Source organism: Salvelinus namaycush, chromosome 39 (assembly GCF_016432855.1).
Source record: "Salvelinus namaycush isolate Seneca chromosome 39, SaNama_1.0, whole genome shotgun sequence".
Taxonomy (NCBI): Eukaryota; Metazoa; Chordata; class Actinopteri; order Salmoniformes; family Salmonidae; genus Salvelinus; species Salvelinus namaycush.
Genome location: NC_052345.1, coordinates 7,276,722 through 7,348,810, shown reverse-complemented (window position 1 = coordinate 7,348,810; position 72,089 = coordinate 7,276,722). Strand labels below are relative to the sequence as shown.

Sequence of the window (72,089 nt, the reverse complement as noted above, 5' to 3'; positions counted from 1 at the left end):
TGGAGGAATACCCTGGTTGAGTTCAGTTGAGCCACTGCTTGTGAAAGGTTCAAACTCACCACCTGCAAACTCTTTCTGGTGATTTTCACTTTGAACAATGTGTCATACCAAACGACCACTGCGCGCATGAAGCCAAATTTGTTCATCTTGGCGGCAATGCTGTTTGCCTCCAACCTTGTTTTAGCACAGGGCATCATAATTCTCCCCGAGTTGGTATTGCACAGGTTTCACAGCCTCCACCCGGCTCTCCCATCTCATGGTGCTGAGGGGAGTCCATCTTTCACATGCTCTTTCAGCACGTCACAGCTGTGTGTAGCTCCAGATAAAAATGTCTAAATCTCTTGGATGGTGTTAAAAAACTCAGCTGCCTACAAGCAACACGATAATGCATCAGAGAGAACCAGATTCAGTGAGTGCGTGCTCCATGGCACGAAAAAATGCCCTTGTATTGATATTATGCACTCTCTTTTGAACTCCGCTGTGCCTCCCCCGCATATTTGCCCCGTTGTCATACCCCTGCCCTCTAATGTTCATGATGGCGATGCCATGTTTCTGTAGTTTGGAGATGAGCAACTCTGTCATGCCCACCCCGTTGCGTCAAGTAGTTCACTAAACTCCAGGAAGTGCTCTCTCGTGCGCACTGACCCATCATCCTCGGTTGAAACAAAATGCACCACTGTAGTCATCTGATCTGTTTTGCTCTTGTCTGGTGTGCAGACCAAAATTATAGAAACATATCTGGCTGCTTTTAGCTCACTGCACACTGTCTGCTGGAACTCTTCTGCCAGCATGTCAATGATTTCATTCTGGATTCTTTTACCAAGGTAGTTCACACGTGTGTCTTTGGGCTGTACTCTCCTTACATGCTTCTTCATGATTCCATCAAAGATACCCAGCATTTCCACAAACTTCAGAATGTTCCCATTATTTGGCTTGTTCAGCCAGTCGGTGGTCCCACGTAGCGCAATATTCTGGGTGGCCATTAATCGTATCAGGTGTATGAGCCTCTGTAGCAGCTGCTGCCAGTTGGTAGTCTCTCCGTCAATAGTCCGTTGGGCTTGGGCATCGATAGTTTGCTTGTACAGTACAGCAGCCTGATCTCCAGCTCCTTCCACCTCTGGAAACTATCTAGGTGGTCATGCGACTTCTCATGCGAGCTGAGGCGGTGGCACAGAATTTTCCAGTCCTTGGTTCCATCCCTGACCAGCGCAGATTTGCACTAGTGTGAAAGTAGTTTGCAGCAAAAACAGAAGGCTGCATCGTTTTGCTTGGAATAGACAGGCCATGGTCTCTCCACTCGCTCCCCGTTCACCATCCTCCTATTGTAGTGGGCCCCCGAACATTTTCGTTGTTCTCATCTCTTGGGAAATTCCCCTCCTTATCCTGATGTGGCCCAGCCTGCACTAACATATCCCGTAAAGATCCATTCATATATTTTGTTTTTTGTCTGGGAGTCAGATTTAGCAGCAGCACGACTGTCATCGGGGATGGGGTGCGACGAATCTGAGTCAGGGTCCAAGATAGTAGGGTCTCCGCCAGCATTGTTTGGAGGTGTGGCCACCCGTTCTTGTTCACCCAGTGAGCTCTCATCATTGGTGGAAGTGGATGGCTCCTCCGGTTCGCCCTCTTCACTGCTAGAACCAGCGAAAGGGGGCTCGTCCCTCTTGGCGAATGAACGCCTGTCCCCGGAGGCTTGTCGTTCTCTATACCGGCTGATGGACATAGCTGCACACTGATCAATTTCAGCAGCGAATTGCTTTGGTTTAGAGATTTTGCCTCTTTTCTCATAATTTTTTTTTTATCCGCTTCATTCATTTTTGTCTCTTAGACATGGTAGCACATTTGTTTCAAATCTCTGTACCTTACTTTTAGCTGATGATATCTACTAGTATGAGCTAGCTAACGTTAACAGGATAGGTTAGGCTACTGCTTTAATCACCAACCGTCTTCGTCTCACAAACAAAAAGACAATACAATAATTGAATTGGCAAATTCCAATTTATTAATGTTTCACAGTTGGATAATCCCATATAAATCACCATAGCTACCAAAGATAGTAAGAGTGAACTTCGGGAGAGGAGGAAAAAGGGTGGGGGCGGGAACTGCAGCAATGGCTATGAGCTGATGGCTGGGGTGCGGGCGGTTTAGAAGCGGATCAGGGGCACCGGAGGGTGGCAGCCAATTGCCAAAAAGACGGCCGCATAATCTTGCCTAATGGGAGGGCCAGCCCTGTTTGCATCATGCAGAGCTATGCAACGGTAAGCCTAATTAAACATTAACTCACATCTGTCATCACTATTATGTTGATTCATTCCAGTTACTCATTTTGGATTGAAAACGTATAGGCAGCCGGGCCAGCCCCAGTTTGAATGTAAACCAAATTTAATCACATTTTCTCCTGACACACAAATGGACTATAAATACATAACGTTACCAATTTGTTTACCCTAACCAGATGGACATGGCGCATAGACTGTACACAGCTGCTATTATTAGCCTACATGATCAGACTGAAAAATCATCTCGTTGTCATCCCATACAGCATGTCAGATCTCTGTTTAGGAGTAGCCTAGGCTGCTGCAACATTTATATGAGTTTTTAATTGTCTGTCCGGAGTGATTATGTGTTATCATCTTTACTAAATAAATAAGGAAAGTGGAAAGCCCACTTGAGCTGGCATAAAAAAAAAATGTGCTGGGTCACTCTTTAATTGAAATGCATTCCAAGTGACTACCTCATGAAGCTGGTTGAGAGAATGCCAAGAGTGTGCAAAGCTGTCAAGGCAAAGGGTGGCTACTTTGAAGAAAGCCAAACATATTGATTTGTTTAACACTTGTTTTGGTTACTACTTAATTCCATATATTACTCACCATCTGGATTCCGACAAAGTATGTGGCAAAATGTGATACATAAAGGGTTAAATGTGCCACCACCTAGATATTGGAGAGACTACAAAACTTTGCCATTTATAAAAAGGCATTATTCAAGGTGTTTCTGTGGGCTATAGTAGCAAAGATAAAAATTCTATATTTTAGCAAAACATTGTGATAAAATGTTGATACCTGAAGTGTCCCAAAAATTCATACATCTAATTGATCATGGTATGAACGTTTAAAACAATTCCATATCTTAGCTTAGTACTCTCCCTAAGGCTCAGATTGATGTTGAAGAATAAGTCTGGATTTTCAACACCGTGTACAATGCATGCCTACATATCTACATCTAAAGTGGACTACATGACCAAAGTTATGGACATCAGCTTGTTGAACATCTCATTTCAAAATCATGGGCATTAATATGGAGTATGCTCCCCCAATTGCAGCTATAAAAGCCTTCACTCTTCTGGGAAGGCGTTCCACTAGATGTTTGAACATCTGTGGGGACTTGCTTTCATTCAGCCACAACAGTATGAGGTCAGAAACTGATGTTGGTTGATTAGGCCTGGCTCGCAGTCGGCATTCCAATTCATGCCAAAGGTGTTCGATAGGGATGAGTTCAAGGCTCTTTCCAGGCCTGTCAAATTCTTCCACACATCGCAAACCGTTTCTGCATGGACCTTGCACTGTCACAGAAACAGGAAAGGTCCTTCCCCCAACTGTTGTCACAAAGTTGGAAGCACAGCATTGTCTACAATGTTATTGTATGCTGTAGCGTTAAGACTTCCCTTCACTGGAACTAAGGGGCCAGCCCAAACCATCATAAACAGCCCCAGACCATTATTCCACCAACAAACTTAAGTTGGCACAATGCAGTCGGGCAGGTAGCGTTCTCCTGGCATTAGTGAAACCCAGATTTGTCCTGCCAGATGGAGTGATTAGTCTCTTGTGTGCAGCTGCTCATCGAAACACGCTTCATGAAGCACCGGAATAGTTCTGGTGCTAACAATGTATCCAGAGGCAGTTTGGAACGCTAAGTGTTGCAACCGAGGACAGATGACTACACGCTACAGCACTGTTGTGTGATTGTGTGGCCTGTCACATTAAGACTTACTTGACCGGGGATGCTTTAGCAGGGTGGAAATTTGACAAACTGACTTGGAAAAGTGTCATCCTATGACTAACACGTTGAAAGTGAGAGCTCATCAAGGCCCTTCTAATGCCAATGTTTGAATATGGAGATTGCATGACTGTGTGCTCGATTTTATACGCGTCAGCAACGGGTGGCCGAAAAGCCAAATCCAGTCATTTGAAGGGGTGTCAACATACAAAAGTATGAACATGAGGAAGGTCTGACATTTCACCACTTGACAACACTAATGTAGAGCCAAACTTGGAATTTGAACAACCAGTAGCAAAGGTAAAAACTAGCTATTTGAAGAATGAACCAAATTCTCTTTTACTGCCAACTGTACTGGTAACCCACACCATCTGTTTGAAATCAGCAAGCACAAGAGTACCCTCAGTACTGCAAAGACACTAGATATTGGAAAGTAAAATTGTTTATTGATTCAATCATGCAAGAGTAGCAAGAACAAGAACTTCCTGGTCAGAACAAAAGCATGACTGAAACCTGAAAGAAATTAGAACAGTGTCAGCAACAGAATCTTATGTCATCAATTTGACTATAAATAAAGTCTCACCATCAGCTTCTGAAGGATGAATCCACCATTAGATTTTCCTGTTGGCAGATACATGGTTAGTACAAAGGATTTCAAATTCAGAGAACAAAGTTAAAACCAAATTAAAGTTGTATGTTACCTTGTAGGATCCTTTACTAGTGGTGGGTATGTGCTTGGTTCAAATATGCCAACATCACTGTCATTGGGAGCATTTCCACTGTCAACAGGCATAGCTTCCCTATGAGTGTAGGGGGTTTGGGAGAAGACAGTTCTGCCATTCTCGTAGTGTGATTTGGAACTGATTTGGAACTGAGAATTACTAGAGGCGCCATCTTCAGTGCTTTCGTAGTGCTTCTGCTGAGACATCGGGACCAGTTGCTGCTGGGGCATTTGGGCTACATGCCATAATTGCTCAGGGATGTGGTTCGGTTGCTGCTGGAGCATTTGAGCTGGATACCTCACTTGCTGGGGTTCGATGGCCAGGCCCTTCTGCTGCTGGGGTTCGACGGCCAGTTCCTTCTGCTGCTGGGGAAATTGAGCTGGATGCCACACGAGCGGAGGCTGCTGGGGAATGGAGGCCTGTTGCTTCTGTGGCATGGCAGCCAGATGATTTTGCTGCTGGAGCATTTTAGCTCGATACCACACTTGCTGGGGCATGGCGGTCGGTTCCTTCTGCTGAGGTTCAGTGGCATTTGAGCTACATGCCATTCTTGCTGAGGAATGTGGTTCGGTTGCTGCTGGGGCATTTGAGCTGGATACCTAACTTGCTGGGATTCGACGGCCAGCTCCTGCTGCTGGGGTTCGACGGCCAGCTCCTGCTGCTGGGGTTCGACGGCCAGCTCCTGCTGCTGGGGTTCGACGGCCAGCTCCTGCTGCTGGGGTTCGACGGCCAGCTCCTGCTGGGGAAATTGAGCTGGATGCCACATGAGAAGAGGCATCTGTGGCATGGCAGCCAGATGATTTTGCTGCTGGAGCATTTTAGCTCGATACCACACTTGCTGGGAAATAGACGTCAGTTCCTTCTGAGGTTCAGTGGGGGGTTGCTTCAGCTGCAGGGGCATTTGAGCTGGATACCTCACTTGCTGGGGTTCGACCGCCAGCTCCTGCTGGGGTTCGACGGACAGCTCCTGCTGCTGATGGGGTTCGATGGCCAGCTCCTGCTGGGGAAATTGAGCTGGATGCCACATGAGAAGAGGCATCTGTGGCATGGCAGCCAGATGATTTTGCTGCTGGAGCATTTTAGCTCGATACCACACTTGCTGGGGCATAGACGTCAGTTCCTTCTGAGGTTCAGTGGGGGGTTGCTTCAGCTGCAGGGGCATTTGAGCTGGATGCCACACTTGCTGGGGCACGGCGGTCGGTTGCTTCTGCTGCAGGGGCATTTGAGCTGGATGCCACTTCCTCAGAGGTAGGGAGGCGAGCAGGCCAGAGGTGGATGAACGCAGTGCCCTTGTTTGGGTGTAGGGCCTGATCAGAGCCTGAAGGTACGGAGGTGCCGTTCCCCTCACAGCTCCGTAGGCAAGCACCGTGGTCTTGTAGCGGATGCGAGCTTCAACTGGAAGCCAGTGGAGAGAGCGGAGGAGCGGGGTGACGTGAGAGAACTTGGGAAGGTTGAACACCAGACGGGCTGCGGCGTTCTGGATGAGTTGTAGGGGTTTAATGGCACAGGCAGGGAGCCCAGCCAACAGCGAGTTGCAGTAATCCAGACGGGAGATGACAAGTGCCTGGATTAGGACCTGCGCCGCTTCCTGTGTGAGGCAGGGTCGTACTCTGCGAATGTTGTAGAGCATGAACCTACAGGAACGGGCCACTGCCTTGATGTTAGTTGAGAACGACAGGGTGTTGTCCAGGATCACGCCAAGGTTCTTAGCGCTCTGGGAGGCGAGATCAACCGTGATGGCGAGATCATGGAACGGGCAGTCCTTCCCCGGGAGGAAGAGCAGCTCCGTCTGCCGAGGTTCAGCTTGAGGTGGTGATCCGTCATCCACACTGATATGTCTGCCAGACATGCAGAGATGCGATTCGCCACCTGGTTATCAGAAGGGGGAAAGGAGAAGATTAATTGTGTGTCGTCTGCATAGCAATGATAGGAGAGACCATGTGAGGATATGACAGAGCCAAGTGACTTGGTGTATAGCGAGAATAGGAGAGGGCCTAGAACAGAGCCCTGGGGGACACCAGTGGTGAGAGCACGTGGTGCGGAGACAGATTCTCGCCACGCCACCTGGTAGGAGCGACCTGTCAGGTAGGCCGCAATCCAAGCGTGGGCTGCGCCGGAGATGCCCAACTCGGAGAGGGTGGAGAGGAGGATCTGATGGTTCACAGTATCAAAGGCAGCCGATAGGTCTAGAAGGATGAGAGCAGAGGAGAGAGAGTTAGCTTTAGCAGTGCGGAGCGCCTCCGTGACACAGAGAAGAGCAGTCTCAGTTGAATGACTAGTCTTGAAACCTGACTGATTTGGATCAAGAAGGCCATTCTGAGAGAGATAGCACGAGAGCTGGCCAAGGACGGCACGTTCAAGAGTTTTGGAGAGAAAAGAAAGAAGGGATACTGGTCTGTAGTTGTTGACATCGGAGGGATCGAGTGTAGGTTTTTTCAGAAGGGGTGCAACTCTCGCTCTCTTGAAGACGGAAGGGACGTAGCCAGCGGTCAAGGATGAGTTGATGAGCGAGGTGAGGTAAGGGAGAAGGTCTCCGGAAATGGTCTGGAGAAGAGAGGAGGGGATAGGGTCAAGCGGGCAGGTTGTTGGGCGGCCGGCCGTCACAAGACGCGAGATTTCATCTGGAGAGAGAGGGGAGAAAGAGGTCAAAGCACAGGGTAGGGCAGTGTGAGCAGAACCAGTGGTGTCGTTTGACTTAGCAAACGAGGATCGGATGTCGTCGACCTTCTTTTCAAAATGGTTGACGAAGTCATCCGCAGAGAGGGAGGAGGGGGGGGAGGGGGAGGAGGATTCAGGAGGGAGGAGAAGGTGGCAAAGAGCTTCCTAGGGTTAGAGGCAGATGCTTGGAATTTAGAGTGGTAGAAAGTGGCTTTAGCAGCAGAGACAGAAGAGGAAAATGTAGAGAGGAGGGAGTTGATGATCTGAGTCTTTAATTTTTCAGAGGCAAAATTATAGTAGGGCTGGTTTGAGTGGTAAGGCTAAAGCAACTGACTGTAGACCAAAGTCAAGAAGTAAAGTCAGGAGAGGTGCATCTGCGACAACCGAAAGTCGGATACTAATGTCGTTTTCCAACAGCAAGGCTCAGATCACCATGGCAGTGTTGCCATTGTTTATAAAAGGTTTCCTTTATAATGTCAAAAAAACACGTCTCCAACACCCACTCACAAACTGAAATAATTAGTGTGTACATTATACAATCAATAAATGAGAGAGAGCCTCAATCACATCATTAATTTATGCACTGTAGGCTACATATGAATTTTAGCAAGTAGGTTCCTGTTTCAGTCATGTTTTTGGTCACATTTGCATGGGTCGAACAAAAACACTAATGATTGGTTGACAATAGAGCCGCCCACATGACAGGTGGTGGATGCAGGAGGAGGTTGGTGAAGAGCAACTACAGAAACTTGGAGTCAAATCTTCATGACCTTTGATCACATGATTTTTGTCAAGTTCATGCAGTCGACATATAGACCCACGTCAGAAATGTTTTAGCCCCAGAATGCAACACACTTTCAAAAGAGGTGACCAACAATTGTCACCGACTTGACAACAGTGATCCCCTAGACCACAGGTGTCAAACTCATTCCACGGGGGGCAGAGTGTCTGCGGGTTTTCGCTCCTCCCTTGTACTTGATTGATGAATTAACATCACTAATTAGTTAGGAACTCCCCACACCTGGTTGTCTAGGGCTTTATTGAAAGGAAAAACCAAAAACCTGCAGACACTAGGCCCTCCGTGGAATGAGTTTGACACCCCTGCCCTAGACGGTGCCCACTATCTCCATAAAATGTCTCCCTCATGTGGATGAAATAAAACACAAGACAACAACCCATCACATCATCCTCTGACCGTCTACCCTCTTTTGTGGATGCATTTTTTCCAATGTTGTCTCAACTTTGATTGCAGTACACATCCACAAACACAGACACTTGGCACTCCATCCCTACTAATTATACTTAATTCCAAGTCTTTGCCTTGAAAATTCCCATCCACTTTTTAAGGAATTTATTTGGATCAACTTTTTTTTCTCTTTGGTGTGTTGTTTTCTTCTCCTGTTTCTTTCAGCACAGCAGTCAGATAATCTGGTCTTTTTTCTGGTCTTTTATATTCACCCCAAGTGCTCCAATCCTTCTTTACTTTAATGTACGGCCCTTAATGTCTAGAAATCTGCACTCACTCCCCTCTTCCACTGCTGTAGGCTGGCCAACAGTGACTGGATCTTTCATGTACAGTTGAAGTCGGAAGTTTACATACACTTAGGTTGGAGTCATTAAAACTTGTTTTTCAACTATTACACACATTTCTTGTTAACCCACTATAGTTTTGGCAAGCCGGTTAGGATATCTACTTTGTGCATGACACAAGTCATTTTTCCAACAATTGTTTACAGACAGATTATTTCACTTATAATTCACTGTATCACAATTGCAGTGGGTCAGAAGTTTACATACACTAAGTTGACTGTGCCTTTAAACAGCTTGGAAAATTCCAGAAAATGATGTCATGGCATTAGAAGCTTCTGATGGGCTAATTGACATAATTTGATTCATTTGGAGGTGTACCTGTGGATGTATTTCAAGGCCTACCTTCAAACTCAGTGCCTCTTTGCTTGACATTATGGGAAAATCAAATGAAATCAGCCAAGACCTCAGAAAAAAAATGGTAGACCTCCACAAGTCTAGTTCATCCTTGGGAGCAATTTCCAAAGACCTGAAGGTACCGCGTTCATCTGTACAAACAATAGTATGCAAGTATAAACACCATGGGACCACACAGCTATCATACCGCTCAGGAAGGAGACGCGTTCTGTCTCCTAGAGTTGAACGTACTTTGATGCGAAAAGTGCAACTCAATCCCAGAACAACAGCAAAGGACCTTGTGAAGATAGTGGAGGAAACAGGTACAAAAGTATCTATGTCCACAGTAAAACGAGTCCTATATCAACATAACCTGAAAGGCTGCTCAGCAAGGAGGAAGCCACTGCTCCAAAACCACCATAAAAAAGCCAGACTACGGTTTGCAACTGCACATGGGGACAAAGATCGTACTTTTTGGAGAAATGTCCTCTGGTCTGATGAAACAAAAATAGAACTGTTTGGCCATAATGACCATCGTCATGTTTAGAGGAAAAATAGGGAGGCTTGCAAGCCGAAGAATACCATCCCAACCATGAAGCACGGGGGTGGCAGCATCATGTTGTGGGGGTGCTTTGCTGCAGGAGGGACTGCTGCACTTCACAAAATAGATGGCATCATGAGGTATGAAAATGATGTGGATATATTGAAGCACCATCTCAAGACATCAGTCAGGAAGTTAAAGCTTGGTCGCATATGTGTCTTCCAAATGGACAATGACCCCAAGCATACTTCCAAATTCTGGCAAAATGGCTTAAGGACAACAAAGTCAAGGTATTGGAGTGGCCATCACAAAGCCCTGACATCAATCCTATAGAAAATGTGTGGGCAGAACTGAAAAAGCACATGCGAGCAAGGAGGCCTACAAACCTGACCCAGTTACACCAGCTCTGTCAGGAGGAATGGGCCAAAATTCACCCAACTTATTATGGGAAGCTTGTGGAAGGCTACCCGAAACGTTTGACCCAAGTTAAACAATTTAAAGGCAATGCTACCAAATACTAATTGAGTGTATGTAAACTTCTGACTCACTGGGAATGTGATGAAAGAACTAAAAGCTGAAACAAATCATTTTCTCTACTATTATTCTGACATTTCACATTCTTAAAAAAAAGTGGTGATCCTAACTGACCTAAAACAGGGATTTTTTACTAGGATTAAATGTCAGGAATTGTGGAAAAATAGTTTAAATGTATTTGGCTAAGGTGTATGTAAACTTCCGACTTCAACTGTACGTAACTTAATCAGATCTGGGTTCAAATACTACAGTGGCAGGAAAAAGTATGTGAACCCTTTGGAATTACCTGGATGTCTGCATAAATTAGTCATAAAATGTTATCTGATCTTCATCTTAGTCACAACAATAGACAAACACAGTGTGCTTAAACTAATAACACACAAATTATTGTATTTTTCTTGTCTATATTAAATACATAATTTAAACATTCACAGTGTAGGTTGGAAAAAGTATGGGAACCCCTTGGCTATTGACTTTTCCAAAAGCTATTTGGAGTCAGGAGTCAAACTAAAGTTGATTTGTTTGGAAGGAACACATAACACTATGTGTGGAGAAAAAAAGGCACAGCACACCAACATCTAAACCTCATCCCAACTGTAAAGTATGGTGGAGGGAGCATCATGGTTTGGGGCTGCTTTGCTGCCTTAGGGCCTGGACAACTTGCTATCATTGACAGAAAAATGAATTCCCAAGTTTATCAAGACATTTTGCAGGAGAATTTAAGGCTATCTGTCCGCCAGTTGAAGCTCAACAGAAGTTGGGCGACGCAACAGGACAATGACCCAAAACACAAGTAAATCAACAACAGAATGGCTTCAACAGAAGAAAATACGCCTTCTGGAGTGGCCCAGTCAGAGTCCTGACCTCAACCCGATTGAGACGCTGTGGCATGACCTCGAGAGCGGTTCACACCAGACATCCTAAGAATATTGCTGAACTGAAACAGTTTTGTAAAGATGAATGGTCCAGAAATTCCTCCTGACCGCTGTGCAGGTCTGATCCGCAACTACAGAAAACATTTGGTTGAGTTTATTGCTGCCAAAGGAGGGTCAACCAGTTATTAAATCCAACATTTCACATACTTTTCCCACCCTATACTGTGAATGTTTACACGGTGAGTTCAATAAAGACATGACAACATATAATTGTTTGTGTTATTAGTTTAAACAGACTGTGTTTGTCTGTTGTTGTGACTTAGATGAAGATCAGATCAAATTTTATGACCAATTTATGCAGAAATCCAGGTAATTCCAAACGCCTCACATACTTTTTCTTGCCACTGTATTTCAAATATTTCAATTAATTGCTCACACATTCGAAGTAAGTATTCTGATCTTTTATTTCAAAAGATAAGTAGTTGAATTTTTTTATATATTTGGAAATACACTTAAAGCATTTGAAAAACTCAAATTTTACATAAGAATTTGAAAATACTGTCAAATAATACAATTTGGCAGACTATTTGGTTTTTACAAATAACCATTCAAATACAAAAATAAAAGTTCTTGTTTTGGGCTGTGTATTTGAAAAAGTGTTTTATATACCAGACACTCAAATATCCTGTACATGTATTTGAACACAGGTCTGCACTTAAATGTAGCATTTGCATGTAAATACACAAATATGTATTGTATTGTAGTATACTGCATCATATTCTATTGTATTTGTTGTTTCTTTGTGATTGCATTTGAAATCCTCAACTGTTATTTTTTCTGAAGACAGATTCCAATTCTTCTTTCTCTGTTAGACCCTCCAGGCCCTATTAGTCTACTGAGGTCAGTCAGTTGCGATTGTAACCATCACATCCAAAATCTCAGTGGTGAGTAGCCACTGAGCTGTTGTCAACTCGCAGATGGCAGACTTGCCCTCACATAAACACACACCATGCCCACCAGAGCACACACATAGCCTACATAAGATACAGGCAGAAATCAATACTGACTCCAAAAAAGACACAATTATTGTCACAAAGCTAATTATTTACATTCATTTATTTGTTTATTTTACAACTCAGTTTTAGGATCAGGTTCTCCTGCCTGCTTCACCTCCTAAAAAGATGAAAAAGTTTTTGAGAAGCAATATAGATACATTAAATGGAGGCCACACAGTATAATTTATTGCCTCTTTCTACATATTATCAAAGCCACTGAAACGTATACTGCGCCATAGATATGGGTTCAAATAGTATTTGTTTTCTTTCAAATACGTATTTACCTGCTCTTAATTGAGCTTGCCTGTCACAATGGAACCAATAGAATAGTCCAAAAAGTGCACTCCAGGCAGGCTGAATCAACCCTCAAAGGCATTTGAAAGAGAACCAATACTATTTGAACTCAGGTTTGTTTTGACCTCTGACCTTGAGATTGCCTAGTATGAGTGACTGGCAGAATTCCCGCACACGCTCGGTGGAGATCTCTCCCTCGGGCATGAGCCACTTCATATCTGAGTTGCGGTCGTAAATGCCCACGCGGGGAAGGTCACGTGACGTCAGGCCGAAGTAGCCCAGAGATTTCTCATTGGACTTCACCCCGTGTACCAGCACAAACAGGAACTGTGACAAAGAAATCATGGTAATATTCAGTAGAGCACACTGTAGCAAATACGTTTGACAACAGAAACTAAAACTAAAATCTGTGATTTTATTGACGAGTAGTTCAATATATATATGAATTTTGTTGATGGACAGTTCCTTATCTCCCGCATTTGGTAAGGGTTTTCACAGAGCAGTTCAAAACATCTGACTCCATTGATCCAATTTACATATTAAATTCAAGATTCAATTAAATAGTTGATTCAAAAGAACCGATTCCAAATAGGGGATTAGGGACATTATCTCAAGATTTGAATCAAATGGCCGATATAACAGAGGTTTTGTTCAGTCACTCTTTTCAGGTCCAGTTGCTGCTTGCCTGCTCTCACCTCGCCAACAAATTCTGGGGCCAGAGCTCCTAGTCGGTCCTTGAGCTCTTTATAGTCACCACTCCCCCTGTTGATGAAGAGCAGGAGGTGTGCCTTCACCTCAGACTGGAACAGACCCACTGCTGTCTGAGAGGAGAGAGAGAGAGCTATAGGAAATAGATATCAACAGAGGCATGTGACAGTACATTAACTGTCTGTAGGTATAGTCTGGTTATATGACTGAACATGAAAGGCTAATAATACAAAGATGTGATGGCAAGGTGTAATCATGACAAGGCTGGTATAACTGTTAATAGGTGCTGTTGTATAGAGTAGTGTGTAAGGTGTAGATGAACAGTGCTGTGGTCAGTGACTACCACTTGGTTGTACTCGGTGATGTAGCGAAGCTCGTTCATGGTGATAAAGCGAGCAAGACCGTCCGCCTCCACTTTCTTGGTCTCAGAGAGCTGAAGGTTGTCTTGGTGGTTATCTGCCTGAACACACACACATAGATCACATTTTTCAGTTGATATTTTCTCATACATTTGTTATCAAAGTTGTTGTAACGGGAGCCAAGCAGGTGATTTCTGATGGACAAAGTGAAAGGTGTGGTGTAGTAGTTTACCTTTCTGAAGATGGCGATAGTGTCAGACACGATGCTGAGTTTGGCCCATGACTCCTTATCGCTGCACAGAGCCACAGGGATATGCTTCACAGTCTTAGCTGCCTCCACAAGCTCCTTGTAGCCAAAAGTCTCCTCTGAGGGAGTCTGAGAGAGAGAGGGAAAGAGATGGCGAGAGAGAGGGGGCAGACAGAGAGGGAGAGAGAATGTCCGAGTCTAATAACACTCACTACAGTGATATACTATTGAAGTCTGTTTCTGAGATTCAAATTGGCACTTAGCCCAAGTGAATTTCAGTGAATAATATTTTGGTCCCTTGTATTTGTCATACAATCATCCTCAAAGAATGTCTTGAAATAATATTTTGGTCCCCAGCAGGTACACGGCAGTCCACCATATTCTCTCTCTCTCTCTCTCTCTCTCTCTCTCTCTCTCTCTCTCTCTCTCTCTCTCTCTCTCTCTCTCTCTCTCTCTCTCTCTCTCTCTCTCTCTCTCTCTCTCTCTCTCTCTCTCTCTCTCTCTCTCTCTCTCTCTCCTCCACTCCCTCTCTCTCCTCCACTCCCTCTCTCTCCTCCACTCCCGCTCTCTCCTATATTCTCTCTCTCTCTCCTCCACTCCTTCTCTCCACCCTTCACCCACACTCTGTTTACACTTGTTTAGAGCGACCTCCTCTGTGCCAATTCCTCAGATGCGTCCTCATTTCCTTGTCCAGCGGCCCATCGTCCCCCGCACACTGAGTTTGGCCAAATGGCTCGGGCCACCGCTTGGCACTCTGGGACGGCCGCCTACTATCCCCAAGGCAACGCCAGCTAGTCACTTCCTGTGCCACGTGTGTGGCCACAGGAAATAGTTTCTCGCCAAACCTGACAGCAGCTGGGACTGTAGCTACGAACACACAACAGTGCACAGGAAGGAATGCATGTTTTTTTTTTGTTCTCGTCTCAAATCTGAGTTATGGTTCAATTTGCCCTCGGTTATATCTGGCTGGCCGCGTCCGGCCGCACGTTAGTGGTGTAGCGTCTAGCCAACGATGCTAAAAATCTGCTGTGGTTTTGTACCACCGTGATGTGTCAACCTTACTCAGGCCTACAGTAAGTAGGTTACTGTACACGTTACATTTCCCTCCCTCCCCTCCCATCCTGCCCTTCCCACGCTTGTTTCCTGTCTGACCTCAAAGAACCCGATGACGACCACCTCAGAGGCTTCGATGAAGGCCTCGGCTGCAGTGACATCACTCAGGGTTGGGAGGGCGCTGTCTGTAGGGAGAGAGAGAGGTGGGGGGGGGGGGGGGGGTTGATGCAATTAGATGGATGAAATTAGTTGAACAAGCCCTAACCCAACTACCTACACTAGTTCCATCTCTTTAGAAACACGGAGAGGAAAAATGCATCAATCTGTAGAACGGCTCTCAGAAAGCCAGTCATAGGCTCAATCCCAATGTCAATTTCAGCATACCATTTAGAATGAAGCAATGTACTGGGCATGTATTCTAAGGGGTATACTAGTGTGCATATTGTAACATGGAGGTCAAAAAGATAGAAGAGAATATCACACCATTCAGGAAGGACTTTAAAGAAAACAGGATATAAAGACTAAAAGAAAGATGTCTAGGAAATCTAACAACATGTACATGACCAAAGACAAAGAGATTCTTACCTTTAGCTATGACTGAGGCGGCCAGGAGGGAGAGAAACAGAGAGAGCAGCGGTATCATAACTGTATCAGCAGGCTGTAGACAAAGAAGAGCCTCAGAGAAGTTTGTCCGTTTTTGATTCTATGCCGGACGGTTGAGTTTTAGGTTGGAGTCTGTGTCCGTCTGTCCATGTGTGTGTCGTGTCCCTCCTTCCGTCCCTCTGTACCTCAGGGTCTGCCACATGGCCGTTTCCTCGTGCTGCTGATTGGTGCCTGTATGAGAACCTGACAGGTGTTATTGATAGGTTAAGATCAGTGAGTGTTAGACTACGTGTCACCGTGTCAGTTCATGAGTGTGGCTGGGTGGGTGGGCGTGCATACACACGTGTTTGACTAAGAATGTACCTCCTAACCTGAGGATACACATGCAAAATGTTGGTTTTTTACTTCAGAATCTCAATATGAAAAAATCCCAAGCAGTCAAATCTGTCACATATTTTCAGCCTATACAGACACCTCACTCAACAAGGATGTATATCTCTAGTATAATCCAGATTGTACGGTACATAAATATCTGTAGTATCTAAATGGTCTAGTCAATTTGAAGTGAGCATATATTTTCTTTATCCCTTTTTCCCTACTCATTCTGTAATGTCCTGCTGTTCACCTAAAAGAAAGCATTATTTTTCTGACAGAGCAATGCCACTTTATAGGAATTTGATTTGTATGCATATGTGCATGCCGTTCAAACAATGCAGGATTGGATGTGGCCCTCCCTCCTGTGGTGACTTGGCCACACTGCACTCTGAATCAGCAGGGTGTGTGTACCTACCGGTGGCACTGGTCTGGCCATATTGGTGGCACGTAACAGGCAGCTGTTTGGTCTGACTGACCCTAGAGAAGTAGCCAACCAGCTATTTTAGTATCCAACGGACACGCAATAAACCGATCCTTTATGCAACATGTTTATCAGAGACATCTTTGGAAGACGTATTAATGAAGCAGGAGAAGTATTTTAGATTGTTGAATATGTAGTGTCATTTATTTATTTAAAATAAAGTTTCAATTAAAAGCAACTTGAGGATTCCAAGAGGAAATGTGTGCTGAAAATTAGAGTATTTGTTTAAGGTGTATAGGTTTTCTATATTATAGAGTCTGAGTACGCAAACTACCCAAAGTACAGTACACTATGTGCCATTTAAAAATGAACCAACAAGCGGCTTAAAGGAATACTCCATTCAAAAAGGATCTTTTGGTATTTTTTACATTAGTCCACTGTTGAACTAACTTGCAAAACATATCCTCATGATGATGTGGGAAGTTACAATTATCTTTTTGAAAGTCCTATGTCTTGAAAACTTGATCACTGACATTCAAAGCCTTTTGGGACTAATGAAAGAAATACCAACATTTCATTTTTGAGGAAATTATTCCATTAAAATGAAAGCAGTTCCCACGTTTGAAAAGATTGCCCTCTAATACCAGAGTCATTTGTGTCACAGTCCTGCTAGATGTTTCATAAACAGCTTGTAACCAGCTTAAGACTTGTCATAGTGAGGGCAACTTGCCAGGTGTGGACTGTCCTCAATCTTAAGGGAATCCTCCTTGGTTAGTGCAACCCAGGATCCCTGGGACATCACTACCCTAAACCCTAACCTTAACCCTTACCGTAACCTTCCTTAACCATTTTTTATGTCAACTTCAGTGGGGTAGGGATATACCGAAGATCCCACATAGCAAGGACCAATCCTCCTTAGTGATGAGTTGTGGGACATCCCTATCAGCAATAACCTAAGTGACCATGTAGAGTTCTCACAACTAGATATGAAGAAAAATAATTACCATATTTTTACTTGTTTATAATATTGTAAAACAATTGAATTGAATGGGAGTTCATTTCATATTATCCACGACTGTAGATTGTGTCGCTTGCCACATTCCAAGTGCTTCATGTCCCTCTTACATACTGTAACTTCCTGTATCTACACTACAGTATAGGAAACATGTAGGTATAACCTGCTGGTTGTGCAATACCTTGCAATGTCAACTGAATGATGAAGGTTGATGATGTCAAGTATCGTGAAATGTGTCAATGTTGGCTTAGCTTTCTTTGACGATGTGAACTTGTGAATTTATAGCAAAAGATCCCTCAACATGCTCTAGTTACATCTCATATCGGGTCTCAAGCAGGCCCTTTTTTGTTTCATCCTCTCCAATCAATATAGGAGAAAGTTACATACACATAACCCATGTTTCTGAACAAGTGCTTAATATCAGATAATAAGTAACCTGATGAATAAGGGTTGAAACGTCGCCATTAAAAACCTCATGAGAGCAAAGCAGTGTTCTAAGTCTCCGTTTACCTTTTGTCTCTTTCTAACCACCTCAATGTCTGCAATGTCTGCATGGGGCTCCCGAGTGGCGCAGCGGTCTAAGGCACTGCATCTCAGTGCTAGAGGCATCACTACAGACCCTGGTTCGATTCCAGGCTGTATCACAACCGGCTGTGATTGGGAGTCCCATAGGGCGGCGTACAATTGGCCCACAGTCGTCCGGGTTAGGGTTTGGCCGGGGTAGGCCGTCATTGTAAATAAGAATTTCTTCTTAACTGACTTGCCTAGTTAAATAAAGGTTCAATTTAAAAAATCATGAAATATATTGAGACAAATTCCTTTTGGGAAACCGGAACCTGGTCAGTCCCTAGATAGGAGACCAGATGGCGATGGAAGTGGTGTTGGAGGGCCAGTAGGGGACCTATTCCCTCTGGTCTTAGGAGATTCCAATGCCCCAGGGCTGTGAAGGGGACATTGTCCTGAGTAGGGTGCCGTCTGTCGGATGGGACATTAAATGGGTGTCCGGACTGTCTGTTGTCATTAAAAATACCATGGCACTTATCGTAAGAGTAGGGGTGTTAACCCTGGTGCGGTACCCTGGCCAAATTCCCAACCTGGCACCTTTCAATCATGACCACCTAATCATCTCCCTGATTCCCAATTGGCATATATCACTCCTCATCTCTCCACCATGATAGGTGATGTGTGTTGAGCGTTCTGGTACAAAATAGTTGCCGTACATCACCCAAGTGGTGGAAGAGGTGAGTTTTCCCCCTTGCTATGTATAGCGCTTTGAGCAGTGAGCACCTACGGTAGGTGGATCAAAGGTGCTATATAAACGCAATCAATCATTATTATTATTATTATTAGAAGTTACAATGAGTATACAATACAACAACAACAAAAATTCCATGGATCTTATCCATTGATGATGTAAATTCCTTCATGATGAAGGTTAATTTTACACTCAGTAACTTGTATAAATAGCTTTTTAAACTCAATTTACTGTCATTACTGCGGTTCCCTGGCGTTGTCTCTGAAGTCATCACAGTTTGTTTGAGGTAAAAGCTGATCTGTAGATTACAAAGCCTCACCGTCTTCTGAGTTATTAACAGGCGAAGACAAATTTACGTCCCAAATGCTTTCCCTATTCCCTACATAGTGCAGTACTTTTGATCAGACCACCGGGTTCTATTCAAAAGGAAGGCACTACGTAGGGAATAGGGTGCCATTTGTGACTCAAGCAGAGCCTACCAGAAGAAAGACAAGGGAAAGGGGGATATCAAATGGAGGCAGCCAATCCTTGGCTCAGGATTACGAAGGAGGGAGGAGCAGGGAATAAAGCCACGTTAGGGCAAGAGTTAAATCTGTCTAAATGTTCTCCCTAAACAGAAGTTATATAACGTTTAACCCACTAGTGCTGGAGGGCGTCTGTACTGAACACCATTGGTGTTGGCAGACTCACTCCACGCCCATGTGGTACAGATGTTTACCTTGACAGAGTTTACCTTGTATCTTTATTGACCTTTTATTTCAGTATTTGCACTGTCTCTATGCACACTCTCAGGACCCAAAACACTCGCACTCACTGTCACTCCAACACACACACAAACGCTCTCTCCATCATTTGCTCACTCACACATAATATGCACATACATTTATGCTGACTCTACACACTAGCCGCACCCACTCACATACAAGCTGCTGCTACTCTGTTAAACTCATATCCTGTTGCCTAGTCACCTTACCCCTATACATATCTACCTCCATCACTCCAGTATCCCTGCATATGTAAATATGGTATTGGAATTGAGTTCTAAATATTTGCTGTACATACAGTACCAGTTAACTTTGGACACACCTACTCATTCCAGGGTTTTTCTTTATTTGTACTATTTTCTACATTGTAGAATAATAGTGAAGACATCAAAACTATGAAATAGCACATATGGAATCATGTAGTAACCAAACAAGTGTTATGTATATTTTATATTTGAGTTTCTTCAAAGTAGCCACCCTTTGCCTTGATGACAGCTTTGCACACTCTTGGCATTCTCTCAACTAGCTTCATGAGGTAGTCACCTGGAATACATTCAATTAACAGGTGCTCCTTGTTAAAAGATCATATGTGGAATTTATTTCCTTCTTAATGCGTTTGAGCCAATCAGTTGTGTTGTGATAAGGTAGGGGTGGTATACAGAAGATAGCCCTATTTGGTAAAAGACCAAGTCCATATTATGAACAGCTCAAATAAGCGAAGGGAAAGACAGTCCATCATTACTTTAAGACATGAAGGTCAGTCAATCCGGGAACATTTCAAGAACTGAAAGTTTCTTCAAGCGCAGTCGCAAAAACCATCAAGCGCTATGATGAAACTGGCTCTCATGAGGACCGCCACAGGAAAGGAAGACCCAGAGTTACCTCTGCTGCAGAGAATAAGTTCATTAGAGTTCCCAGCCTCAAATTGCAGCCCAAATAAATGCTTCACAGAGTTCAAGTAACAGACACATCTCAATATCAATTGTTCAGAGGAGACTGTGTGAATCAGGCCTTCATGGTCGAATTGCTGCAAAGAAACCACTACTAAAGGACATCAATAAGAAGAGACTTGCTTGGGCCAAGAAACACGAGCAATGGACATTAGACCGGTGGAAATCTGTCCTTTGGTCTGATGAGTCCAAATTTGCAATTTTTGGTTCCAACCTCTGCGTCTTTGTGAGACACAGTGTAGGTGAACGGATGATTTCCGCATGTGTGGTTCCCACCGTGAAGCATGGAGGAGGAGGTGTGATGGTGTGGGCGTGCTTCGCTGGTGACACTGTGACTTATTTAGAATTCAAGGCACACTTAACCAGCATGGCTACCACTACATTCTGTAGCGATATGCCATCCCATCTGGTTTGGGCTTAGTGGAACTACCATTTGTTTTTCAACAGGACAATGGCCCAACACACCTCCAGGCAGTGTAAGGGCTATTTGACCAAGAAGGAGAGTGATGGAGTGCTTACTTAGTGTTTTTCGTATTTCTTTATTACTATTATTTTTTTGTAATACATTGTTATTGATTATTGCATTGTTGGGCTTTGAGTTTGCAAGAAAGACATTTCAATGTACTTGTAACAATGTAACATTAAAACTTGAAGTTGTAAAGTCTGCTTCCATCTCACACCCTTAAACACATAGATCCCCTGAACACAGCTCACTCTCCAGATCCCAATCATCTGAATTCTGATCACCTGTTCACACACCTGTATGTCATTATCACACACTATTTAGTTCAGTTCTTTGCACCCCGTCACTGTGAGGTATTGTTTGTTTTGTGACACGTCTTTTGGAGCGCTGTTTCCTGTGATTTCCTCCTCCAGTGTATGATCGTTTTTGCCTGCCTTGAAAACGACACCTTTTGCCTATTCCCTGCCTGATTCCTGTTATCTACCTATTGCCTGATCTCCCGGACTACGTTACTAGCCTTTTCCCTGTCTGTACTGTTGCCCTTTTGGACCCCCTGTGCCCCTGGACCCAGTTACCTGCCTCCTCCTGTGGTCCTTTGCAATAAACACCTGCTGCGCCCTGTGCTTGAAACCAGCTCTCTGTCTCCCCTCATGTTCATTACAGATGTAGGACCTTAATTTGAGCCAGTTTGCTACAACAGGAAAACAATCCTGCAGCAACAGGAAATGTGAATTATGTGGATTATAATTTATGGACATTTTTGTATGGGTTGATGGAATTTTCAAAAGGGAAAATCAAAGTCTGAAATGTCAAAGTGGATTTTTTTGTATTTCTTCCCTACATTGCAGGAAAGTTCGAATTAAGATCCTTCATCTGTAAAACTAGTCCCAAGAACCAGGGAGTCATTGATTTCCACAACAAAGGCGCCAGTCTATATGGAGATTGTGCAGACAATATTATGTAAGACATTTGAAGACACCCTTCAATGAATAAATTACATTGAGTTGCTATTGGCAGGTTGCTGAGAATGTATCTGTTTTGTTATATTGCATCACAACAACGACGGCAAGAACAAGTAAAGACCATAAACAAACTGACCCAACACAAAGTTGGTTGTCTAACACATATACAGTGCATTCGGAAAGTATTCAGACCCCTTGACTTTTTCCATATTTTGTTACATTACAGCCTTATTCCAAAAAAAATCATCAATCTACACACTATACCCCATAATAACAAACAAAAACAGGTTTTTAGACATTTTTGCTAATTTATATGTATATTGTTTACTGAAATATCACATTTCATAAGTATTCAGACCCTTTACTCAGGACTTTGTTGAAGCACCTTCAGCAGAAATTACAGCCTCAAGTCTTCTTGGGTATGATGCTACAAGCTTGGCACACCTGTAAGCTCTGTCAGGTTGGATGGGGAGTGTCGCTGCACAGCTATTTTCAGGTCTCTCCAGAGATGTTCCATCGGGTTCAAGTACGGGCTCTGGCTGGGCCGCTCAAAGACATTCGTAGACTTGTCCTGAAGCCACTCCTGCATTGTCTTGGCTGTGTTTTTAGGGTCGTTGTCCTGTTGGAAGGTGAACCTTCGCCCCAGTCGGAGGTCCGGAGCGCTCTGGATCAGGTTTTCATCAAGGATCTCTCTGTACTTTGCTCCATTCATCTTCCCTTGATCCTGACTAGTCTCCCAGTCCCTGCTGCTGACAAACATCCCCACAGCATGATGCTTCCACCACCATGCTTCACGGTAGGGATGGTGCCAGCTTTCCTCCAGACGTGATGCTTGGCATTCAGGCCAAAGGGTTCAATCTTGGTTTCATCAGACCAGAGAGTCTTGTTTCTCATGGCCTGAGAGTCCTTTAGGGGCCTTTTGGTAAAATCCAAGTGGACTGTCATGTGCATTTTACTGAGGAGTGGCTTCCATCTGGCCACTACCATAAAGGCCTGATTGGTGGAGTGCTGCAGAGATTGTTGTCCTTCTGGAAGGTTCTTCCATCTCCACAGAGAAACTCTGGAGCTTTGTCAGAGTGACCATCGGGTTCTTGGTCACCTCCCTGACCAAGGCCCTTCTCCCCCGATTTCTCAGTTTGGCCTGGCGGCCAGCGCTAGAAAGAGTCTTGGTGGTTCCAAACTTCTTCCATTTAAGAATGATGGAAGCCACTTTGTTCTTGGGGACCTTCAATGAGGCAGACATTTTTTGGTACCCTTCCCCAGATCAATCCTGCCTCGGAGCTCAACAGATAATTCCTTTGACCTAATGGGCATGGCTTGGTTTTTGATCTGACATGCATGTCAACTGTGGGACCTTATATAGACAGGTGTGTGCCTTTCCAAATCATGTCCAATCAATTGAATTTATCACAGGTGGACTCCAATCAAGTTGTATAAACATCTCAAGGATGATCAATGGAAACAGGATGCACCTGAGCTCAATTTCGAGTCTCATAGCAAAGGGTCTGAATACTTATGTAAATAAGGTCAAACCTGTTTTCGTCATTATGGGGTACTGTGTGTAGATTGATGAGGAAAAATTATAATTTAATCAATTTTAGAATAAGACTGTAATGTAACAAAATGTGGAAAAAGTGAAGGGGTCTGAATACTTTCTGAATGCATTGTATTAAGAGAGAGAATTCAATAAATAACATTGGATGATTTCTTTGTTTAACCTCAGAAGACACCCTCTGAAACCATTAGTTCAGCTGAAGATAGTGGGAACATTGAACAAAAACCTCTGAATTTCAACTTAGGTTTCCCATGAAAAATGATTTGAATTTGAAAATGAATCACCAAAAAGCGGAGAGTTGTATAAGCTTTATGAAATGTCACACACAAACATTCTCCTCCCAGTCCTCGTCTAGGACTACGTTTGTCTTTTGCTAATGGAGGACATTATGGGGAGGGGCTCAGCATAAGTGGAATAGTTCTCTAATCGTTCCTAATGGGTTCTTAGAAGTTTATTACAAGCATGGCAGAAGTAGAATGTCACTCCTCAACTCCATCCAAAACACATAATACAACAAGGACTATGTTCACTGGACAGCTGGGTTAGGTTCAATTCATGGGTCAATTCATAGTAAAGCTCACGCAAACACCTTAGTATGATTTGCCCATCATTTTAAATATTTAGACCCAGATTTCCTTAGTGTTTGAACCAGTTTTTTCAAACGGGGAATTCAACATTGAGGAATAAACAAAAAGGTCAAATTAAGTTGGAATAAATTATGAAACACGAATGGCTCTATTCAATCCGTATCATGGAAGTTCAGCATTACAGCGTGAATGAAATTAGCGGAGACTGCGTTCACAGTAAAAGCTGCATATGTCAGCTCAATCGGAAATGACTTATACATTTCTATCACACAATCTGTAACACTTCAGTGAGACAGATTGAATAGAGCCCAAATGTAAATCCTACATAAAATTTGTTTTAGCTTCGTTTTTTGTTGCAAACACTTAGTTAAACTGGGCCTTAATAAGACTACAAAAGCTCTTCTCTTAGTATCTCTGCAGTTAACACAATTAGCCCTTGCAACAACTACAGACCACTGATACACTACCCTCTCACCCCTACTGAAACAGTCCCTCTCTCCCTATAAATACCAACCTAAAGATTACTTTACATCAGGGTTACCAATGTGTGTTTATTCATTCAATTATACAACAGCCTACACATGCCAAGACATTATACACTGCTGTACATACTCATAGTGGCCGGTGCCATGTGTAAGCCTATTACAGGGCCTTAACTCTGCAGGCACGTAGATATATATAGATAGTGGATATATATATACACTGCATCCAAAAGGACACCCTTTTCATTACCCATAGGGATCTGGTCAAAAGTAGTGCACTATGTAGGGAATAGGGTGCCATTGGGCCCTGTTCTAACGTAGTGTACTATGTAGGGAATAGGATGCCATTTGGGAGTCGCAGTATGCTCTGGATGTTATGTCAGGTCAGCTAGCAGCATGGGACGGGCTGGTGGCCAGTAAACACCCAGTAGGATACACAGTAGACACGGTCATGCATTGGCCACTGGGTTTACCTCCAGTTTACCTGCAGAGATTAACTCTGACCTCTGGGACAGAGTGCGCGAGCGACAGAGCAAAGATCAGAGGGGATTAGGTCAGAGGTGTATAAAAGGGGAGGACAGTCGGAGAGGAGGAAGAGAGATACAGCAGGATCTCAGTAGGATCAACCCCAGAGAACTGTTCACTACAGACTGCAAAGACAGGTAGGATGAAACTGCAGCGTCCTGCTACGCTTAGCTCTGAGCATTAGTTACCTTTATTGCATGCCCTGTAAGGGTCATTTGGCGTCAATGCCTTAGACAATTGCAGAAAACATTTTAGTGTAGAGAATTCGCTGGAAATATTGTACTGTTTCCATGGAGTTGTCTTGTTGAGATTGTGCTCCATTGCTGATGGTCATTGACTGGGTAGCGTTCAATGCACTTGCTTTAGTGCTGGCTCTGGAGAAGTACCTTTGTAGACTTCACAGGAGGTTGGTGTCACCTTAATTGGGGAGGACGGGCTCATAGTTGGAACGGAATAAATGGAATATCAAACTCCTCAAACACATGGTTCTCATGTGTTTGATACCATTCCCGTTACTCCATTCCAGCCATTATTATGAGCCGTCCTCCCCTCAGCATCCTCCTGTGGTAGACTTGTGTGCTGTAGACATGAGACAGCTCACACAACTGACTCTTGTGGATGAGAACAGAGCAGGATAACAGACAATGGACTTTTTGAGTGGTTGTAGTCTAATAGAGGCTGGAGCTTTTCATTCAACACACTGATAGACAGGGAATTGAATTGTACTGGAGGACACTAGGAGGAGACCAGTAGACCAATAGGCAATACCAGGACACTAGGAGGAGACCAGTGGACCTATAGGCAATACCAGGACACTAGGAGGAGACCAGCAGACCAATAGACAATACCAGAACACTAGGAGGTCAGCAGACAAATAGGCAATACCAGGACACTAGGAGGAGACCAGCAGACCAATAGGCAATACCAGGACACTAGGAGGTCAGCAGCCAAATAGGCAATACCAGGACACTAGGAGGTCAGCAGACAAATAGGCAATACCAGGACACTAGGAGGTCAGCAGACCAATAGGCAATACCAGGACACTAGGAGGTCAGCAGACAAATAGGCAATACCAGGACACTAGGAGGCCAGCAGACAAATAGGCACCCTGTGGACACTATATAATGAACACATGCAGATCAGTAGAGCAGCTGTGGAATGTGATGTAGGAGAGATGTTGATTGGCTGTTGACACCAGAATGTCATTCACCTGTACAGGATGCATGTCTAGAGTGGTGGAATAAAACGTGTTTGGGTGCAGAGTATTGCTTGCATGGACAATGAACTCTCAAAAGCATCTGTGTGCAATGTATTCTACGGTAGAAATATAGATTATATAGAGTGCAGTTGAAATGGAAGACTGGGGTAGGCTACTACTGGTTTCGAAGGTCTAGAAGAACCTTCTAGTTACACAATGTTCTGGTTGAAGTGACCTCAGCTGAACTACAGATTGTAACGCTAACAAGTAGCTTTGGTACTATTTTGGCCTTGGTTAGTACAGTATGGGTTGGTGCCAAATCTAATCTGGTATGATTGGATCAACATAGAACGCTCAGGTGTATTTTAGAGGGATTATCACTCTTGGGGTGCAACGGGATAGAGAGAGGGAGGGGGTGGTAATAACTAGGTATTAGGGAAAGGGGTTTGGATTAAGACAGATTGAGGATAAAACCGATGGAGTTAAAGAAACCGATAATCTACCCCTGACTGATATCTTGATGGGATTCACTACTGTTATTCAGTTACGTATTTCCCAGCTACCTTATTGACCCTCTTTCCTCTCTCTCGCTCTCGGTAACCAACAGAAATGGCAGACGTTGCAACTGCCGCTGAAAAGAAGGCCCCCCCTAAATTCAAGCAGAGGACTACCCGTACCTTCAAGAGCAAGGCCCCCAAGCCTGGCCAGAAGGGGTGAGTTGGAAACTCCCTTAGAACACACAAATATAACTACTACAACAACAATGAAAACTAATTGCGCATAGGCCTACTAACATAACAAGCGTCCATCCTTACATATCAAATGCAACTCCTTTTATACCGTACCAACACACACTTCAATACATCTTTCTCTCTAACTCAACTTCACATTACCACCACAACCCTCGTGTCTGCTGTGTCTCTATCCCTTTAGCTCATGGAACTTCTCCCTCTCTCCTCTCCCACCAGATTCGGTGACGACATCCCCGGCATGGAGGGTCTCGGCACAGACATCACAGTGATCTGCCCATGGGAAGCATTCGGTGACATGGAACTCAGTGACCTGGCAAAATATGGAATTGTTTAGATGCTCTGCCCCTCCTTCCCTTCCCTCGACCACCCCCTCCACTTCTCTTTCCTTCACTCCCCCTCTCCTCCTCCTTTCTGGACCCTGAGGTCAGGGATTCCAGTACTCTGAACTGATTCTTGTTTTGTTATGCCATCTTGTACAAGGCGCTTCCACTTCGACATCAGCTCGTTGTTTCAGAGCCGGGCGTAATCGGGTGCACCACCGACCCTGAGAGAATTGGTGAAGTCACACAAACACACAGTGATACTTGGGAAATATGCACACACCAGCTTTAAACTGAAGACACATATGACCGAACCTCCTGCTGCCACTGTCCTCCTGTAGAAATCTCACGTAAACGACCAGCTAAACAATGTCCTAACAACTGAAGTCAAATGGCACTCAAGTTATATGAATAAGACATGTAATGTATAATAGTGATGTGCATTCGCTTTTTTGCGGTCTGGTAGGTAAATAAATGGTCATGTCAGTGATGCTTACTTCGACACTAGTACAGTTTCACTGGTGCATTTCCTGAGAAAGAAGCTGGACTAAATTTACAATGTTATTAACTTGGGTTTGATTAACCGTCATTTATATCTCAACCATAGTTGGTCTCCTCCCGCCTCCCTTTTTTCTCAACCTGCCCCCGCTCTCCTTGAAAGCACTTTTTATATACAGAAATATATTTTTATGTACAAAATAAAATCAATCCACTTTTGTTTTTACAGTGAATGTCAAATGTCTGTGTAATTTGACTGTTCATTTGAGAGCTGATCATTCTTGCAATGTGTCAATCACATATGAACCCTCTTGAATTATATGAAGAATAACCAATTGAGAAACAGCTACTTCTCCTGGTAGTTTGGCAATACTTCATCAGAAGCAATCAATTAAAATGTACATTTCTTATCTTGGATCCTCAATAACACAAAATACAACTGCCAGCGACTCAAACACACATTATTAAAACACAGGACAACATAAGAAATTGCTCAGTCCCCTCCTGTACTCCCTGTTCACTCATGACTGCATGGCCAGGCACGACTCCAACATCATCATTAAGTTAGCCGATGACACAACAGTGGTAGGCCTGATCACCGACAACGATGAGACAGCCTATAGGGAGGTCAGAGACCTGGCTGTGTGGTGCCAGGATAACAACCTCTCCCTCAACGTGATCAAGACAAAGGAGATGATTGTGGACTACAGGAAAAGGAGGACCAGCATTCCCCTATTCTCATCGACGGGGCTGTAGTGGAACAGGTTGAGATCTTCAAGTTCCTTGGTGTCCACATCACCAACAAACTATCATGGTCTAAACACACTAAGACAGTTGTGAAGAGGGCATGACAAAACCTACTCCCCCTCAAAAGACTGAAAAGATTTGGCATGGGTCCTCAGATCCTCAAAAGGTTCTACAGCTGCAACATCGACAGAATCCTGACTGGTTGCATCACTGCCTGGTACGGCAACTGCTCGGCCTCTGACCGTAAGGCACTACAGAGGGTAGTGCGTACGGCCCAGTACATCACCTGAGGTCTTGCGGTCTTGGCGGTCTTGGATCGCCATCCAAGACCTCTATACCAGGCGGTGTCAGAGGAATGCCCTAGAAATTGTTAGACTCCAGCCACCCCAGTCATAGACTGTTCTCTCTGCTAACGCACAGCAAGCGGTACCGGAGCGCCAAGTCTAGGTCCAAAAGGCTCCTTAAGAGCTTCTACCTCCAAGCCATAAGACTCCTGAACAGCTAATCAAATGGCTACCCAGACTAGTTGCATTCCCCCCCTCTTTTACACTGCTGCTACTCTGTTTATTATCTATGCATTGTCACTTTAACTCTACCTACATGTATATATTACCTCAATGAACTGGTACCCCCGCACATTGACTCGGTACCCCTACCCCCTGTATATAGCCTGTTATTTTACTGCTACTCTTTAATCATGTGTTACTTCTATTTTTTACTTAACACTTATTATACTTAAAACTGCATTGTTGGTTAAGGGCTTGTAAGTAAGCATTTCACTGTACCTACACCTGTTGTATTCAGCGCATGTGACATAACATTTCATTTGAAACTGGACACCAAAATAACAACATGAAAGTCACAAACCACAACAAAAGATTTTATATAAAAGATTTTATATGGACATTCACTAACAAAATAGCATAATGGCAGCCAAGGGATAAACATGACAGAGGGGAAGAGATTCATAAAAGGACAGTCACTTCCATTTGAAACCTATAGTGATTAAGAAGAACCACCTCACTGTATAATATAATACAAGGAGCCAAAAAAAATGACAAGGAATGAGCCTACTCCATGGCTCTGTTCCAATATCCACACAAATATACTACTTAGTATGAAGCACTGTATCAAGGTATGAATTCAAAGTAATATGCTGGTATGGAAATTAGAACGTTGCCATTGTGTTCTTGCCTCGTTGTGGCGGCCATTTTTTTTTGCCCATCACTGGGCCTGAGTCTTTGACAAACAGCACTGTGCTCTTCTTTGCTACACTAGCACCCTAAGCATAAAAAGGGCTAGCTGCCTAGCATTCTCAATTGGGTTTAGTGGTAAAAGATGACTACTGCAACCGAATGCTGTTGGAGTCTGATCGCAAAAGACAGAAAAATCATGCAAAACATTTAGGTCAGGGGTCTCAAACTCTACTTCCTGGAGAACGACATCATGCTAGTTGCCCATGTTGATTGGTTCAATAGGTTGTCAATCATTTATCCACTTTGCTCTGCGTTTCTCAATTTGGTAACAAAAGAAATAGGGCATAAATAACTATCTTTGGCTGTATCTTTTCAGTTATTCATATTTCAGTCCACTTTTGCAATACATGATAATAAAGTCAAATGACCAGAGAAGAAGAGTTTGACCCCTGTTGATGTCTTAGATTAAGTTCACACTGAGAAGAGTGGTACACAGCCAGAAAACCGAAGATAAAATGAAAAATAGAGCAAACATTTCAAAATAAACAATGACTGCAGCATTTTGAAATATTGTTTCATAGTAATTAGTTCATGCCCCACATAACATTTTCTTTGTAAAACTGCTTTGAAACATTTACCATTGTACCAACCAAACAATAACACTTACAACCTATTGTATACTTGGATCATTCAAAACGGCATGCCCTTTAACCTAGACAGCAGGCGAGCGTGACACTCTTCACATCCGTTTTAAACCTCAACCGACTCATTTCAGCACTGAAATGTTAGGAGTCTTTGTCTACGACAGAGCGACTAGGTTACTTCACCAGGTCAGAAGAAGTGCTTGTCAGGCCACTATTCATTCCAACGTATTCTTGTCTACTGTAAACTTTGGACTTGGAATAAATTGTGAGGCCCGAACATTTCAGCCTTTCCCTATTTTTTTGGGGGGAAAAATACTCAATCCAATGCTTGCCAACCCCCATCACCCTATTTCAGTCTGGACCAAAAAGTCCCGTTTCTTCCATTGAGAAAATTAGTTTGGTAGTTTAGTTTTACATGCTTTCCCGTTTTGTTCGCTCCGTAGATATAGAACACTAGATAGGCTGATGTCATAGTGGCATACCTCTATGGTTCCCTCCCTCTTTGAAACTACCAAAGAGTCCATTCTCCTCTGCCCAAGAAAACAACACAGGAGGGGAAAAGTATATCACATTTCAACTAATCTTGATGGAGGAAATGAAAATGTCACCTTACTTTAGGAGGAACAACAACATTTACCAATAGAAAAAATATAACAAGAGCTAATGCAACAAATAAAAAGACAGCACTTATAATAATAACCACCATAAGGATAATATATTTATCATACACATGACTAAAAGTGTGCTTTTTCTACAAATCTTTGGAGCAAAAAAAGAGGCAAAAACAACCACATTTGGAAATAGAGTATAAGGATATAGAAATATGCACAATAGTATGGTATTTTGCATTAAATATTTTTCATATTGATGGTGTCCCTCTTTCAACGCCTGTTGACAGAATCTCACTATCTATTACCAACGTAGCTATTCTCAGGAAGACTGTACTTGATGTTTACCTGCTCTTCTAAAAGACAGAACAAGTTAGGGAAATCAATCATATAGCCAAATAATACATCTCTATCATAACTTCTCAAAGAAATATAACTGAATAAGTTTATTCTAGGACACTAGGTTCTGGTTGTTTCAATGATATCAGTGATATATGTCTCAGCCTAACATTCACAATGCAATAAAAAGCTATCCGGTACCTCTATAGTAGTGATGAAATATTATATAGTTCTGAGTGATTTGTGTATAGCGTGAAGTATTGTGAGAATATGATGTTGTGCACTGGAAGTTTAGTTTGGTATAATAGTGTGTTATGTAGAGGGGACGTGTAGTGTTGCCCACTGTAGTGAATGGCTTACAGATATTATCTACACTGTAGTCCTAGCCCCTAGACCTCGTTTCTAGGGAAGTGGAAAATGTGTGTAGAGGTGTGCTCAGAGAACCACTGAAACTAACAATAATAACGTAATAAAGACAACGCTATAAATCAGCAATAATAATAATAATAATTTGGTAACTTTTTTTCTCTCTCTAACTAATTTATTTGCATAATTGTAACAATTAATTTTAAAGGTTCGCCATTTTCACGGACTAAGAAAACTTTGAGGTAAGGAACAGCTATGATAATCCTTTTACTGCTCAGTTTGAAGTGAGTAATTTCTAATAGTGTTAAAAAAACATCAGTCCATCCCTCTCTCTCTCTCTGCAATGATGATGTCATGTCCTCTCTCATACTCCTTCACCCCACAAGAGGAAACACGGAGTCACCTCCTCCATTTTGTTTGCAAATTGTCTTTCTGTTCCAAAATGCTTTTGGTACTCGGTTGCTGTGGTTTTTCGCTCATTCAGGCTCCACAGACATGCAGACACTGGCGGTCACAGTTCTGTCTTCCATAACTAGGCTCCACCTCCATTCTTGATGTATGAATTGTGTATAGTACATGCCACATTACACCTTGGCTGTTATACGTGTGGTAGGGGGTTTGTCTCAGTGTTCAGTTAACGGTCCGGACACCAGTTACATGATAGGCTCTGGAGGTACACTAGCTGGGGGCGAGCATTCTGTGTCTTGTGCTGCTGAGAGTGTCGAGAGGGAGAAACAGGGGGACTATAATACAGCCGTGCAATGGAAACAAGCGGCCATTTGGTTCAAATACAAGTTTTTTTTCTATTTTATTTTCTTTGTCAAGGCTTTCTACCAGTCTTTAAAACGGCATTCCTATTTTTGTTTGAAGCGAAAAAGAGTGGACAGCAGGAGATTTTGAAATATAAATGTTTCCATGGTAGGCTACAAACTTGCGTCAAAGTGTTGCAATCTCCATCCTGGACAGCAGAGGGAGCTCTTTTATAGATTGTTCAAACAGGATGAGAGAGCTCCTGGGAAATGTGGTTATCTTTAGTAGGGGGCAAATCTACTGTAGCCTCCCCTGTACAGCGTGGCCTGGTAGAGAGAGGAGAGGAGGTAAGATGGCAGTTAGTGGGTTAGTGAATGGCTAGATCTTTACCATAGAAGTAGAATTACTAGAATGGACAATCTAATTCTATAATATTTTCTTTGTTGTGGATAGTAATGTAAATAGACAAGCGTTCTTACCATAGCTCCTACACCGTAGGCTGCAGCTGTGGCAGGGTTTAGTGCAGCGTGGTAAGGGTCTGTCGTGTACACCCGTCCGTAGCTGGAGACCAGAGATTAGTACATTACAAACCCACAGCTGTGCAACCAAACATGTCCCAGAATAGAAAGTGAAGTAGGCCCACTACTTTTAATTTGAATATGTTAATATATGTTACCTATATATAGTCATAGTACAGTGTGCTACTGCTTTATTTTGTGTAATATATTGTGTCTATCACCCACCCATCACTGTAGGCAGCTGCTGCGGCAGCCGCTGCTCCTGCAGGACTGGCTACTGCAGTTGGCTGAGCATAGCGATACGCAGCATAGCCACCCTAAAGAAGGAAGGGACAGACAGACAGAGAGAACACAGTTGTTAGTCGATTTTTATCAACTCCCTCACACAATACCCCAGGAATGAATGAGAGTGAAGCTATGTTACTTTATAACAGCAGAAAAAGGAGAGAGACTAACACAAGCAGCAATAAACAGGTCATCTGGTGCAACATGGCATTCAGAGAATGTAGCAGAGGCCTTTCCCCGTGTTGGTCTCCCTCCATGACCAACAAAAAACACTAGGGCCTCGGTTTGTGGCAGTGATATAGGCCCTGCATCAAGTGTGCTGCAGCTTTTCTTCATTCAATTCATCTGATAATTGATGTTTTGTTGGAGATGGAGGGAGAGACAAAGACGGGAGAAAGTGTGCATAACCTCAGGTGTGAAATCTCCTCCTTCCCATCAAAAACACACCGTTAAAGAAAGGGGGGGATGAATTAACAGGTGATCAGGATCATTATTCCTTTAATGTGGAAAAACGGATGACGAACACACAGGAGACGGCCAGCCAATCCAATTAAGGGGGAGGACACACACACACGCATGGTCACAACCAATCGCTGACGCCGGACAGCATGCACCCCAAACTCAAAACAGAGGAGGCCGTCTCCTTGGCAACACACCACTGCATTCTAACCTACAGATCAGTACAGGACCAAGTCCCAGTATTCAGTAACACACACATCTGCTGGGGTGGGGTTAGGGAGGGGATAGGAAGAGGAGGATACAGAGAGAGGAGAAGAGAGGAGGAGAATGGGGAAGAGGAGGGGAAAGGGGTATAAGTGTGTCTGCATGCCAACATTGATTCAGTTAGCATGCCACAGGTGGAACAGATATAGGAAGATACCAGGAAGGGGTCAGAATTACTCATTAAGATGAATATCCATGTCCCTGAGAGTCTATGGACCTGTGTTGATCCTCTGTAAGCGGCCTTTAAGCTACTCAGCCTCAACTTTCAGAAACCATGTCAGCCATTACTGGCAAAGTGTACCTCTCATTTTGGCTATACTTCATATCTAAGGGTGGCCGTTATAAAGACTACATAAGAATCGTGGCAAAATCCTATATTGTTTTTATCTGTGTATATGATTTATTGTACCATTTTTTTTTTTACTGAGCAAAACTTTTAAAATGTCCATCGTGTTATGTCTAATTCCTTTAGAAGGTAATATTGTTATTCGTGCTCTAACGATTCCCGTTCTCCCCCGTTCTGCAACTCCACCCATGTCAGAATCCAGTGAGTTAGTAATAGAAACAGAAATAAAAGAGGCATTTCAATCTGGGATGGTCAATAAAACACCAGTAGCAGCGGTAGCAGTCAGTCAGTCAGTGGAACGCATAGTAATAGGATGGATGCACACTAGCTGATCACACAGTGACGTGATGATGGGACCCTACCTGGGGCAATCTGCCACTAATGTCCTGAAACACTATTCTACAGAGAGAACAGAGAACAGCTATGGTCAACCTGGTACCACACACACACACACACACACAATCACACTCCACACGCAGGCAAACGATGCAATAGAGCAGTCTATTCATGAATGTATAGAACTATGAGGGCTTGTAGTATAGATCCTGGAAGATTGGACGTTGCACATGGCATGCACCGCTTCATATTGCAATATGATTAATCAAGAACAAAATGTGTGCAGTGTGTGTAACAGCTATTATTGATCTGTCTAATTAAAATAATTGAATGAATAAAACGATTTTTTTTTAAAGTGTGTTAAATTGTAAAGTTTACTACATCACCCACATATACACAGCTCTGTGGATTTGGTCCATGCACACACACACGCTCACACACACACTCTGACGGAGGGAGGGGGAAGGAGAGAATGAGAGAGAAAGAGCAGAGGAGAGAGGTATACTTACATAGAGGTCTGCTGCGCCGTAAAACCCTTCCTGATACATCACACTGAGAGAGAGGAGGAGGAGAGGAGAGACAAGACAAGACAAAGAGAGATGGATAGAAGAGAAGTGGTGGATGGTGATTGAGGAGTGGAAGGAAATACAAGTTGTGAGGAGGAGCAGAAAAAAGGAGAGAGAAAAGGGGTGGGTGATTAATATACACACACGTGCAACATGCAAGATAAAATACCACTTCTCTTGTTTGGCCAAACGTAGACACTGTGCAGTAAGTAGACCGCAATATTATCTCATGTTCATACAAAGAAATGGTATTTCAGTACAGCACCAAACTAACGCAATTAATTCAAGTGTATTTGTTATATCACACCATGCAGTAAAAGTGTGTGTTTTATTGAGTAACACCTACCCTGGGTATGTAGGTATAGCTTGCTGGGGTAGGGCTGCCCTGACAGCACTGTAGACTGGCCGGCCACGACCCCGGAGGTGGGCACCCCTAAAGGTCGCTGCCGCTGTGGCAGCCTGTGCAGCCGCCGCAGGGTACGGGAAACCAGGGACTGAGAGAGACAGGCCAGAGAAATCAGAGAGAGGCAAAAAAGAACAAGGAGTTAGTCTACACAAAATAACAAACAGTCTACAGAAGATAACAAACAGTCTACAGAAAAGAACAGTCTACAGAAGATAACAAACAGTCTACAGAAGATAACAGTCTACAGAAAAGAACAAACAGTCTACAGAAAATAACAAACAGTCTACAGAAAAGAACAGTCTAAAGAAAATAACAGTCTACAGAAAAGAGAAACAGTCTACAGAAAATAACAAACAGTCTACAGAAAAGAACAAACAGTCTACAGAAAAGAACAAACAGTATACAGAAAAGAACAAACAGTCTACAGAAAATAGAAACAGTCTACAGAAAATAACAGTCTACAGAAAAGAGAAACAGTCTACAGAAAATAACAAACAGTCTACAGAAAAGAACAAACAGTCTACAGAAAATAACAGTCTACAGAAAAGGGAAACTGGATCTCCATCATAATCAAAATAGCCTTTGTGGGGTGAAGTGTCCTAATATAAAGGAATACATATGGGCTAAAGCTAGTCATATCAACATCTCAGCAATCTCCTATACTGATGAAATGAGGACTTAGCTAACAATGTTAGCATCTCACCTATACTGATGAAATGAGGACTTACAGTGCCTACGGGAGGTATTCTGACCCCTTGACTTTTTCCACATGTTGTTACGTTACAGCCTTATTCTAAAATTGATTAAATAGTTTTTTCCCCCCCTCATCAATCTACACACAATACCCAATAATGGCAAAGCAAAAACAGGTTTATTTGCTGAAATATGACGTTTACATAAGTATTCAGACCATTTACTCAGTACTTTGCTGAAGCACCTTTAGCAGTGATTACAGCCACGAGTCTTCTTGGGTATGACGCTACAAGCTTGGCACACCTGTATTTGGGGAGTGTCTCCCATTCTTCTCTGCAGACCCTCTCCAGCTCTGTCAGGTTGGATGGGGAGCGTTTTTCAGGTCTCTCCAGAGATGTTCGATCGGGCCCAAGTCCGGGCTCTGGCTGGACCACTCAAGGACATTCAGAGACTTGTCCCAAAGCCAATCCTGCGTTGTCTTGGCTGTGTGCTTAGGATCGTTGTCCTGTTGGAAGGTGAACCTTCGCCCCAGTCGGTGGTCCTGAGCACTCTGGAGCAAGTTTTCATCAAGGATCTCTCTGTACTTTGCTCCGTTCATCTTTCCCTCGATCCTGACTAGTCTGCCAGTCCCTGCCGCTGAAAAACATCCCCACAGCATGATGCTGCCACCACCATGCTTCACCGTACGGATGGTGCCAGGTTTTCTCCAGACGTGATGTTTGGCATTCAGGCAAAATAGTTCAATATTGGTTTCATCAGACCAGAGAATTTTGTTTCTCAGGGTCCGAGAGTCTTTAGGTGCCATAACAGCCCAAGCGGGCTGTCATGTGCCTTCTACTGAAGAGTGGCTTCCATCTGGCCACTCTATCATAAAGGCCTGATTGGTGGAGTGCTGCAGAGATGGTTGTCCTTCTGGAAGGTTCTCCCATCTCCACAGAGGAACTCTGGAGCTATGTCAGAGTGACAATCGGGTTCTTGGTCACCTCCCTGAACAAGGCCCTTCTCCCCTGATTTCTCAGATTGGCCGGGCGGCCAGCTCTAGAAAGAACTTTGGTGGTTCAAACGTCTTCCGGTTAAGAATGATGGAGGACACTGTTCTTGGGGACATTCATTGCTGCAGACATTTTTTCGTACCCTTCCCCAGATCTGTGCCTCGACACAATTCTGTCTCGGAGCTCAACGGACAATTGCGTCGACATCGTGGTTTGTTTTTTTCTCTGACATGCACTGTCAACTGTGGGACCTTATAAAGACAGGTGTGTGCCTTTCCAAATCATGTCCAATTAATTGAAATTGACCACAGGTGGACTCCAATCAAGTTGTAGAAACATCTAAGATGATCAATGGAAACAGGATGCACCGCAGCTCAATTCTGAGTCTCATAGCAAAGGGTCTGAATACTTATGTAAATAAGGTATTTCAATATTGTTTTTTGTAATACATTTGCAGAAATTTCTAACAACCTGCTTTTCCTTTTATGGGGTATTGTGATGTTATTATGGGGTACTGTGATGTTATTATGGGGTACTGTGATGTTATTATGGGGTACTGTGATGTTATTATGGGGTACTGTGATGTTATTATGGGGTACTGTGATGTTATTATGGGGTATTGTGATGTTATTATGGGGTATTGTGATGTTATTATGGGGTATTGTGATGTTATTATGGGGTATTGTGCGTAGATTGCTGGATTATTTTTTTAAATCAAATTTAGAATAAGGCTACAACATAACAAAATGTGGAAAAAGTCAAGGTCTGAATACTTCCCTTAGACACTGTAAGCTAACAATGTTAGCATCTCACCTATACTGATGAAATGAAGACTTAAGCTAACAATGTTAGCATCTCATAGCATCAGCTGTGTTGATGAAATTAGTCTAACAATGTTAGCATCTCACCTGTATAGAGCTCTGGACTGTACATGGCTCCAACCATTGGACTCAACTTCCACCCGGCTGTAGGGGAGTTGGCATTTAGTAGCCCTAATGTAAATTTGAGGAAAAAGAGGATAAGAAATATGAGTAACACTCAACATCTCTATCTCAACAAGTTAAACATACTATGCAATTACACTGATCACATGCAACTACACAGGAACTACATTGCTACTATCGTATTGGTCATATTCAGTAGTTATAACCAGCAATATTATCTTTACCATAAGGTAGAGCGGCGAGCCCCTCTCCTCCATTAGAATATGGGGTGACCATTTTCTTATTGGTCATCACCCTGGCTGTGGCGTTGTTGACCTGGGTGTCAGAGAGAAGTCAGAGGTCAAGACAACACGACGAGGGGTCACACCGGACCTGAGGGACAAACACACGCCTGCTCCATGCACAAACAACATAGGCTCCTCCTGTATACCCAAACCCATAGAAATAGAATGAATAGAACAGGCTTGGAACCTCTAACCCTGAAAACTCACTGTTAAACTCAAGGGCACACTCACAATATCTGCCTAGTACTGTGATGTAATAATTTACATGATAATGTAGACTGTTCATTCAAATAATGCTAACTGATGTTGTGATGTGGCTCATGCAATGGAATGTACTGTATTTTTTGTAATGTCAGTTTAAAAAAAAAATCACAGCACAGATTGATGGGTACACTTCCTGCTTTTACTTACTGCTTTGGTCTTATGGGTACACACGCAATGGCCGACAGCCCACCCATTATACCATCACTGACTTGAATGGGGACACCCGTTCTATTCATTCTATTTCTATGTCCAAACCACACAGTACAGGCACCAACATAACCTTCAGTACTACCGGAACAAATAGGCCCTAGATATTTGAAATATGAGTGCGTCAATACACTTAGAACTGGCTATGACTTTACTAACTCAGATTATTAATACATATGTAACTAACGCAAATAAATTGAGATTAGTAAAAAAAACGATGTTTGTACTTGTCAACATTTATCTGCTACTGTGAGTCGTATGAATTGAAAAAGTGACAGTAGTGTCTACGCTTGGATAAGAGGTTCATTTTTCTGATGTAAAGTGATGGTAATTGATTGATACATGCGTTCTTTTGAAGGATAAAAAAACTAGGAATTTGTGAGTGTTCACAATAATTTAACCATTGACACACACACACAGACAGACAGAACAAAAATAAAAAACATTTCAGATTAAGGCATTCAAAAGAAATCCAAGACCATTCCAGGCATTGCTACCTTTAAAAAGAGGGAAAAGAGAGGGTGAAGTAAGCTTCTGTTGAACACGATGCAAAACGTTTCATCACTTGAACAGGTCATTCACAGATTACACGCAGCCAGTCAATCAAGAGCGCATCACATGACCAGAAGGTGAGCCAAACCAGCCAATCAGCAAGCATCAGATGCAGTATATATAGACCAATCAAAACATTCTGGCAGCCCTCCCAATCAAGTCACACACATCATACAGAGAGAGGGGGAGAAGAGAGAGCGGGATGCAGGAAGAATAGCCAGTCCACATTAAAATACATGGGAACACATAAATGATGGGAGGTAAAGAGAGAGTGAGAGAGAAAGAAATGCAAAAATAGTTTTTCTCATGAACAAAAAAACAAATACCAGGATGCGGAACAAACGAATCAAAACAAAGAAGAAATGTCTAACCGTTTGCCTACATATAAGATCCAATACATGAGCTGGAATAGAGAGAGGGATGAGACAGAGGCAGAGGACAGAATACAGAGATAGAGGATGGGGGGATGCAAATGTCATTCCTCAAAAACCAAATCAAACCATGACCGTGAAACACTGTCAGGCATTGCAATTCAGTGTCGCACTACAAAATCACTAGAAGCAGACACCAATATAACACACCATCCAAAACCAAACCATTGCTCAACATTTTTAAAAAGAAACTCCTCATGAACAAAATAAAAGTCTGGGCACACAATCCAATTAAATACAATCCTATTGAGAGTCAGATGTGATACTGATGATGGTTTCAAGGTGATCTTCTCTCTAGCGGTGGTCTCCATAGGTAACTAGTTTGAAGTATTTTATGTACTCTATATCAGTTGCATATCCTTAGATTGTACAAAGTGTCATTTTACCTTCGTTTTAATGTGAGGAATAGACTACTCTGCCCTTCGACATCGACAACTACAGCCAGCGCACAAAACCTACTGTCTAGTTACCAAGACTGCCTTCTACAACAACGCATTCATGCATTATCATGCCAATCCACTACTAATGTACCAAACAAAATGCTATTGAATTAAAGCAATCTACCGTTTGGTATTCACTAAAGAAAAGGTAGCTAATACATAACATAGAGATGACAGTGGCACTATATGATACAGACGACAAGAGATAGTCAACCATGCAGGAAGTAAATAGCTCTAGAATTAATGTTTGAATGCAGTTAGAGTGGTGAATGGAATTAATGCATAAAGTGGTAGTCAGTTGCGCTTGCAGATGCGTTTTATATCAGGTTATCTTAATGTTACAGAAAGAGTCTGGAAGGCCATGCGGTCAAATGCCATTGGTTTCTAATCAGCATTGTATTCGCCAGCTCCACAATCAATCACAGGATTAGCCAATCAGATCCTTTCGATCAAACCCTGCCGGGTCAAGGACGCTTTCATTGTATTTTTTTGTGTGTAGGGTGCACTTTATCTTTATTTGACGGATGGGGGTGGGGGGGTCATTCAAAAATGATGCCATGTGTACACAACTTACCATTGCTGGGGAAACGGTGTGAGGGCACGAGAGCGGTTACCGTGGAGACTGACAACAACAACACAGAAATCATCAGGGGGAAATAGAGAAAATATAATAAGAAATTAACCAAAACAAAAACAACCAATGAGGTGATGAAAAGCAACCACCCCCACTCTGAGGTACACAGAGGAAGTGATGTCATGAAGTGATGTCACAGGTGATTGGTCACCTTTTGACATAAAGCTGACCTCTATTGATGTAACTACTACAAATACCCAATACAAATGAGCAGATACAGCCATACACATGTGGGAGACAGAGAGGGACAGTTGAGGGATCAATCTAGAAGCCTGTGGGTCATGGCGAAGTCACTGCCCAGCTTTCACTGATATTCTAACAACTTTTCAACACATAACCGGTGTTGGGGGTAACGCCTTACAAAGTAACGTGCTACAGTAATAATAATACTTTTTGTGGTAACGAGTAATATATCGGAGTTACTGTTCAAATTGGAGTAATAATATTACAGTTATTTTTTGTTATCATTCCCTTCCTATTACATTTATTGATCCAAATAAATGTGTGAGATTATTATTCTCTCTGTTGGCGCAATATATATACTATTTTTTTTTTTTTTTATCCTCTCACCAAGTTCCTGTTTACGAATGCACACACTACTACTAACTGCTTAAGTGAGGGCGATGGAAAACTGGCAGACGAGTCTAAAACACTTACTTTCCCAGTGTGGAAGTACTCCCATTACTTTAATTTGGTAGGACAAGATGACAAGAATAACACGGTAAAATGTCATCTCTGCCCAGGTGAGAAATACCTGACACTGCTGCTGAAGATGACTGTGGGCCTACCTCATCCAAACAACCAAGGTTTAATTCCAATGGTTCAGGAGGACAGGCTGTAACCCAGGGAGAGCTGAACCAGCTCGTAGCTGGGTATGTAGTAGGGGAAATGCCACCCTTATCCACAGTAGATATTGTGTCTGTCATTATTAGGCTAATTGTGTTGGTGTATAGGCCTGCGTAGGGTAACGTTGACATTGTTTACATTGAGTGAGGAAGCGCAACGTTTTGGGGTGTAACACAAAGGTAATAAAGAGTAATGTAACTAATTACTTTTCCCAGGGAGTAATACGTAAAGTAATTCATTAATGTTGAAAGAAGTAATAGATATAACTTTTTTGTTGTTGTAAAAAAAAAAAACACTGCACATAACAATACTCTATTGCAGTACACTTAAAAAGGAGAATGGACAGATGGAGACAGGTATATCGACTAGGCTTGGGCAGTATACCATTTATACCGTATACTAGGGTATTTGGAAAAAGCCACAGGATGGTTTTTTCCAATAAATTTGAATATTTGTAGTAACTTTTTAAGTTAATACCTGCAGTCAACTTGTGCAATACGTTCGGCGATAAAGCAGATTGCGTTCTTCATTTCACAGGTCACATTATTTTACGTTCTGAACTTTACCGCAGTTCCCCAGAACAGTTGAGCCAGTCAAGTGTTTGTTTGTAAATGGCAGAGGTGTGGACTTAAGTCACAAATATGATGACTTGCAACTCGACTTTGACTTCAACACCAATGACTCGTGACTTGACCTGGACCATATGACTCGACCTGACTTGATACTCTCCCCAAGCCCAAATATTAAAAATGATGCTATTAAAAAAAAGTGTGCAGCGCATCAACTCTTCATTTAACGGATTACAGTTTGAATCGGAGAGCAGTCAGCTTTGTGCCAGCTGAGAAAAATTTGTGCGTGGCAGTGCAGAGGAATGTCGCCGGGTGAATTCAGATGGAGCCCTTGGAAAGATGATACCCAAAATTATTATTTTCGGATATAAAGACGACGCTGTATCAACAAAAAACGGATTGCAACTTGCAAAACATGCGGGAAGAAAATTACAGACGGAGGCGCAACAATTTGTTCGACATTTGAAGCTGCACAAAGAACGGTAAGTCGTGGCTAATATAGCCGACAGCTATATATTTTATTACTTTACTAGTGTATCATGTAGGCTAACGTAACATTAAATCAATGAGCCTCCACACAGTCAGTCAGTGCGGGAACGTGATCATTGCACCCAAGATTGAGCTACAACTGGCTAGGCAGTTGGTAGCCTAAATCGTGCCTGATGTTCCTAAAACAAGGTTGGGCAATTGTGGTTGGGCAATTGTGTACAAGCCTACATCGCCCGACAGCGATCCTCAATACTCGATCACTATTGGGGGGGGGGGGCTACCCATGTATTTCCATGGAAATATAACATTTATTTGGAAAGTAATAAATATAGTTATTTTTTAAAAGCATTCATGATTTGCGTAAATGTAATATACTAACTATTACTCGTTAAAAATATGAAATGGTATTACATTTGGTGAAGAGTACATTATAACTAGTTTACGACTCGAAACTCTAAGTTAAAGACTTGAGACTTGACTTGATACTTGACAGTCTTGACTTGAGACTTGACTCGGACTTGCCTGTCATGACTTGGGACTTGAGTGCTAAGACTTGAGACTTACTTGTGACTTGTAAGACAATGACTTGGTCCCACCTCTGGTAAACGGCACAACGGGAGACAGCGGGAGCTAGTGAGACCATAGCGTTGTATATCTATCGGCCAGTCACTGTTGTGCGCCGCACGAGGTGATGAAGTTACTCATACAATTCACTACGAAATGTTTGCCATCAGATATCTTAGAACGGCTTTCTGCCGTGTGTGAGAAGTCAAAGAGTTAGTTATCTGTACAGCTGGCATTATTTCCCTGTGCTTCCAACTAGCAGGTGGTTTCCTCCTCCGTTCTTCTCACCTCTGCTGGATGTACACATGCTGGATCTTCTTTCAGAAAAGCATGCGTCACAACTTTGTTCGTTTGCACAATGTCTCTCGTTCACCTTCGCTTGTACAAGTCCACACGCAACGAAAATGACATTCGGTAGCTACGAGCTATGACTGTGTAACTTTATGACCTGGATTTGCCGCTCTTTGCAATTAGTTTGTTGTTAGCATTCTAGTAGTAGACGCCCAATGGGCTTTTTTTTTTCTTTTTTTTGTGCCCCTTGTGTGCTATGCCGGTAATACCGTAAATCCTGGGATGGCAGGTAGAACGGTATGAAAATCTGGATACCGCCCAAGCCTAATATGGACAGCTGTGGAGGGTCACAAACAAACACAGGTTGATATAAGGGGAGAGAGACAAACAAGGATAGACAGACCGACCGGCATGAAGATAGAGAAAGAGTGGAGGAAGAGATGGAGCAGAACAGAAAAGGGGGGAAAGGAGAGGAAGACAGCCGTATCATCGTCACTCTTCACTCTCTCCATCTCTCTCTCTCCCCCTGTATTTCTCTTTCTCACCCACACGTTTAGGCCCACATTCACACAACAGCGGAGTGCATAACAGTTGAAAGCATGCAGAAGAGCTCAAAATAAAGCATGGATCTAAAACCAAGAGCCAAAGCGATGGCAGAGCATGAGGTGTTTTCCTTCCAAGATCTTCCAAGTCATGCTGACAAAGAAAAACAGAGGCATCGCAGCGAAACTCATTCCCATTACACCAGGTATTACTCTTGGAAAAGGGGGATGCAAGTGAGGGTATGAGGTGTGGGTTGCCTTTATTTAATGAGTGATATATAGACCCCAAAAATCACCATAAGCAGCAGATCAAACACTTCACCACCACACTCCCTCAGGGCAGTCTCATACCAATACCTGCCAACACCTAATGCATGCAGCAATGTCAACATACAGCAACGTAATCACACTACTTCAATACTGTGCACTGACTCACAATCAAGCACACAGGTATCTGAATGTAGGGGTAAGAAAAGGCGGCAATCTTTTATGACATCACATCACCTGACCGGTCTTCTGAAACACGATCGGTAGCCCATGCAAGAGAATCTCTCACAAACACAAGCAAGCATGGTTGTTTGTCAGAAGAAGAAAATAAGGAAGAGAGGAGAGGGAGAACGTCCCCTCTAAAATAGTAAACACCAATAAAGCCCGGATTCTGATCGTGGTAGTGATGGTGATGATGGATATAAAGAAGGGGTGCAGCAGAGAAAACAAGATCCGCCCTCTCGCATGCTGTGTCATAAGCAGCGTCCAGAGGCACAGTGTGTAAAGGTTTCATGTGAAAACACTGTTCCCAGACCATTTTGTTGCCACACCACCCAGCATGCTTTGCAATCCAGGCAGACCCATAAAGCTGAAGCTGAAAACGTGCAAATGGACAGCGCACGAAACAGGACGTGATGTAAAACCAAGACATCGTGCGCATCAATCTTTCTGTGAGGCACCACCGCACCATGCTGGAAGGGGGTTATAACACTAAACACAAACAGACTCCCCGAAACCATTTCAGACAGTTCAACTGGAGATGGAAAAGCATACTAAGCCAACCGCACCTCATTTCACTGCTGAACATGGGACAAAGACGAAAAACAAAATGGCCACCGTTCTTGGAGGGTAAATTACCTCAACCTTGCGTCCTTCCACCAGAGTTCCGTGGAGAGCGGCTCTGGCCTTCTCAGCGTCCACGCTCGTCTCAAACGTCACAAAGCCAAAACCCTAGAGGGAATGGGGTTTAGGATGGAAAGAGAAGGGGATGGAGAGAAAATGAGAGGGTTGGAATATAAGGGAAGGATAAGGGAGATGAAGAAATATGCGTAAGCTATGTCCATTCTGTGCAGAGTATTATGTAACTTAAAATGAACAGGTTTGGTATTTTGATGTGTACATGTCATACCTTCGATCCTCTCTCGTTGAATATGATCTCTACGTCGAGGATCTTTCCAAATTGCTGAAGAAAAAGGGGGGGGACAACATCAATAAGCATGGCACTGCAAACTACTGCATTGAAAATGAAATACAAAAATTGAACACAAGGCGTCAGTATTGTACCGGACATATAAACTAGCAGAAATCATGCTGTTCTTTTTAATGATCAGTTCTATTCCTCTTAGTGCCTCTCTTAATTCTCTGCTCATTTCCCTGCTCCATGTTAAGGAAGTTTTACTAAAACACTAATTTAAAAAGTCCTAAAATGGATGTAGCAATCACAGATTGCTCCTTTAATCACTAACTAGAATGTCAGGGTTGTGGATGGGGAAAAGGACAATGTTCCTGGTCTCGTACCCCAAACATCTGCCGGAGGTCAGGGTCTCTGAAGCGGAAGGGAATGTTGGAGACGTGGAGGCGTTTGGGGGTCCCCTTCTCTGAGTCGTCCCCTACGGACCCCCCGCCACCACCTCCTCCTGTAACCACCAACTGGGTATCAATCTGTGACGACACATCTGACTGTTGTGAGAAAGAAAGAGTGAGAGAGGCAGAGAGACACACAGAGAGAGAGAGAGAGAGAGAGAGAGAGAGAAAGTAGGGATTTAATAGACACTTACTCCATCATTCACAGCGTGAAACAAACTCACTTGTAAAGTTTGTGCAAATAAAAAAGCCAACAAACTCACGTGGGTCGTTAAGCTGTTTGGGACGCTTGTCGGGGTGTTAAGGCCTGCCTGTCCGGCCTCCACCGACCCCTGGATGGCCCCTGCGGCGTACAGACTGGCCCCGTACTCCAGGGCCAAGCCGTTCTGGGGGGGCGGAGGGGGAGGAGGGGGGAAGGCGGAGAAGGATGGGGGGACGAGACCCTCTTGACCACCTGCTGCATCCTGAGAGCCCTGAGGGTGGGTAGGAGGGAGAGAGAGAGAGAGGTGAGTGGTCTTAAGTAACTGGCTGGCTAAACTCCAGCGTATTCCTTTACCGACAGAGAGCCGGAGAGAGAGCCGGAGAGAACATCACTAGGGGTAAGACCACTTTCCCAAGAGGTTCAGTTTAAAAGGCTTACAGGCACGGATATTATATTTCCATCCCCCCCGGTGTGTGTGTGTACTGTTGTCCATTAAATATTCACTACAGGCCCATCTATTATTGAGGGGGTCAGCAGCTTCCACACAGAGAAGCAGCACAATGGATGGCGACGCCCACACACAGACACACACAGATAGACACACACACACCTCAACACACTAACTCTGACACGCAAACGCCCACATGCCTAAACATTCAAAGGCTGACTGTTGGATAACGGCTGTGCTATAATCTAATGCCCACAACTACCCGAAATACTCTCATAAACACACACACTCGAGAGCATTCCTAGCTTACTGGCAGAGGGGCATCGCTACCCTAAATGGAAATGGTGAGAGTGCTGAAAGAGATGGCGGAGAGACAAGAGGAGGAGAGGAAAGGGGGATGGGATATGGAGAGGGAAAGGACAGGAGAGGTGAAGACTGACAGAAAAGTCCTGCTACTAATCCATGAAATACTAGATTCAACATGTTTCATTCATTTACTATATCAGACTGCTAGAAACGGGTTTGGCTTAGATTGTTGACAACATATAACTATATATAGTCTCCAAATGTTTATTGAAAACAAATACATTTGCACAATGAGCTCTTGTTGTCTCTCAAATACATTGTTAGTTGTAGGTTAGCTAGCTAGCAAATGTTTTGCCATATTAGCATTCACATGAAATTAGTCAAAAGAAGACATGATATCACAGCCGTGGTCCCATGGGGCTCGGTTAGTAGAGCATGGCGCTTGCAACACCAGGGTTGTGGGTTCGATTCCCACGGGGGACCAGTACGAAAATGTATGTATTCACTACTGTAAATCGCTCTCGATAAGAGCGTCTGCTAAATGACTTCAATGTAAAATCAATAACAAGAAAACTATCAGAATGTCAGCTTCTGGGGCCTCCCGGGTGGCGCAATGGTCTAAGGCACTGCATCGTTAGCTGTGCCACCAGAGACTCTGGGTTCGAGCCCAGGCTCTGTCGCGACCGGGAGGCCCATGGGGCGGCGCACAATTGGCCCAGCGTCGTCCGGGTTAGGGAGGGTTTGGCCGGTAGGGATATCCTTGTCTCATCGCGCACTAGCGACTCCTGTGGCGGGCCGGGCGCAGTGCACGCTGACCAGGTCACTAGGTGTACAGTGTTTCCTCCGACACATTGGTGCGGTTGGATACGCGCTGGGTTAAGAAGCAGTGCGGCTTGGTTGGGTTGTGTTTCGGAGGACGCATGGCTCTCGACATTCGCCTCTCCCGAGTCCGTGCGGGAGTTGTACCAATGAGACAAGACAGTAACTACTAACATTTGGATACCACGGAAAAGGGGGTAAAAATATTTTTGCAAGAAAAAAAGAATGTCAGCTTCTTGTCATTGTTGCTAGCTAGCTGACAACTTGTGACATTGTCTATAGATAATGACAAGCATCAGTTGATATAGCAATAATGGTGTGATATCTAAACACAACATCTGTCTGTGTCTGTGTGTGATGGGGTGAAGCGTTTCCCTGCTGTGTAGTACAATACATCCAGAATCCCTGAGGGAGTGTTAGGACAGAGTGTGTGTGTGTGTGTGTGTGCCATCTGTTTAAGCTCCTGACCTTTCGCTGCCTTGCACCTGTGACAAGCTGGGGACGCTGGGCAAGCCTGGGTCATTTTGATTCTTACAGAACAGAAAAATAAAGAAAAAAACCCAGGGCAAACCCCAAGCTCCTTTCCCACTGTACATGTTTCTAACCGTGGCTTGTTCTATGTAGACTTGGAGAAAGCCTTGAAGCTAAAATATTGGCAAATAATATCCCATTCTATTCCCTTGATTTGTTTTTCAATTCTGCCAAACCGAAACAGAAAAATAGAGCAACCTTGAGCCTTCCATTTTAGCTGAACGACTGCATGACCTTTCAAAGAGAATATTAATGTTCCATTTTCCACACAGGCCATCCACAGCTCTGATACTGCACACCATGGGTATCTCCCAAATGGAGCCCTGTTCCCTGTATAGTGCACTTATTTTGACCAGAGCCCTGTGGGCATCAACTGGAATATGGTCTCCTGGTCTGTCAGGCCTTGTGTGATTTAGACTAACTTGCTTTGTCATTCTCTCTGGAGAAGAGCATCTGCTGAATACATACATAGATTGCGTAACGAAGAGGGGGATGGCTGAGAGAGGGATGGATGGCGAAAGAGCGGGACGGGGAGAGGGAGAGATATTGTCACTCTGATGCAGGGTGTCCTGTAGACAGATATGTGTCACGCATCTTGTCAGCACACACTTGTAAACGTGTGTGTGTGTGTCCCTGGTTGTGTAAGCTTATGCCGTCAGTTCAGCGGAGCCTGTGATTCAGAGGCAGTAGCTGCAGCTGACTTACTTTCGGGTCAGTTAGCGCCGGCTAGCTAGTGTGTTTGAGGAGCCTGGCATGTTAGAAAATGGACTCCTCTGCCCCGTCTGACTGCAGCAGTGTCACTGTGTGCGCGTGTGTAGATAACCGCGGCTAACCAGGCCAGATCTAGGCCTTTTGACACGAATAATGACTTTTCAGGGACCTCTTTGTCTAATGGGTGTATGGCATAAGTCTACAGAACTGGAGTGTATGAAGAATGGGGGTAGGTGGCATTCAATGGATACTACTGAACTGTAAATGATGCAGAAATTGAAAGGTGCAGTTCTGTTGTCAGTACATTAGACACGGAACATAACAGTATACAATTCAAAATACTATTTATTACATTCTTGGCACGTTTACCAGCTATCTATACATTCTTAACATAAAGAACAGTAAAAGAAACCCTTCCCTTCCTTCCTTGTTAAATAATTCCATCCTCCTAAGCCGCCCCCTCTCCCCATCACTCTCCTCCCTCCCACTCGCTCTCCTCCTGCTGCTGCTGTTCTCCCTGTCCTCCCCCTCAACTCCACCCTTTTTTTTTTTACGCTTCATTAAATCCAGACGGGACCCTTGCATCCACCCCCCCCAGTCAACCTCGCTGCCAGGCAGCCTCGTAGCAACAGAACATTAGCTCGCCCTGTAAACTCCTCCCACTCCACATCTCCTTATAGGGTAACATGTCTGCTTGTCATGAAGACCCTCTCACTCCGCCCCCACATCCATTTCCTTGTAGGGTCTTATGCAAGCTCCAGATTATCACGTGCACACCACGTTCTCTGTCATCTCTCCTGTATTGTGTCTGCTATTAATGGTCTGTTGGGCTCCGGTGCAACTCTTTATGAAAAGGTACACATTCAAGACAGACATGGTTGACAATATCTGTCGGTCAATATTGCTTTACCGTACCGCTTGTCAACCATGCAACTACGCACGCAGCCCCAGACAAACAAACACAACACAGGTGAACACACAAACAGGAGTCTATTGACACTACATATGACGTTCCTCCTCTTCTAACACATTGTCATTGACCATGGAACTAGTTTGTCTTGTTCAGAAGACACGGAGTGCTCAATACCAATCTGACTCTCACATGGCTTTCCCATCGCCAACGTGTTCATGTGTGTACATAAGCTAGTGCCTAGATGACCGTTGTACGGTCAATCACACTGTGCACTGAGCGGTTGTAGCTAGGCTTGTTGGATTTCACATCCTGCCCGCCTTTGGAAAGTGCATCATTAGTTTTCAATAGCAAATCAGTTTAGCGCTGCCATAGAGTGGATACAAATGAACATTCAAAATGGACCTCCGCAAAGAAGACTTCCACAATCCCAATAGTAGAACGGTTTTGCAGTGTTAACCGGACCCATTACATAATCCATTGTTATTACATTTGAAGCATGGCTCAGGACACTGTGTATGCTTCATGCCCATGTGGGCCTGTGCAAAGTTGTTACACTTCCTAGTGACACTTCACGCCTACCTCGATCAATGAATGGTCGTCATAGCAACAACACTAATAGACCATTTTGAAGAAAGGGGGCAGAATCATAAATCACCGGTACTGTAGGCCTTTGAAGAATGTCAAGAGCTTTTGACCTCCATAGTTTAAGTGTGTGTGTGTGTGTGTGTGTTTGTGTGTGGTGAGCCAGGTAGGCGTCTCTCCCATGCCTTAGGGCACACGCTTGGGTGGGGCTCTGCAAATATTTCTCTATTTCTCCAACCCTCTCCCTTTCTCTCAGTGCTAGGCTATCCCTATTAGCACAAAGAGCTCTGTAATAAAAGCACACCTTAAAACAGAAGCTATAATTTACTGTGCCAGTGCTACTCCACAAACAAACAAAATCCCCCTTTCAAGTGAATTGCAACTTTTGGATCCACAGAACTGCAATGTCAGCGATTCAACATTCTATTACGTCACGCAACAAACTAGCTTTATCCGGTGAGCTATCCTTCTCACTGTCTAGATGATCATCTACCTCCCTTATCCATATACATTTCTCTATCAGTCCATCTGTGTATAATCTATCCTTTAGGAACAACTATGACTCCTATGGGCCTTCCTGCAAAGACAAAAGGTGGGCTGTCTGTCACCTTTCATTTCAATTTACATTCTACTGTTTCCCCTCTCTCCGTCCCATCCCCCTCTTTCTGGGGCTCTTGAAGGAAAACATTGAGATAACAGCTGCTAGGGCCCCAGGGAGAGGCACAGGGAAAAGAGGTCAAACAGTAAAGGGAGCAGGATTCAAAGGTACTGCTGAAAGAAGTGTACAGGCCAACGCATGAACGCAGGCAGAGCACTAACCAGGGTAGTCAGTCAGACACTGGTGGAACACACTGATGGGACCACTGAGTCACCCCTCCAATATAATGATATGACGATAGTCTGACACACACACACGAGAGTCTCGACCTTCAACAAAGTGTGTGTGAGTGAGTGAGTGAGTGAGTGAGTGAGTGAGTGAGTGAGTGAGTGAGTGAGTGAGTGAGTGAGAGATAGAGAGAGAGAGATAAGAGAGTGAGGCGGTATTGGTTGAGAAGAAAGAGAGATCAAGACAGAGAGAGACAGACAGAAAGAGAGACCGACAGAGAGTGAGACCGACAGAGAGTGAGACAGAGCGAGAGAGCTGTTCTTGGGGCACCTGTCCCTTTCGCTCAGAGCATAGAAGGATACGTATACAGACAGCTGCAGAATTTATTTACCCTCTTTTGCTCTCCTCCCTCCTATTCCCACTCTCCTCCCTCCTATTCCCACTCTCCTCCCTCCTATTCCCACTCTCCTCCCTCCTATTCCCACTCTCCTCCCTCCTATTCCCACTCTCCTCCCTCCTATTCCCACTCTCCTCCCTCCTATTCCCACTCTCCTCCCTCCTATGCCCCTATACGCAAGCATGTCTTGCGGCTTACTCAGATCCCGAGGACAGTGCAGGCTAGAGGCCTGTACTTACGCGGTCATCTTACTCTCACACACGTACACATCCCTTTCCCTGTTCTCCAGAATTGCAGGAACAAATATTCCCGTCCATATGTGCTGCATATAAACATAAATGCTACGAAGCATGAATTGAGAAGCCAGAGTACAAATGTAGCCAGTGAACGTATCTGTTAGCACTAGAGGCCCAGGGCAAGAGAACAGATGCCATGACAATACGGTACAGCAAAGCTCACACAGCATATTATAATACAGATTCCATCTTCAAAGGCTCCCATCTCTGTCCCTCTCCTAGTGCAGCGCAGTATCCCAGTGTCTATTTCCTATTTACCGACGCTTCTGACTGATGATTTGGTGGAAAGCCATGCATGAAATGGCCTCACTAGCACACCGCTCAAGTAAAAGGGGTCAAACACAACGCTTGGCATTTGCGCTGAATGAAGAAATCGCTGCTGCTAAAGAACAGACAAACCTAGTTTATGTAATTTAATTGTTGTTCCTTTAAAAATAGCAACCGAAACACAGTAGAATAAGCCTTGCATTTCAAGATAGGAACTCACCGACAACACGGAAGGATAGTACAGTCCCATCATCGTATTTGTGCAAAAACTTGAAATATCCGTTTATCCTCGCTCTCCTTTCCTCCTCTCTATCCGAGTACGTGTCCCCTCTCCAGCTCACTCTCCCGTCTATCTGTCGCTCTTCACAGATTCAAAATCTCCCTCCTCTTCCCTCGCTTGCTCCGTATACCATGCCAATCCCCCCTCCCCACCTCCTCCGCTCTCTCTGTCCCTGTCACTCTCCCTCGTTCACTTTTTTTCTCTATTGTGCTTTCCTTCCCTCAACCCCCAGCCTTCTGTTTCTCTGTCGTGCTGTTGCCTGTTCACTGCTCATCCCTCTCTCTCTCCCTCTCTCACCCAGATAGCCTGATGCTCCCCAGCCACACTTCCTCCTCCCCTCCCCTTACGACGCCTCCTTTCCCTTGCTGTCACACCTGCAAACTTTCCCCTCCCCTACTTCCCTCTCTCCCTCCGTGTCGCAGTATCTCCCTCCCCCCTGTTCTCTTTCTCTCCATGTAGGTGAGTTAAACTGGGGCTGCTCGCACCACTGGGAGACTAAAGAGAGAACAGAAGCTTTGTTTCCCTCCTTCCTCTCCTTTCTGTTTTTCTCACACTCTCTCTCCGTCTCCTGCGTGACACTCTCTAGGCTCTTCCATCGGAAAGTCTTTGATCACCTCGTCTCATGCTGTCAGTGACAGTTTAGCAGCTCTACCCCGGGGGGCTCTGTGAGCGACTTGTCATCGTCTCATGTTTTTAACCTCTTCAGGCCAACATCCCCTCACGATACCGCCGTGGTCCAAATGGCTTTTTCCTCTATACTGCTTCCTTGAGCAAGAGTCATTTAAGAATGGACAAATTCTAGGTATTTTCAGTTAAAAGATACCATGCCATTGTTTTCCTTTAGCTGTCATTCCACACTACACAGAGGTATACAGTAAGTGGACATGAGGACAGTCTGTATTCTTCTATTTGGCCGCAGAACAACAACCAAGGATATAGAGATATATAGATAGTGGAATGGGAATACCCATTCTAGTAATTCTAATTCCATGCATACATTGTCAACCATGTAAAAGGTTGATGATGAACGATGTTACACGACATCCGTAGTGCGAGGGAGCGGGGGATAAAGAGAGAGGGATGAGGGGATTATGGAAAGAGCATGGAGGATGAATGGAGGATGATCTGAGGATTAACAACACCAACTAAACCACCTAATAACACAATCAGCCTCTAAAACACACCCAGGTAAACACACTGGACATACGGTACACACACATTTATGAGGTAGGCCCCTATGTATTGTTTTTATTGTCATATGGGCTGTGTTGACTGCAGGGTACACACACAAACAGTTTGTATCTCAGTTAGTAGTGTTTCCACTAGGATTTATTTCAGCAGCGGTGGCAAATACTTTATTATCTGGTTCAAGTTTACATTGAAAAAGACCAAATTTTTTTTCTAAATAAAATAATTATACATACATACAGTTGAAGTCGGAAGTTTACATACACTTAGGTTGGAGTCATTAAAACTTGTTTTTCAACCACTCCATAACTTTCTTGTTACCAAACTATAGTTTTGGCAAGTCAGTTAGGACATCTACTTTGTGCATGACAAGTCATTTTTCCAACAATTGTTTACAGACAGATTATTTCACTGTATCACAATTCAGAAGTTTACATACACTAAGGTGACTATGCCTTTAAACAACTTGGAAAATTCCAGAAAATGATGTCATTAGAAGCTTCTGATGGGCTAATTGACATTATTAGATTCAATTGGAGGTATACCTGTGGATGTATTTCAAGGCTTACCTTCAAACTCAGTGCCTCTTTGCTTGACATTATGGGAAAATCAAAAGAAATCAGCCAAGACCTCAGGAAAAAAACTTGTAGACCTCGACAAGTCTAGTTCATCCTTGGGAGCAATTTCCAAACGCCTGAAGGTACCACGTTCAACTGTACAAACAATAGTACACAAGTATAAACACCATGGGACCACACAACCGTCATACCGCTCAGGAAGGAGATGCGTTCTGTCTCCTAGAGATGAACGTGCTTTGGTGCGAAAAGTGCAAATCAATCCCAGAACAACAGCAAAGGACCTTGTGAAGATGCTGGAGGAAACAGGTACAAAAGTATCTATGTCCACAGTAAAACGAGTCCTATATCAACATAACCTGAAATGCTGCTCAGCAAGGAAGAAACCACTGCTCCAAAATCACCATAAAAAAAGCCAGACTACGGTTTGCAACTGCACATGGGGACAAAGATTGTACTTTTTGGGAAAAAAATAGAACTGTTTGGCCATAGTGACCATTGTATGTTTGGAGGAAAAAGGGGGAGGCTTGCAAGCCGAAGAACACCATCCCAACCGTGAAGCACGGGGTGGCAGCATCATGTTGTAGGGGTGCTTTTCTGCAGGAAGGACTGGTGCACTTCACAAAATAGATGGCATCATGAGGTAGGAAAATTATGTGGATATATTGAAGCAACATCTCAAGACATCAGTCACTAAGTTAATCTTGGTCGCAAATGCGTCTTCCAAATGGACAATGACCCCAAGCAAGTTGTGGCAAAATGGTTTAAGGACAACAAAGTCAAGGTATTGGAGTGGCCATCACAAAGCCCAGACCTCAATCCTATAGAAAATTTGTGGGCAGAACTGAAAAAGCACATGCGAGCAAGGAGGCCTACAAACCTGACCCAGTTACACCAGCTCTGTCAGCAGGAATGGGCCAAAATTCACCCAACTTATTGTGGGAAGCTTGTGGGAGGCTACCCGAAACATTTGACCCAAGTTAAACAATTTAAAAGGCAATGCTACCAAATACTAATCGAGTGTATGTAAACTTCTGATCCACTGGGAACGTGATGAAAGAAATAAAAGCTGAAATAAATCCCTCTCTACACTATTATTCTGACATTTCACATTCTTAAAATAAAGTGGTGATCCTAACTGACCAAAGAAAGGGATTTTTTACTCTGATTAAATATCAGGAGTTGTGAAAAACAGAGTTTAAATCTATTTGGCTATGATGTATGTAAACTTCCGACTTCAACTGTACATACATAATATATATATATGAGCATATAGGCAAAACGCTGTAGTATATACTCAAAACAAACTATTATAGAGAAGGTTATTCAGGAGGGGTTGGGTTATGTGTGGAAGAAACATTTCAGTTGAATGCATTCAGATGTACAACTGACGAGGTATCCCCCTTTCCCTTATATGAAGTTGTCAGGCTCCCAATCAGAAATGATCTGCATCCACATCACCACCGTGTGGCTTGAAGAGCTTAGAAAATAACTTCAATATGTCCTTGCCCATATATGGAAGAGGACAATGGAGGACGTAAGATAATGAAAATATATCATACAATATGCAAATGTCTCACATGTATGGATTTACGTTAAGGTGACTGTCGTCTTACCTGACTGTGGGTTGGGTATCCATGGTAACCAAGGGTCAGGGGGTCATTGTTCTGAAAGAGAAGAGAGCAGACATTTAAAAACAAGAAAAATTTATTTAGTCTGTCTGGCCGAAAACAAAAAGGTCACCAACTACACAAAGGTCACCAATTATTATCATTTTTTACATCAACATTTGACCCGTTTTTGTGTGTCCGTTTTAAGTTGTATGATCTTCACTCCTTTATTCTCTCTTTCCAGCCAATTATCCCTCTCTCCTCACCAGTATATTCCATGTTCCAGTTAATTGATGCATTAATGGCCACACTAATCAAATTAATTCTGCCTGTGCCTCACACACCCCTCTAGCTAGCTCCTCCACTCAATGTCCTGGTGTGTCCTCTTCCTCTCACGCCAGTGGAGCTATTGTGTGTTAGTTAGGAGAGATAAGAGGACAGGGAGAGAGAGAGAAAGAATGTGAGGGAGGAGGGGCATAAAAAGAGAGACTCACCGTGGCGCTGAAATCAGAAATAGGTCACAAGTGTCATGGAGTATACTGCCTCCCTCACATCATCTGCCCTGATGCAACCCGCTGTCAGATTCCTCTCATTTATTTGCTCTGTTATAATTGGTGGGGGTGGTGTTGCAAGAGAAAGAGAGAGATGTAGACTAGCTACCAAATATTTGGTGAGTAATTGCCTAGTGTCCTCATTAAGCTCTCCTTTACCCCCATTGTGCTATCAGTTAATGTTAGGTTACCCGATGTTAATTAAGCTGCGACTGTCTGTTATAAAACATGCACTTGTAACGCACTTTATTCACACGCATAACACCATGTACTGGCATTTATGCAGTGTGTTCTATCAAAATACGGCATGAGTTGGTTTTACATTAATTACTATACGCTCGGTTTGAGAGGAATAAAATACATAGGCATAGCTGTGTCTGTGTATCGCTACATCAAAACCATCTCTCATTTCTGTTTTTCTCCTCCCGCCATCCCTCCCCCTCATCTCCCTTTCATCTGGAACCAATGTCCCTCGCCTGTGTTGTCCCCGGAGGGAACACTTTGCTCCGCGCGCATCACAGCTTGAGCCCTCACAATGAGCGCCGTAGCCATCTACCTCAAGCCACAGGCGCCGTTACACAAAACACTCCATCACAATACTTTTTATGGGATTCAAAAGTAGAAAGTAGAGAGAAGAGCTGCTACGCTCGCTCACTGCCGTTTGAGTAAGTGTCCTGGAGAGCCAAAAATGTACTTAGCGAGAACAGACTTTTGAGGCAACAGTAAATTATTAATTGCCTTTTAGAAGCCTGACTAACATGAATAAAGTATAAACATCTATTTGAAAGGGAGGGTAAATTCCCCGAACTGTGTTGTAGTCATGAAGGCAGACATGCAATAATCCAGACACATTTTTTAAGGGGCACCGCGAAATCGGATAATTATGTTGAAAGATCTATGGGGGAAGGGCCGGGGCGAGACGGTAAAAACACATCTGGAATAAATATTTCTGGAAAAGCTCAAAAAAAAGGAGGGCGATCGAGGAGAATGAAGGGATGAAAAGGAGGGAGGAGTGGAAAGTGAGGGAGGAACCTGGGCTAGACGAATAGAGAGAGAAATAGGAATAGGGTTAAAAAAAAAACTGTCCAAAGGAGACGAGGACTCCGTCCCAAATAGCACCGCATTCCCTACAAAGTCCCTATGGCTCTGGTTAGAGCAGTGCACTATATAGGGTGCCATTTGGGATGCAGACAAGAACAAAGACAGTAAGTCATACATAAGCAGAGTCATGCACTTAATTTCCTTAAGGAGGAGACGAGGAGGGAAAAGGAGAGGGGGAGGAAAGAGAGGAGAGAGTAGAGGAGGGAAGAGGAGAGTAGAGGAGGGAAGAGGAGAGTAGAGGAGGAGGGAAAAGGAGAGCTGAACAGAACATGTCCACTCAGACAAACACTAATACAAACATATACACACACTCTCGCTCACATTCAGACACGCACATACAGGCATGCTCTCTGGATAACAGCTTTGCTATAATCTAAACGCACACAACGGCCCAAAATACTTTCATAAATACACACACACCAGTTGTGCTATCCCCACACATGACAGTTAATCTACTAGAGTGACTCCATCTAGCATCTGCAGCCTTTTAAGAAACCATCCAAGTATGTAAATGCTACTTCTACTTATGCCTTCTGTCTTTGTCAAATGGACAAATTAATGGGCTATTTCTGTTTAGAGGAGAAGCTGAATAAAAGCAGAGGACAAACTCAAGGAGGGAAAAAGAGAGTGAGAGGGAGAGAGCAATCAGGAGAAAGTAACAAGATGTCTTGAAGTCAACAGATGGTGAAAGGAGGGAGGGGAAAGGGGGACTCCGGGGGGTAGGGAATGGGATAGGGCTTGATGAAGGTGAAAAAGGACCCAAAACAGAGGTATGGGTTGAGAAGGGCAAGGTGTGTGTGTGTGTGTTTGTGTGTCAACCTGAACAGGAGTTCAGTTACTTCCAATGGTCCAAGATTCTCACTCACATCACCAGTTCACAGGATTGTGGTAATCCCTTGTACACATGGACCCAGTGCCCTCCCAAAACCAGTGTGTGTGTAGTGGTGATTCTTTCATTTCACAGGCCACCTGGTTATTCACTCATCATTTGATACAGGATCACTTTCTTATGGAGTCGACTCCAAGTTGAAACCACATCAAATTTTATTCAATTTTTCCCAAAGAACTTGAGGGCCAAGAAGGCATGAGGTACCCAGGAAGATGTGACTCCATTTCAACCACAGAGCCCTTACATTCTAAGCCCCATAGCCAGCCAGAGGATCCAATAGTGTATTCTAGAACTCTATACTTCCCATTCTTGTCCCTTGACACAGAAAACCTACACTTATAGTCCTATGTTTTAGAGGGGCTTTAACTGGTCTTAGTGGATGTTGCCTGTATGTGCAGCTCTTGGATCAGTTTGAACTGTTCCTGCTGATGGTTGATGCTAGAACTGGGGCAGGAGAATCTGATGCTAGATCAGTTTATCAAGACAATGTCGACCTGTAATACACAGATAACAAATGAACCCCTGCTACACAGAACCCAAAATAAACAACTTGGGGTTGAGTCAGTGAACCTGGTGGAGGAGACCGTCATCATCCTCTCGGAGAGAAATGGGACCAAAACTAAATAAATATTCTCAAACTCACAGCAGGAGAGGAGAACATTTTTCTTGCTGACGTTTCATTCTATTTCGGTCGGGCGGACTGAAATAAAAGTACATCTGAGTGCTGCTGCTCACTACTCTGCTGACCTGGGTTCAAACACTATTCAGAATCATTCCAATTTCCAAACCATTTCATCTCTGCTTGATTGAGCTTGCCTGACTTTAATGGACCAATTGAATAGCCCCAAATGTGTAAACCCGGCCCATCTGGCTCTCCGGGCATGACTAGAGCAAACACACAAAGCATTTGAAAGATTTCAAATAGCTTTAAACCCAGGTCTGCTGCTCTGTGCTCCTCCACCTACATTAATGTTGTAGTCCAGTCATTCATCCTGGCCGCTGTCACCCCAGGCGTGTCCCTATTAGGTTAGGGACCCGGGTCGTACGCTGCGTGACAGACGCAGGGAGCTCTGCATACGGAATCAAATTGGATCCGACAACCTCGACATCTCCAACATCTCGATTTGCGGTTCTTATTCTAACCCATGCATTTTGGATTGCAGCCAAAGTGAAATATGAAGGAGGTTTTCAAAGAGCTATGCAGCTGCAGGGTAAAAATATGAAATAGCAGCTTCATAAGTGTACGATTCAGATAAACCCATTCAGGTTAGAGCTTTTATTGTTATGACTGAACTAGATGAGATTAATGAGAAGAACTAGATGAGATTAATGATAAGGACTTTTGTGACTTTAATGTGTAAAACAGCACAAGCACACTATTCCCTATTAGGGATAGTCAAAAGTAGAGCACTATGTAAGGAAATAAGGTCCCATTTGAGACACGCACACCAACTTCAATAGTGTCTATGACAAAGTGTGCAATGGCTGACGGTCCTCTGTTGTGTGATGGTGGAAAATGATGGCTCATCACCATTACCACCACATCCCATTCTACTGGCATTAACCAGAGGTCAGAGGTCATGATGTGGTGTGATGAGCAGTGTGCCAAACATTCTGTGATAACACTCAGTAGAGGGAAAGACAGAATGAGAGAGGGAGAGAAAGACCGCGTAAATGTTGAGAGAACGAGATGTGTGAGACGTGTCCAGGTACTTGACGACTTAAAAAGGAATAACGTCACATATAACACAAAACTTTCCATGATTCATCCTACCCATGGGGGAGAGGCCGGGAGGGGGTGAGGCCGGGAAGGGGAAAGAAGTTAGATTTGGAGAAATGCAAGCATGCATTTATGAAGTCATTTCTTGGAAAGCTTAGCGTCACTCTCGTTTAAGGAAGGAGCGTTTAATATCTCTTAACCTACTTTCAGCTGAAATATTAATGGAGGCATCAGGCCAGGGGAATAAGAACACAGCACCGGTACCACGCATTCACTAAGTGGAAAATTATTAACAGTACTCAATCTAATGTAGTAACAACGAACAGTCTGTATGATAATACTGTGTAAGCCTATTGATTACAATAGACCATAGGAATATAAAGCAATGTCAATAAATGTACATCACCAGCTTTTGTAGCCAAAATATGATACTAAGCTCTACCGCCTGCATTATGCAGTGTGATTAATCCTCCCCCTGTAGATAGGGATCAGTGTGGTTCTAATGCCCCCTCCTGAATGAGCGGTGATCCCGTTAGCCTAGCGAAAAAAAGCCTCTTTACTGCTGGTGATAGGGCAAATCTGCTCCCTACTACCAGGGAGGGGTGGAGAGATCTACCAGGGAGGGGTGGAGGGGGATCTACCAGGGAGGGGTGGAGGGGGGTCTACGAGGGAGGGGTGGAGGGGGGTCTACGAGGGAGGGGTGGAGGGGGGTCTACGAGGGAGGGGTGGAGGGGGGTCTTAGACCAACCCGCAGACTTTCAATACCTTTTTAGGAGCCAAGGGACCATTGCTCCATACCTCTCCCTCCCACACAAATGCAGGCACACACACACCACCTTCCATCCATGCTGTCTGTTCTAAGTGAATTAGACGCTCTAAGATCACTTTCAGCAGCCCTGTAGGAGAGTATAGTGGTGAACTGCCTCTAAAGACAGTCTCCCTCACTATTACACGAGGGCAGCAAACTGGCCAATTCCCCTCCATTACTGCTACTTACAATGGCAGAGAGAAGGGCATTTTACCTTCTGATGGATCGGTTAACTTCCCGCTGCAACTTAATGCAACGTGATACATTTAGTGCGTCACGTGACATCCTGCCTATGTATTTCTCTAGAGATGTGGAAAATGTGGGCATTTGACAACACTGAAAATGACTGGGTAGCCGGGTCAATTTGATTTGGTTGAAATAAATCTGTTGTGATGATACTGGCAGTTCCATCAATTGCATCATTAAGTGGTAAATGTCACCGCCAAGTGCAATAGACTATAGCATGTGGGTTTGACTTGTTACAGTAGGACTAAAGGACTAAATACACAACAGGCAGTGATTGTATCCCAGTCATAGAATGGGACGTCTTTGTTTAAGGTCCCCTACCCCAACCCCCCAAAATCACACACGCAAACATTTCACTCCCATTATAAACCAAATACTATTAACACCAAGACGCCAGATGAAGTACGACTGTTTTAGCATAACAAAGGTTACTTTTGTTTACATTTACTGCTATTTGAAAACATGCTTTTCTCAGTGATAGAGGCCAAATGCCGCTGCTTTCGACCGAGTATAATAATGTAACCGCTGGAGAAAGGGCATAGCCTGCATAACTAAGTAAACATGTCGTTGAATAGGCCTACAATAACAAAGGGCATCTGAAGCATTGTATCGTTTCAGGAAAATGAAAGTTTTGAGTACACTTCAAAAGACATGGCAACATTGTAGCAGCCTCCGTAGTCATCGATATTAATAGGCTATATATTGCTTGCCGAGTCCGCGGAGAGCTAAAATGCAGATAGGATACCGTAAACTACTAGTTGGCTATTGTGTGGGTCAACTCGTACACCGATCTCTCTCTGGCGACACGCTAATTAATCACACCAATAAATAGATTCAAATGGTCGGAAGATAATTAGCCTAGCGACCTCATTCGAGTGCTAGATTAAATAGCTTGGGTTAGCATGGTGTTTCCTGTGCCATGTGTGGTTTTAATGTCTACAGTAGCGAATAATTAGGCTATTAGCAGCCTATATGACATGAAAATACCAGTTTGAGATCAAAGCTATCTATAACAGCGCTTTGCGTTTTGGCTGTAAAGCATGCCAGTGGGCGTATTAATTCGAAAAACAGAGTAATTCAAATGCCCACTCCTCTCTCGGTTCCTTCTCACCTGGCCGACCTCTGCGACTACTCCAGATCCGTCAATCCGGGGACGCTTGCACTCTGCCCCGGCCGATTCCACAAGAGCTGCCGACGTCTGCGCGTCAGATCCTGGGTCTCCTCGCTTCATTCCCCGGACAGCTGCGCCAGAAGCCCCGGTCGAGTTGGGATGCACCCCGGCTATTGTGTCCTGGAGCTCTCGATCCCGGTCCATGATAGCCCGAGATACAGGCAGCATGATTGATGTTACGTCGGTCGACATTAACATTTAAAAACGCCTGATGTTCCTGGTCTAGTGCTAGAATTTTCACCTATCCTTTCTACCTTGGCCTCTGTCGAACTCTTTTCTGTGGGCAAAATTATGTTTGTAAGAAACCGATTGGGGTTTTATATAGTCTGTCCCTATGTATCCACTGTTATGCAACCCTTGATATTAAAGATGATCAGATTTGTATAATCTGATCAAGAAATTCGATATAACTAATAACTATTTGTTAATTTAAAATTTAAAATGTGTTGCCCTTACTGCCATTGATACGATGCAGGTACAAATAAATTATATACAAAATTAGTAGTTAACGTTAATTTTCACCGGTTCATAGCCTTGTGTTTAGGCCTAGCCTACTAACGTTTGTCATGTAACGTTACAGCAATATTCAGTCTGCAGAAGGCCTAGGCTATTTCATCGTTTTATTAACCTACGTAATTAACTACACTACTTAATAATGATACTGTGCCTGGAATAATATGCCCATTCACCGTTGACCCCTTATTTGTGCCAGAGACAGAACTATTTTACGAAAATACATCAACATCCTACCTCAAGCGCAGGACTAAAATCACTAAACATGTCTTCCCTGACTGCTATTGCCTTTTTCAGTCTACTCGCCAGACTTTTTCGCATGGAGAGAGGGTTATTGAAAGTCAATCCTGAAGAACCATCTCCCCATGTTAGTCTTCCGTTCTGTGTTAGATGAATTCCCAAAACAAAAGACAACAGGGCTGCGGTATTTCCTTTACCGTCTTCCCTATATTTTTTTTCGTCCTTATCCCGGTGTATTCTTGCGGCGTGTACACTACAGAAAGGAAATGATCTTCCCTCCCCCTCTGTGCTCTCGTGTAGGTCCCTCCCTCGTTCCCCTTGGACGTGCGCCCTCCTATCTTCCGTTCTCTCCCTAAAAAAAACAACGCACACACACTAGCATGGCAGCCACAAAAAAACGCAGTGTGCCGCAGTGCTTACAAACAATTAAAATGGGGGGCATGCGAGGGCCATGTTCATTTTCACAGCATTCTGAACCTAGACTTCTTTAACCAATATGAATGACGCATGATTCGCGTGCTCCTCCTTTAAAATAGACTAGAGGCCTACTAACCTGTGCTGTAGAATAAAATAAACATTTCGAAGGTGACAACATTACTCAGATAAATGTGCCATTGAGGTTATAACATGATTGCGCTCATATTATTACACAACAGCCAGTTCAAGGTCTTTGGACCCCTCAACTACAAATCAAGAGCCTCAGGAGACATTCTCTATCCTGGTTTAGAGCTTGGCTGACACCCAGTGGTCAAAACTTATGATCTTCATGGGAATTAATGACTATAGGCTGATATAATGTATGTATGTATGGGCAATATGGAAGAGATCTGCTAACTTATCTAAATACTAACCTACATTCAAAAGCCATTTTAGACAGTAATCACATTGAATGCTATAACAATGTGTGGAGCAACATTGGATATCCAGAATGTTAATTCATGCCATTGTCTAGAACCTCCATAGGCGGAGTCAGTGTGAACGTAAACAATTGAGTACAACACTGGTGGAGTCAGGCTCATGCCATCCAAACTAGACTACACTGCCTGGGAGCAAGAAACACACACAGTCTCCTTTTACGGGTTTTTATTAGTGGTGAACGAGCAGCCTTGGGCCTGGAGATGAAAACAGAGGGAGAGGAAAGAGAAGTTAAAATGGAAATGTATTAGTAAAGTTGAATCTGTTCCACTGACAAAGAGAAAATCCTACCAGTTAATCTTCCATGACTATTGCTTTCTGTCCATCTTTTCTCTGTGGAACAGAGGCAGGAAATGCATTAGTCCTCTTAAATAATTCAAGTAGCCTTAATTACAAAACCATATTTTTGCTGTGTGGCACCACACGTCAGCCTTTTGCTCCATTTCTGGGAATTAAATCATTATAAAAAAAGAAATAAACATTTCTGTGAGTTATGTATGCATCCCAAATGGTACCCTACTCCCTAGATAGTGCACTACTTTTGACCAGGGCTCTGCCGTATCCATAGCGGCTGAACATTGTGTCCGTGCGGTTCCTTACAGTCACTGGCCAAAGCATCCCTCCACACACAGGCTGCCGTCCAGCGGCGAACACACTTCAGTAGAACACATGAAGTATATCTGAGGGAAGGAGAGAGCGAGAACAGAGGAAAAGGGAGGGTCAGATGAGAAGCAAGTCAGCCACACCTACAGACAGTGCTGCTTTACTGGCCTCTGTTTTTGCCTTTGGCTAGGACTCAACACTCCTGTTGTTCATGACCATTGATAGATTAAAGGGCTAGATAGGTGAAATGAATGGTGGGAACCGGTCATGCCCTGCCAGATCACTGAGAATGAAGCAAAGAAAAAAACAGGGGAAGATGGCTACTTTTAAACTTAAGACAGCCATTGGCTCCAAGTTAAAGGTCTAGTGCAGGGGGCAGCCCTCACCTCTTCATGGTCCTCCAATGTCTGGGTCTGTCCAGAGGTGAGGAACTGGAAGGTGGAGATGGTGAACCGTCGTGTCTGGCCTTGGTGGAAGGGTGGGGGTGGAGGAGATGGGTGAGGCTTCTGAGAGGCCGGGTCCAGATGGTTAGGACATCTACAGAGGCCAGAATGTGGTTATTCATCGCAACAAGAAAAGCTCTTTCTGAAGATACTTCCCTTCTCCTCCTGTGATGGTCTGCCCACTGACAAATGTGCAGTTTGTAACTTAAATAATATAAAATTACTTTAAATTGTACCCCAAACATTAGTGAGCTACAAAAGTTTTGGAACCGTGACATTTGTTGTTCTGAAATGAAACGATTCAATGACTGAGGTGTAAGTGAAGACTGTCAGCTTTCATTTTAGGGTATTTTCATTAATATCGGATGAAACGTTTAGAAATTACAGCACTTTTTGTACATTGTCCCCTAAAATGGGGGGGGGGGGGGGACGGACGACAAATTCACTTGTTTATTAAAGTAGTCAACAGTTTAGTATTACATCCCATATTCCTAGCACTCAATGATTACATCAAGCGTGTCACTTCAAACTTGTTGGATGCATTTGCCGTTTGTTTTGGTTGCGTTTCAGATTATTTTGTGCCCACTAGAAATGAATGGTAAATAATCGATTGTGTCATTTTGAAGTCACTTATTGTAATGGTAAGAAGTTAGCACGTCTTGGGGGTATGATATTTGTGCGTCTAACTTTCACTTACGATTCATTCAGGAATATCCATAACCATGGTAGCATCCACATTAATGTAGAAGTGTTTAGAAATATTCTATTCTTATTTACAATTAAAGTGACAAGTACAATATTTATCATTCATTTCTATTGGGCACAATATAATCTGAACCACCAAAACAAACAGCGAATACATCCAACAAGTTTAATGTAATCATTGGGTGCTAGGAATATGGGAGAAAATACTTACCTGTTGACTACTTTAATACACATAAGTGAATTTGTCCCAATGCTTTTGGTCCCCTAAAAAAAAAAGGGGGAGATTACGTGCAAAAAGTGCTGTTTCTAAATGGTTCACCGATATGGATGAAAATACCCTCAAATTAAATCTGACAGTCTGCACGTTAACCTCATAGTATCATTCCAAATCCAAAGTGCTGGATTACAGAACCAAAACATTCTCTTTTTATGTAAAAAGTTTCACTGTCCCAAATACTTTGAGCTCACTATTGTTGTTGAACACAGATGTGTATGAGCCTAGAAGGTCAAAGGTAACCTTGCAGCGTACCCATTATAGAGGAGTACCCAGACAGTCTGTCCTGATCTGGGGTAGGCTACGCAGTAGTGTACCAGCAGGACCACTTTGTCATCTGGGGGGTTGAGCAGACGCACCTCAAGGTGTAAGGGTTTACCCAAGAGCATCTGCAGGGGCCGGTGGTACTGGGGGTAGAAGCTACTGTACTGCATGTCTGGAGTGGAAGTGGGGAAAGGGTGTTACTTTAATGTGTAATATAATAATGTTCATCCTTTCCAGGTGCTTGACAATGTTTCTTTGCATTCAAAGCAAATTGACATACTGTTAAATGCTCTAAAAGTAACCTTTATAAGTTTACATGCAAGACTGACCACTACCACTTGGAGTTGGAGAAACCGACAGCAGCAAAATTAGTGAGATGTGTGAGCAACTAAAGCTGCGTACCTGTGGCAATCCTGAGCTGGACCCCCAACACGCCCTGGGCCTGAATGGAGTGGCCCAGGGAGGGGGTCTTGACCAGGAAGCCAACACTCACCACAGAGCCAGGAGTGTACTGGCACTCTACCAGCAGCCTAGGAGCAACAGGAAAACAGCATGTAGGGAGGTCACAACTCAGATTACAGAATTACTTAGATACTTCATACATTCCTGCACTGAAAAAATACACTGCTCAAAAAAATAAAGGGAACACTTAAACAACACAATGTAACTCCAAGTCAATCACACTTGTGAAATCAAACTGTCCACTTAGGAAGCAACACTGATTGACAATAAATTTCACATGCTGTTGTGCAAATGGAATAGACAAAAGGTGGAAATTATAGGCAATTAGCAAGACACCCCCAATAAAGGAGTGATTCTGCAGGTGGTGACCACAGACCACTTCTCAGTTCCTATGCTTCCTGGCTGATGTTTTGGTCACTTTTCAATGCTGGCGGTGCTCTCACTCTAGTGGTAGCATGAGACTGAGTCTACAACCCACACAAGTGGCTCAGGTAGTGCAGCTCATCCAGGATGGCACATCAATGCGAGCTGTGGCAAGAAGGTTTGCTGTGTCTGTCAGCGTTGTGTCCAGAGCATGGAGGCGCTACCAGGAGACAGGCCAGTACATCAGGAGACGTGGAGGAGGCCGTAGGAGGGCAACAACCCAGCAGCAGGACCGCTACCTCCGCCTTTGAGCAGGAGGAGCACTGCCAGAGCCTTGCAAAATGACCTCCAGCAGGCCACAAATGTGCATGTGTCTGCTCAAACGGTCAGAAACAGACTCCATGAGGGTGGTATGAGGGCCCGACGTCCACAGGTGGGGGTTGTGCTTACAGCCCAACACCGTGCAGGACGTTTGGCATTTGCCAGAGAACACCAAGATTGGCAAATTCGCCACTGGCGCCCTGTGCTCTTCACAGATGAAAGCAGGTTCACACTGAGCACATGAGCACACGTGACAGACGTGACAGAGTCTGGAGACGCCGTGGAGAACGTTCTGCTGCCTGCAACATCCTCCAGCATGACCGGTTTGGCGGTGGGTCAGTCATGGTGTGGGGTGGCATTTCTTTGTGGGGCCGCACAGCCCTCCATGTGCTCGCCAGAGGTAGCCTGACTGCCATTAGGTACCGAGATGAGATCCTCAGAGCCCTTGTGAGACCATATGCTGACACATGCACATTTGTGGCCTGCTGGAGGTCATTTTGCAAGGCTCTGGCAGTGCTCCTCCTGCTCAAAGGCGGAGGTAGGGGTCCTGCTGCTGGGTTGTTGCCCTCCTACGGCCTCCTCTACGTCTCCTGATGTACTGGCCTGTCTCCTGGTAGCGCCTCCATGCTCTGGACACAACGCTGACAGACACAGCAAACCTTCTTGCCACAGCTCGCATTGATGTGCCATCCTGGATGAGCTGCACTACCTGAGCCACTTGTGTGGGTTGTAGACTCCGTCTCATGCTACCACTAGAGTGAGAGCACCGCCAGCATTCAAAAGTGACCAAAACATCAGCCAGGAAGCATAGGAACTGAGAAGTGGTCTGTGGTCACCACCTGCAGAATCACTCCTTTATTGGGGGTGTCTTGCTAATTGCCTATAATTTCCACCTTTTGTCTATTCCATTTGCACAACAGCATGTGAAATTTATTGTCAATCAGTGTTGCTTCCTAAGTGGACAGTTTGATTTCACAGAAGTGTGATTGACTTGGAGTTACATTGTGTTGTTTAAGTGTTCCCTTTATTTTTTTGAGCAGTGTATAAACTCTATTCCTATGGAAAACGTCACTCAATAAGATAATAATGCATTGAATTATTATTATTGTTCGGTCAGAAGGTGTTTTTCTTTGCCAGGTAACAGTGAAACGTGAAATGTCCAGCCTATAAACACCAGTGGGGGTTTAGAACTGACCTGATAGGAGAGTCTCTGGTGATGGTCCCATAGTTGAGGGTGATGGACTGGACCGTGTTGACGATCTCCACCATGTAGATTACTGTTTGGCCTACCTCCTGTTAGAACAATAGGGTTCAGTTCAGTAGGGAGAAAACGTTTAACTGAACTTGTCCAATTACAAACAGATTGATGTTGTCCACTGCAAAACATTATGCTACATGAACCCTACCCAGATGTCAATCACTGCCTGACTTTGAAAGTAGAACTGTTAAAAAAAAAAAAATTCACCCATTTTTTAAAAATGTTATATCTGAGCCATGTTTTCCATGGGTCACTCATGTTTTCATGCACATCTGCATTCTTAATCAGAAACATTTTGTGACTGTATCAACTGTAGACTAATGAAACAAATACCAAAAGATAGTTTGACTGAATATTAATTTAAGCCCATTTTGGAAAGCAATGTTAATGAAGTGCACCCATTCAGTAACCCATGAGGCTTAATGGAGTCCCAACCATTGCTAATCAACTCCGACTTTAAAAAATTAACTCAAAAACTGTACAAGAAGATAATTAAGGGCCACTCACGTATCTGTGGGCCCCGCAGCCGCCCAGTGGGATCTTGAACAGGGCGTAGTCTGGAGTCACCCTCTGAGGGGCGCAGGTGGGGTGGCCAGCGGCAGTGAGCAAGGCGGGGGACAGAGGGGGGTCCGTGAGGGAGGCGGGCACCGTAAAGACAAAGTGGCGGTCCAATGTGCATTCTGGGAAAGGACATGTATACACTCTGGGTTAGCTAAAGGTTATATAAAGGTCATGGATCTAGAGTGGCATTCCCCAAGGTTTTGACTGATATTGGGACCCTATACATCTCAGAAAATTAAGATTCATTGCAAGGGTGAATCTTAATTGTATTTTCTTGATTCCTCGTGTCCTCTTCCTGCATTGGAGAAGATCAGGAGCGGACAAAAGAATCAAGAAAATACAAAATTGTGATTCATTTGGGGTTATACTTACCATCCATGGAGTAGTAGCAGGCAGAGGGCTTGGTGCTGTAGCAGCAGCCCAGAGAGAGACACTCTGCCTGGGATAGAGGGCGGCGGCCGCAGGGGAGGCGCTGGTCACTGGGAAGGTTACACTCTACAGGGGATACACAGGAAATGTCAATGGACAGGAGTGACCAGTAATCTGAATGAGCTGGATATAAAATCCTACATATCCCCTTATTTCCATTCAGACAACACAGGACAGGTAAGGCTCAATGCTCGCTCACCATTAAAAACAAATGAAGCAATTTTAAAAAGATTGACGTTTCAGCCATTAAAGCATTCATCAGAACGAGGATAACCTGTTATGTTTCTACCTTGATGAGAAACTGGTATGGAAACTGGACAGGACAACTGGGCCTTTCCTTTTTGTCCGTTCAACGTGGAGTAAATCACATCTATGCGGTGCTCTTTACCCTGTTAGGAACAAAGATCGGAGTCAGTTTAGCCTTTTAGACCATAATGAATGAGATGACATGGACAGGCAGGACCTGATCCTTGATCAGCACATAAAACACACCTGGACAGTCATGTGACAGGAGTTGAAGCGGAGGTTCAGGGTGATCATGCCATCCTTTCCCTTGCTTGCCACATACCCACAATGCTTTGGGGCATCCTTCAGGCTCATCTCATTCCCTTCGATGTCTGAGAATGATTTGTAGCCATTATTGCACAATCACTAAGACATTTTGAAAATAAATGCCCATATTTTGTCTAACAAAGCCATTATTTACATTTAAGACCAAACTGCAGTTCTGGTGAAACATCGTATGCTACTGCACAAACCAACACATTTTCCCCAAACCCTAATAAACTGAAAAAAAAGCTTAGGTCCTGTCAACCATGTTAGAATTCAACTCATGCAGGGATGATGACAACCATATGCACCTGAAACATACACCATCCCCCAACAGACACACTTACTTACCCTTGACAACGATTCCAGATATGGGACCTGGGGGAAGCTCCACCCTCATGTGGCGAGCAGAGCAGAAGACGTGTGGCTTGGGGGGAGTGGGAGGCCCGGTGTGGGTCGTCGGTGGGAGGGTGGTGGTAGGTGTGTGGGGTGGTGGGGTCACAGTTGACGGGCAATGGAGCTCCAGAGTTCTGTATTGCCCCAGGACTGTGTCCCAAAACTTCAGGGGGAGGGAGAGCTGGTGTGGGTTGAGGGCCTGGATGAAAAAAAAGAGGGAGGAAACGTTGGGTTTAACAGCCAAAACCAACAACTTCCACTTCAATGGGCCACATCAAAATAGCAAACTGTGAGGTCCATTTTCACAGCAAATACTTCAAAATGAAAACAGGGTTATATTCACCAAGCAACAGATGGAAGAAAACTGACAAACAGGGAGGGACTATCTGAACCTGTCCAATAACGAACTCATTTTCCGTTGCAAAACGCTTTGCTTCGTTTTCTACTCTGTGCAGTAATGAATACGACCCAGAATTATGTTCTGGGGGACTCACCATAGCCTGGCTGTGGCAGGCAGGGAGAGGGGAATGGAGGATCACTTCACCACCCTGACTCATCTGCAGGATGTATCTACAAGCCGCCGGGGCACTGGAGATAGACACCCAGCCATTCATCTGATCTGAAAAGAGCAATGCAATTCACATGCAAGTCAGTGAGCATTAATGTAATTAAAGTCAATCATGGGCCCGTGTGTTCTTCCTGATTGGGTCGCATGGTCAATTTAAACAGCAGCCCACGTCACAATTGGAGGAAAGACAGGGGTCTAAAATCCCTGACTTTATAGATACACAATGAAGCAATCAATGCAGCAGTTAGTACATCAAATAAGGGAAGGCCAGTTGTGTTTCTGGACACACCGACCATGAGGCGAGCAGAGGGACATTCTGACCTTTGACCTGGATGGAGTCCAGGAGAGCAGAGGGCAGCGACACCATCATCTGTCCTGCTAAACAGTGGAGGGAGGGCCGAGGGGAGAGCCCAGGAGAGAGGGAGGGCCGAGGGGAGAGCCCAGGAGAGAGGGAGGGCCGAGGGGAGAGCCCAGGAGAGAGGGAGGGCCGAGGGGAGAGCCCAGGAGAGAGGGAGGGCCGAGGGGAGAGCCCAGGAGAGAGGGAGGGCCGAGGGGAGAGCCCAGGAGAGAGGGAGGGCCGAGGGGGGAGAGTAGGGGTGAGGATGGACATCCAAGGAGTGAGAGTAGTAGTGGAAGATATGGTCCTGGAGGAGGGTGAGGGGGTGGTTGGTGAGG

General features: G+C 43.9%; 3 protein-coding genes across 3 annotated transcripts; 1 reads left to right on the top strand and 2 right to left on the bottom strand.

Annotated features, from left to right (window-relative positions):
* Positions 1 to 12,350: 12,350 nt before the first annotated feature.
* LOC120032945 (endoplasmic reticulum resident protein 27-like) lies at positions 12,351 to 15,738 on the bottom strand. The gene is made up of 7 exons (XM_038979219.1): positions 15,551 to 15,738; positions 15,065 to 15,150; positions 13,898 to 14,041; positions 13,650 to 13,766; positions 13,294 to 13,419; positions 12,731 to 12,925; positions 12,351 to 12,422 (listed from the first exon to the last, which is right to left on the bottom strand). The coding sequence occupies exons 1-7, from the start codon at positions 15,606 to 15,608 to the stop codon at positions 12,378 to 12,380; spliced, it is 771 nt and encodes a 256-aa protein (XP_038835147.1). The 5' UTR covers positions 15,609 to 15,738; the 3' UTR covers positions 12,351 to 12,377.
* A 10,991-nt stretch (positions 15,739 to 26,729) lies between these two features.
* LOC120032375 (retinal cone rhodopsin-sensitive cGMP 3',5'-cyclic phosphodiesterase subunit gamma-like) lies at positions 26,730 to 27,206 on the top strand. The gene is made up of 2 exons (XM_038978426.1): positions 26,730 to 26,833; positions 27,089 to 27,206. The coding sequence occupies exons 1-2, from the start codon at positions 26,730 to 26,732 to the stop codon at positions 27,204 to 27,206; spliced, it is 222 nt and encodes a 73-aa protein (XP_038834354.1).
* Positions 27,207 to 29,296: 2,090 nt separating this feature from the next.
* Positions 29,297 to 63,565, bottom strand: LOC120033053 (RNA binding protein fox-1 homolog 2-like). The gene is made up of 13 exons (XM_038979338.1): positions 62,491 to 63,565; positions 56,071 to 56,121; positions 46,377 to 46,586; positions 46,048 to 46,209; positions 45,659 to 45,712; positions 45,388 to 45,480; positions 38,374 to 38,464; positions 38,114 to 38,197; positions 35,461 to 35,608; positions 35,058 to 35,100; positions 33,084 to 33,175; positions 32,820 to 32,901; positions 29,297 to 32,666 (listed from the first exon to the last, which is right to left on the bottom strand). The coding sequence occupies exons 1-13, from the start codon at positions 62,746 to 62,748 to the stop codon at positions 32,622 to 32,624; spliced, it is 1,413 nt and encodes a 470-aa protein (XP_038835266.1). The 5' UTR covers positions 62,749 to 63,565; the 3' UTR covers positions 29,297 to 32,621.
* Between the last annotated feature and the right edge of the window lie 8,524 nt (positions 63,566 to 72,089).

Bases quoted from the DNA above. Each gene is read 5' to 3' on its own strand.
- LOC120032375 (XM_038978426.1), top strand. From the start codon at position 26,730: ATGGCAGACGTTGCAACTGCCGCTGAAAAGAAGGCCCCCCCTAAATTC. The intron at 26,834-27,088 runs GTGAGTTGGAAA...CTCTCCCACCAG, and splicing joins CCCAAGCCTGGCCAGAAGGG to ATTCGGTGACGACATCCCCG.
- LOC120032945 (XM_038979219.1), bottom strand. From the start codon at position 15,608: ATGATACCGCTGCTCTCTCTGTTTCTCTCCCTCCTGGCCGCCTCAGTC. The intron at 15,151-15,550 runs GTAAGAATCTCT...CTCTCCCTACAG, and splicing joins CGCCTCAGTCATAGCTAAAG to ACAGCGCCCTCCCAACCCTG. The intron at 12,423-12,730 runs GTCAGAGGTCAA...TCATCTTTTTAG, and splicing joins TCATACTAGGCAATCTCAAG to GAGGTGAAGCAGGCAGGAGA.
- LOC120033053 (XM_038979338.1), bottom strand. From the start codon at position 62,748: ATGTTAATGTCGACCGACGTAACATCAATCATGCTGCCTGTATCTCGG. The intron at 45,481-45,658 runs GTATGACATGTA...CATTCCCTCTAG, and splicing joins TCAACGAGAGAGGATCGAAG to GGTTTTGGCTTTGTGACGTT. The intron at 35,609-38,113 runs GTGAGATGCTAA...TGTCTCTCTCAG, and splicing joins CAGTCCAGAGCTCTATACAG to TCCCTGGTTTCCCGTACCCT.